The following is a 72089-nucleotide window of genomic DNA, read 5'->3' as shown; positions in this document are numbered from 1 at the left end:
CAAGTGACCCAGGAAAGTAGTGAAACCACCATTCATAGCAGTATTCAAAAATGTATATTTGTGGTGCTTAGGGACATGGTTTAGTGATGAATATGGCAGTTAATGGTTGGAATCCATGCTCTTAGAGGACTTTTCCAACCCTAAAGAGTCTATGACTATGACTCATGGTCCTTTCAACCAAGAGCACCATCACCTCTTGCCAGGGAAAGAAAGTTCTCTGAAGGGCCAAACACAAAATAACTGTCTGTGATGTAGTGAAGACCTATTTAAAAAAACAATATTAACCCCTCACAGCCTGGGATGAGTGTGAGATGTGTATCAGCATTTGTCCCTGGAGCTGCAGCAGGATGGTTGTGAATAACGTCTGATTTTGAGCCCTGGAACAAGGTGAGGGCTCAGATGGGCACTAGACAGGTCTCTCTCAGGCCACAGGTACAGCAATGAGGCCTTGTGTCTCACAATCCTGCAAAGACCGGGATATTAATTAAAAGGTACAAGTCAGTCACACTGGCAGATTAATTTCCCATATTTCTATTACTAAATTGAGCAGTATTGGGCAATTCAGCTTTATGGATTAATTGCAGAGATAAATTGCTGGTGTATTTTCATCTCTGGCATGCAGACACTCCCACAAACCATGTCTGAACTTTTTTTTCGTGTTAGTTTTTGGCCAGGAGTCCCTCCCAAGAGGCAGTGAGGATGCACCCACCCACTGCACAGTGACAGAGGGTTCAATACCTACGTGATCTGCTGCATGCCAGCTGGCCTTGGTGACATGCTGTGGGCTAAGGCACATTTAATTTAATAGCATGGACAAAGTCACAAAATCCAGCTTTTCAGAGGCCTAATCAGTTTGGACAGAGGGCTGCTCTGGCGTGGCCGTATTGACTGTGGTTGGGAAGATGGCTCAATTGGTCCTGTCTGAGATCTCTGCTCAGGCTCCAGGGCCGTGCAGACACTGCTTTGTAGTTCCTGCTTTCCATTTCCAGAACTAAACTCAAAAGTCAATGGTAATTTTCTTCAAAGGGTTGGGATGCACCCTTCACCTTTTGCCTTCAAATTGTTTATTAAATTCTTGAATTTTTTCTTAAAAATTGTGGATGCCACTTAAAGGCAGGACACAAATTTGGGTTGCAGTCCTGGGGATATCAAATACCAGCCCGTCTGAGGGGGAGCAAGATGTTTTTCATAGCCACTTGTGAGACAGAATCTGTTTCCCTGTGCATACAGACTAAGTGCTGTTTTAATAGCTTTGACTTTTGGAGCAAAAGCTCAGTGAGTTGTAATTAAAGCTGGTCATTTGTTTTTAATGAAATCATTTTCCAAGGCAAAAAAAAAAAAAATAGTACACACTGGTTTGCCCAAATCAAAACTTGTCGGGAAAATGTGCTGATTTCAGTGACATTTTTTATGGGAGTGAGTCCAAATGAATCATTTCAATCTTCTCATTGCATTTTGATAATGTCAGAATGTTTCATTGCAAGAATATTGAAACATTTCATTTTAGCAATGCAGTAGGAAAGAGCTGTGGAGCGCCAAGTAATCTTGTCTTCAGGATTTGTAAAGCAGAGAATTTAAAGTAACAAAAGATGGTGGGGCCCAAATTTCTTCCTACAAAGGCTGTTCAAGCATGATTTCCCTTGTGTTATGTATATCATGTCCTTTGATATGTCTTGAGAAAGCAGCAAGGGAGGAATGCAGGAGAATTACTGGAAGTCTGGAATTCACAATGAGAATTGAATTTTTGTTTAAGGAAAAATAATAAAGAGCTAAAAAATAAACAAACAAACAAAAGAAAAATTAAAAAACCAAAACCAAAACCAAACCAAACCAAAACCCCCAAACAAAACAATCAAAGATATAAACAAAAAACAACAAAACACCCCAAAACAAAACCCCCCAACACAACCAAAAACAACTGACCAAAACAAGAACAAACAACTGATCAAATTTTCACTTTGCAAGGGTTTCTCCTTGTGTATCTGTTTTTTTTTTTCTTGGCTGGGGAATTTTTTTAGTGCTGGTTTGTGTTTGGTTTTTTTTTTTTTAGTAGAAACAAATAGAACAATTTATTTCAGAAGATAGGGAGCTACTCAGAAGTCACCATTGACCTCCAACTTCATGTTTTACCTTAATTTACTTTCCTGCACAATCAAGCTTTTCTGGTCTCTTTGGTGATCCTCCTTGCCCAGGTCTTCCAGGAGGCTTGACACTATGTGAACCCTTATGGCTGCTCTTTCCTATTCTGCCATCAGTGAATGCTGACCTCCAGTTAGGTGTGGTTTCAGTGGATTTTGTGTAACCAAGATGATTTATAGATGAGTAAGAGTCTTATAAAAGAGTAGGTAAAGAAAAACAGAAACCAATAGAAATTAATGGAGGTGAGTGACCTAAGTGCAGTCTCAGAAAACTAAAGAAAACAATTTAAACTCTGTGATTTAAAAGAGATTATTCAAGGAATGTTTTGAATGAACTAATCAATGAACATTAGGAAGCTTAAATCACAATTAAATTTCCTTATTTGTCAGCATTAACCCAAATGAGCTTGTTTTCTTTTTAGCTGCCATTCTTGAAATCATTTGGAATCTAATTGGAAACATTGAAGATTAATTAAATTGCAATATTTACAATCACATAGGAGGGTTTTAAAAAAAACTATTTAAAATTAATTCTGCTGACATTTCCTAATGCCCATGAAGTCAGTGGCTTGGGCTATGGTTGAATATACCATGTGTTTGTGTGTCTCCAAATTACTTCTAAAAAGATTTGTCTTAGCAGGAGAGCCTCCACTTTGACCTGGGCTGTTTTGAGCATCTCACATGGCTTTAGTGATCCATGTTTAATTTAATCCCACAGCTGTATCCCTGGAAGTGTATAACCCTAGTTAATTCACAATGATATGAATCATAGAGAACTGTGACTGAAGAGTAAAACTGGCCTTGGTCTTGTCCTGGAAGGAACATCAGGTGAGAAAGTATTTTTTTCTTGCTGCTTTGTCAAGCCACCTCATGTCCTTGCTATTTTGTAAATGTTAAGAAAGTTAGAGATGAGAATATACTAAGCAGGAGGACGTCATGACACTGGAAAAATGGAAATAGGCTTTGTGGTTGGCTGCAATCAGAAAGCTTTACAACCTCCCCAGTTTCACTGGTGGAGCAGCACAGCTGGTTTTGGGTAAGAGGGATTTAAATATGCATTTCTGTCATAGCTGATTGGTTTGCCAGCTTGATGGGATAGTCTTTTCTGAATTGTCAGCTTATGAATATATAATCCTTTAAGGCACATGTAATAGAGAATTAATTACTTTTACTCTTTGGGAGGACATATTTAGCATTTCTTTAGAGTTTTAACAATTTCTTCCATTCTTTTTGTTTTCTTTTCCATCTATTTAATTTCAACAGTTTTTAAGTGGAAAATCTATTTAAAGTAGATCAAAAAATACCTTTTTTTTTTTTTTTTTTTTTTTTTTTTTTTAAAAGTAAATATGGATAATTTCTTTTGGAAATTTTGAGATCTTAATATCACTAATGTCGTTGTCCATCTTTGACAGTCTAGAGAACAGGGAATTTTATACTCCTAAGTTTATTAAGGAAGCTATTACTTACTTATTAAATGCATCATGAATTCTGCTATGAATAACAGTATGCTAATGTTCAAATAACTGCTTATATTAGTAACTAATGATCACCTCTAATAGTCCTGCTATATTTGTGTGCAAACCACCTTCCTATTTATATACCAGCTACATTATGTGTCGGTTATTTGAAGCTTGCATTTAAATACAACACACTTCCAAGTAAGCAAATATATTTAAGTATCCAGGTGCAAGAAGACACGAGCTCATTTCAATGAGCTAGGCAGATGGGGTTTCATGTGGACCTGAGCTCTGTCATCTGGTAGGAGCTCATGGATTGGGGAAGACTCTGTGCTATCATGGCTGTACTGCTTGTCCAGGCCAGAGCCTGGCTTGCATCAGGCCATTTGAAGTGGGCTTAGTTTTCATTTCATTTTCTACAAAAAAGAGAAAAGCTGCAATGTGGATTAGTGGTGGCAAAGTGGCTGGAGGCTCCCTCTGCCATCAGCACTGTCTCACAGTGAGGAGAGCAGGATTCACATCTTGTGAGAGCCATTCCTACCAGGGCACTGCTTTTGCTGATGGTCCCCACCTGTGGAGATGTGGCTGATTAATGAATAATGAGCAGATGATGATGACGAGCCAGAGAGGCACCAAACTACTGCAGGGGTGCTGTGGAGGAGCAAGGCTCAGAGAGCAATGGAAGAAAAGCAATTATCCATGTTTTCCTTACTGTTACATTAAAGCTTTTCAACATCTTGAATCCCTTTAAATAACATTGATAGAGCTTTTCAAGAAATTTGACAATTGTTATCCTTGTGAATTTCATGAGGAGAGATGCAGGCAAGATAAGAAAGCTCTGGTAGTTCCTGTGGTCTTGGAAACCAAATTCTATACATTATCTGTCTACAAGATTGTAGGAAGAATAATTTACTAACATCCCTTAACATATATGTGTTTTTTTTTTTTCTTTTCTCTCTCTGTGAAGAAAAAGAAATTATCTTTGAATGTTAAATCCCCTTATTCTTGATTTAGCTGGGATAGAGTTAATTTCCTCCTTAGTTGCTGGTATAGTGCTATGTTTTGGATCTAGTCTGAGAATAATGTTATTACACACTGATATTTTAGCTGCTGCTCAGTAGTGCTCACTCAGTCAAGGACTTTTCAATGTCCAGTGCTCTGCCAATGAACAGGAACACATGAAGGCAAGGGTCAGCATGGGCAGGAGAGCTGGACAAAGGGATATTCCATATCACAGAACTAATGCCCAGTAAATTAACTGGGGGAAGTTGCCAGGAAGGGTTTGGTCACTGCTTGGAGCTGATCTGGGCATTGGTCAGCAAGTGGTGAGGAATTTTCTTGTGCATCGCTTGTTTCTTTTGGGTTTTATTCCTCTTGCTCTCTCCCACTTTTCTTCTTCAATACTATCATTATTATTATTATTATTATTATTATTATTATTATTATTATTATTATTATTATTATTACTATTATTATTATTACTATTATTATTATTATTATTATTATTATTATTATTATTATTATTGTTGTTGTTGTTGTTGTTGTTGCTGTTATTAATTATATTTTACTTTATGTCAAGCATTAGACTGTTCTTATCTCAATCCATGAGTTTTACCTTTTTTTGATTCTCCTCCACATCCCACTGGGGACACAGAGAAGAAAGTAAGCAGCTGTGTGGTGCTTAGTTGTTGGCTAGGGTTAAACAACAACCCCAACAACTCATTGAACTGAGCATTTTATAAAATAATAATGATTCATTTAAACCTAGTACTACATATTTATAATTCCTTAAGCATCACATATGTATAAATATATATGTATACCTCTTCAAATTTAAGAAAGGGCCATGTAACTTTGTCCCAGACTACAAATAAATCATTGTAATTGTGTTAAGATGCATTGTCACATCAAGACAGAGGGTTAGGCCTCCTAACAAAGCTGCTGCTTTTTGACTTTTCCATTTTGAATCATTCAGTTTTGACTTTCAGGTTACGCTAAAATACATCTTTGATATGCTAGACAGAATGAGCTGCTTAAATCTCTCACTGCAAGGCATTTCTCTAAACTCTCTAATATTTTTTTCTGGCTCTTCACTGCATCCTTGACAATTTTTCAGTATCTTTTCAAATGTGTTCTGATATCAATCTCACCAGTGCTATAAACAGAGGTAAAATCATCTCTCTGTCGTGCTGATTTTGCATGCTGCCAAATTCCCTGCACCCACCTGTTGTTTCCTATTTTCTTACCAGTATTAAAGAATGGCTTCATGGATACCTCAATAAACCTTAAGGACAGTGATTTGCCACCCAGACATGGGAAAGAGTGCAAAGGCAGAATTCACACCTGAATTTTGCACTGGACCCAGAGAAACTATAGCACAAAGTGATCAGTTTCAAAGTACAGAGCTTTGGGCCCAATGCCAGCACCACTGGAAATGCTCCAGGATCTTCCTCCACTTTCCACTGCCACTTCAGAGAGGTACTGCACTTCTATAGGTCTTATGTGGATGGTTCCATATGGATCTCCCAGTGTTTCTCAAATGTTATTGCCCTTCTTTAGTAACTGCACTCAAACTTTGGATTCTTTTTCACTCAGGGAACAGACAGAATCATCTCCAAGGCTGGTTTACCTTCCCCTGCTATTATTTACTTTCTGCCTGCCATCTGGTAGCCTCACCTGCTACTTCTCAATTCTAGCCTTAGAAAGAAAAATGAAATCTTTCTCTGCTTACCTTTGCCAGGTCATCATCCCTGGTTTTAAGACCAGTAGCATATATTGCCTCTTTTTTCTTTTTCCTCAAGCTGAGCCCCAGTCTTCTTTGCTGTTCTTTAATATGAGTAATTTCATAAATTTGATCATCCTTGTCATCCTTGAGCATTCCCTACCATCAAACTAATAATCCTTCTGAAATCTAAACACAACAGTAAATTTCAGAGGCCTCTCAGGGAAAAAAAAAAAAAAAATCAGCATTGCTATCACTTTTTGAACAGAAGACTCTTCTTACTCCCTTGAAATGCACACAAGTCCTCTTGGCTTCAATCTGTGAGCTCAGTACATAGAGGCATACAGTCGAGTCCTGAAGTGAAAAGCTGCACTTGAAAAGTGTAAAGAAAGCAAAAATTTGAGAATTTCCCATTATGGGTTTAATCCGGATCCTTAGACATTAATGATAGTGTTTCTTTTTGCATCAGGGTTTGTTGGACGAGGCCCAGACTGTCTGTAAAAATGCTGAGCATATCTTTTATTGAACATTTTCTTATTTAATGTGCCATTTTCTGATGTATATTTGATAAACAAATTTGTTACCAGAAGCGTTCTTGTTACCAGTGACATTTAAACACAAATGCAGATTTATATATGAGTAATTGTGTATTGAGTGTAACTGTGTGCATAAGTCAGCATTTTGCAAATGTTACAAAAATGCACAAGCCCTAGCAGAAAAAAACTACTTGCCCATCTTCTGCTACATTTGATGTAATGAAAGGTAATTACCTTCTATTCACACATTAAAAGAAAGCCCTCATCTTGGATAAGACCATGATTGAAAGTCTGTTGAACTTAATGGAAGTCTTTCAGTTGTTTTCGGTGAAAGGTGTCTCAGGCTTTCAGGGGGAAAGGAAGATTTTGCAGCACTGCTAAGAGATCTTTTGGGATTAGAAATGAGGGATTGTCACCACAGTGTTCAGGTGCTGTAGAAATGTCTCCTCTTCTGAAAGTCTTCGCTCTGGTGCTCATCCTCTTGTTGCACTAAGGTAAAGAAAATGCTGTTGATTCAAATCTACCAAAGGTGAAAATCCAATCTCACACATGTCCTTGCCATATAAGAACATTAATAAAAGAAATACATGTCCTTAAAATTATATCAATTCACCTTACATGACTAAGAAAGAGACCATTTCTAAAGGATATTGATTAAAATGGAAATACATTCAAATAAATGGATTCTTAGCTTGAAATAACCTTTGCAGTAAGTGAATGGTCTGTTTTGAAAGTATGATGGGTGTTCTGAGGGGCACTACTGTATCTTAATTTTATTTCATTGCTGTAGAGAGTTTTCTCTGTTTATGAAAATGCTATGCAAAGTGAGATCTATGGATTTCAAAATAAGGAGGAACAGGAAATTTTGTCTTAAAAAGACATTTACCTTTCTATTTCTTATTATTCTTTAGTATCACAAAAGTCCAGAGCCAGAGACTCAAGGAAAGATGAGTCTTCCAAGGCTCCATATCAAACACAAAATAAAAATAATTCCTTTTCCATGAAAGCTCTTATTTTAAATGAGTTAGACAAAGAATGGGACCAGGGAAGCAGTAAATTTTCTTTGGTAGTGAGGGATGCCAAGAGATCTTTATCTGAACAAATCCAGTAAAGGAGTTAAAGAACTTTTTTGGGCAAATCTCAGCTCTATTCTCAATGGACTGATTTACCAGTAAATTACTTGATAAGCAGAGAAAAAAATTAAAGAAGAGTTTATTAAAGATTTGGGTCTTCTCTGACTTGGGAAAAACACTTTGGAAGGATCACTGCACCACAGTCCCAGGGTCGTGTCTGTCCATCTCTTTTACATCCCAAAGCTGGGCTTTGCTGTTGAGACTGAGCTGCTGTGTGGGTGCAGTGCAAAGATCACAGCCTGAGGTGTTGCTTACCAGCTGTGGCTCTTGGGTGGTGAGTCCCAAATGTCTTCTTTCAAGGCTGTGTGGTACTTCACTGAGAAAAAACAGAGGTGTTTGGATACTGAGCTGTTGAAAGATACTCTTGCATCAGTGACAGAGACAGGGACCTAGATTCGGTCTGGTAATTTGTTCATCTTTTTCCTGGATCACGCCTCACTTTGCTGCAAAAGTCTATACAAGGGCTAGGAACTTAACTCATACATGACTTTATTGAAAATAATACAGATGAGTTCAGTACAACTTGAAACCTATTGTGAAAAAACATATGCATCCAATGGGTCCTCCTTGATTTCAGAAAGCCTGTGCACCTAAAAGGGGCTAAGAAGCTAAATGTGAGTATTTTGCAGCCCTAAAAATGCAAAATTGTTATGAACTTTAGGGATAGTCCAGGACGTGTGGAATTTAAAACACTTTGATAGATTCCAGGTGCGTAGGATGTGTGAAGGCATCAAGAATTTCTGCTTTTGGTTAGACCAAGAAGAGTATCCTTAAAGGCTTTACAGACTGTCTAGTAAAATAGATAGAGAGCATGACTGTTTTTTGTTTGTTTTGCCACAACATTTTGAACCACAGAATTTAGAAAAATTGAGGACATTTTTCTCAGTGAATTTGCCAGGAAAAGAGTTTCAATGACAGTACTAGAGGCTGCACTGGAACTCTGTTTCTAAATACTCCTAGTCCATCCTGTTGTGCTGCTGCTTTGGGAAACTTTGCAAGCAAAGCCACATGATACTATGGTTTCAACCAGTCATGTCATCCTTTTGTTCATGTGCATGGCACAGGATTTGGAATCGGAGAATGGGGTGATTTTGAAGGTTCCTTCCATCCCAAACCATTCTGTGATTTATGATCCTGTGTCAGGACTGTCCTCAGCTCTAACTGGTCCCTTTGCAGGTCCCTTTGCACCCCACCATGTCTGTGGTGGCTACTGTGAGGCTGTTGTGCTGCTTCTAGCCAGGGATGGACAATGTCCAACAAAATATGGAGATTCTTCTTTCCCTTCCTTTTGCTGATATATTCATTAAATATTTTTTGTTGTCTTTTACGGCAGTAGTCAGATTAAATTCTAGCTATGCTTTGGCCATTCTAATTTTCTCTCTGCACAAACTCACAACATCCTCGTTGTCCTCCTGAGTTGCCTGCCTCTTCTTCCAATGGTCCTAAGTTCTCCTGTTTTTTTGTCCTGAGATCCAGCCAAAGCTCTGTTCAGCCAGTCTCCTTCCCTGCCTATCTTTAAGCACATTGCAGTGGCCTGATCCTCTGCCTTTAGGATTTTCTTCGTGAAAGTTACCCAGCCTTCCTAGACACCTTTGCCCATCAGGACTGTCTCCCAAAGAACTCTCTCAACCAGGTTCCTAAACCTGGACAAATTCAGTTCTTCAGAAGTCCAAGGAAGTCCAGTTCTGCTGAACTCTCTCCTTACTTCTCTGAGAATGGAAATCTCTCATTTTGTGGTGGCTGAGCCCAGGACAGCCTTCCCCACCACATCTCCCACCAGCCCTTCTCTCTTCACAATCGGTATCTCCAGTGAAAGTACCTCCCCTGGTTGTCAGGATACCAGGAGGGTCTCCTCCATGCACTCCTGGCACTTCCAACATTATTCTTCTCTTCTGTGATGAGCTGTGATGCAGTGATTGTGAGAATATTTAATCTGTCCTCATCCTGGTTGGGTGGTCTATAATGAGCTCCTACCAGGAGATCTGCTTTGTTGTCCCTCCCCCTGGTTCTTACCCACAGACATTCAATCCTATCATAACTATCATAACTATAATACACAGGGCTATTCCACCACCTTTTCTTCACATCTAGTTTAAAACTCTTCCAGAATCCTCATCACTGTTGTGCAAAGATCCCTTTTCCACTGTGAGATATCATGTGTCACCAACAGGCCTGGTTCTGTGTTTACTGACTCCAAATTCTTCTGGTGGCACCAGGCTTGGAGCCAGATTTTGATCTTGAATATACCACTCGTGCTCTTGTTCCCTTAACTTGCCATCCCATAGCCCCTCAAGTCTCTCCTGATCACCACTGGTCTTCTTGTTGTAACTTCACTGCTGCCCACCTGAAAAACAATACTAAGTAATGGCCTGAGGGCCCTACCAAAGCAGGGTACATCATTACATCTTCCCATCGTTAACCAGGACAAAGGGAGGCAGGAGCTCCCTAGGGAATAGGGCTGGTCTGCACATTGGTTCTGGTGTTCCCTTCAAGAGGGACCTCCTATGACAATGACACATATTTTTTCTCCATGGAGCAGTTTTGGTGCAGGACATGAGCCTCTTTAACCTCACTGGCACCTCCATGCTGGGTGAACCATCATCCTTTATTTTTTTTTTCTTTTTGGCTCCTCTGGCAGCACCTCACACTTTCTGGGCCAGAATGTCTGGGGAAGGGGGATGATGTCTGATGAGACATTCCTGCTGTCACTGGAGCTTGGCAACTGCTAAGGCATACATGGAATCACATATAAACATATATATCAGGAGTGTGTATATCTATCAGGTGTATATCCTCACATTTCTAATTGTGTGCTTCAAAATCCTGCTTACATTTTGTCTAGGGCTGGAAAGATAGGTGCTGCAGTTTTAGCAGATGAGTTCCCTGAAAACGAAAATATTAAAATAATGTTTCATAAGAGACAGGAAGATTCTGAGAAGCACCCTTGTTAAATTTATGAAATCTCCCATATGAATCCCATCTGAATAAAGTGGCTTGTGGGCAGGCAGATATTAATCATCACGCAAGCTTTTGAAATAAATGCAGTTTTGATTGAAGGTGCTCAAAGTTGTTCACTGCACTTCTTTGCAGAAAATGAGGGAAAAGAATGTACACACATTTAAAAAAGTAGGAAAAAAAGAAGAAAAGAAAATAAAAAATAGGTGCTTGGACAAATCCCCTGGGGATATACATGTGGGATTTTTCCCTTCTAAAAACATAACTTTTACAAGATTTGTACTATAAGATATTTACTCATAATTCAACTCCTCCAGCTCTCTGCTTGTCTCTGAATTGCCTCTAGTTCTCCGAAGTCTTTTTGACAATCCTTGCCCAGGAGCAAACCTATAGTCTCAGTTGTGGCTGTCCTCCTGACTTGTATATATACATAAAGAAAATACAAATATGTACTTCTTCCTGACATTATTTTTGTGCAGCAATTGCTGTCTTAGTCATGGCAAAGTTTTGACTCAGGAGGTCTCAGAAATAGCAACATAAGTTTTACAACTTTTACAAAACTGTGGCTCAGTACCACAAATGCTTTGCAGCATTTTAGAAAGATTCTGAGTGAAGTCCACGGCATTGCAGCAACAAAGAGCCATTTGGATAGCCCAATAGTTTAGGAGTTAACATGAATTCCTCTTGGAAGCAGTTTCCAGGTGCCTCAAGGAGGAAAGTGCTCTGTAAGAGTAGCTTTGGTTTGGTCTTTCCAAGTCTGGATGGAAGAAGGAATGTTTTGGAGAATAGGACAGAGGAAGGGTGAAAGGAAAATGCCCAAGCTGCCTGATGGTTATTTGCTTTCTGGTATAGCAATGTTCAGATTTTGATGCAATTTGTACAAAAAGCAAAGGAGGTGAATTGTAAAATTTCCCTCCTAGAACATTTGTCTGTGGTAGGTGAGACTCTTTTCTCAGAGGTCTGAGTTCAAGACAATCAGGTAAAGAAATTAATGTGGTTGGGCACAGTGGAAATCAAGGTTTATAAAATTATATAGAGAGAGAATATGAGAGAATATGGGTCTTCTGAGCACAGATTATTTCACTAAGGGACCAAGGACTGTACCCTTAAAGACCTGGTTACCTGCCAGTGCCTCAAAGGTCATGAAACAAATCACAGGGATCCGAAATCACGGGCTTCAGCTCCCAAAGATGTCCCTCAAATTGCAAACTGTGTGGCTCAAAGCTTTAAGATAGTAATATATTCTATGCTTTGCGAAAGGGATAGAATCACAGAATCATAAAGGATGGAAAAGATCTCCAAGATCATGAAGTACAACCTTTGGCCAAATAGGACCATGCCCACTAAACCACATCATGAAGTGCCATATCTACTTTTTTTTTTTTAACACTTCCAAGTATGGTGAGTCCACCAGTTCCCTGGGGATAGATAAGGTGAACTGAGCTAGTGGCTAGGTTTCTACATATGCTGTTGTTTTCATAGCCACATCACATCGCAAACAATATTTATTTTCACATCCATTATTCCCTCTAGACTTATTTCAATGTTACAGCTTGCTTTCAGCTTTTCCTTCCAGCTGCCTTTGTGTTTCAAATTGTCTTTCTAAAGATTGATCTAATTTTGTTATTTTCTTCTCTTATTTCTAATTTCTCTAAATCTGCCAATATTATTGCTCTTCCCTGACGTGGCTCACTAGTCCTCCCAATTGAACATCATCTGTAAGCTTCATTAGCGGGCTGTTTGCTATCTCAAGCAAAGGGATGCTTATTTTCTTATTTTCTTTTTTACCAAGTGCTCTGTATTCCCCCCTCATTCCTCGCTGAGCCATAACCCATCTTTTGCAGAAGCTGGAACCAAGGAGCTAACTGCCTTCCTGCCACTCCTGTAGCAGGACATCTGTACCTTGTCAAAGCCCTTGGTGTTACCGTGTGTCAAGGGAAAGTAATGCAAGTCAAGAGTGAAACTTGTCAAGTTTGGACATGTAACTTGGGGCTGTACCAGGATTAATTATGCCTTCTGCTGCTTTTACAGACTCATGTCATCAATAAATTCTAATAAACAGGAGTAGGATGTTCTTATTCATGTCATTCCAGAGGAATTAGAACACAGTAGTGTTATTTAGCAATGCAGATGTTTTATTATTGTGTTGTTTATGTGAAAGTGGATATGACATGAAGAGGTATATCAAATGAGCAATAGAGAGAAGCGAGCTGTGCTCCCTTTTTGATTATGCATATTTATTCATACTGCAGAAGTTACTGCATGTGGCAGAGTCTTCCAAAACGGATTGTTCTGTTTGGAAACATAGCCTCCTCTCTTCCCACAGCCCCCTTCAACACTCTTCTTCCTTTTTTTTTTTTTTTTTTTAATATAAAGTTTAGTTATGTCAATACTACCTTTGTACAGTATTTATGAGTTCCTTCTTTAAATTGCACCTTAATTGGTTTAGTCACCACAATTGCAAAACAGGAACCTAATCACCAGAAGCTAAGTAAGCAGAAAAAAAATAATGATTTGGAGCTGTCTGTCTACTGCTGCCGAACAGACACACTGGGCACGGTTTAAAGCTATAATTGCATTGTGGCACTGGCTTGCTGTTCCCAGCACATGCATAATGTAGCTCCCAGTTGTAGACTGCCACATATCCTGCTGTATTTACCCTCAGATGCCAGTGGAGCACATGCCACCCACAACTGCTGCTTCCCAACAGTGTAAAACTGTCACACTTTCAATTAGATGCCCCAAAGCACTTTATTGCCCACTGGAGGGTATAGTCATATCTTTGATGGAGGAAGATTATGGGCTAAATGCATCCAGAGTAGTTCTCCACAGGCTGCAGCAGAACTACTTTGGGAATGAATTTGGATGAATTACGCTGTTCATTCTAGTGGTCATAAAACAGGGCTATGCACTGCTTCTTTTTGAGGGCATGAGTTCTTGACCACAAACATTTGGGCCAATATATGGCCTTATTACCTCCATGAAGGCTTCCATAGCTAGCAAAGACAAAAAATGCAGCTGGAGACTTTGCTGCTCTGCCTGTACCTCTCTGCAGCTGTGTGTTGCTGTGCAAATAGCCACTGCAGGGACAAACTCTGCCTCTGCAGAGCCTGAATAAACCTGGCCCTCGACTTCGTCTTCCTTAACCTCTCAGGTTTGTCTTTGTATACCCTGCTGTCTGTGCACAGATGCAATTCATACAAACCTTCCACGGCCATCATTTTGGATAAGAAAAATTATTATAGTCAAGGGAACTAAAGAGGTACTGGTCTCCAGTAACCCCTCCTAAGGCAATGTTGTGCACTTTTGAGCCATCTCACATAATCTCATGTCTAGAAAAGGGTGTGAGCATGTGTGTGGATAGGTAGCTGTTAATATGTGAGCAGTCCCTCTGACAGATGAATAGAATTTTGTTAAGCCAATGCAACTGATTACATGTCAAAGTCTAAAACTTTAATGGATAAAGTAAATAGCCTATACTTCAATGTTGAAAGTTTCGTCAATGTCTGGCCAAAGAGGGTGAAGATAATTTGGAGAAAGGATAGGAGAAGGATGTAAAAGTTCTTATCATCTAGAAATATTATTCACACTAAAAGGAAACCTGCTCAGGCCAGATTCAATTGAACCCATAAACATATGTGTGATTCTGGAACAGGCAGTTTATTCACCTGTAGAAATGCTATTTAAGATTTACATGAGCAGAAATATTTTAGGTTTCTCAAAGAGCATTTCCATTGAATCCTCTTCTAATGACAGGCTCAGCTCCCATTTTGGATACCTAAATGAGCCTAGCACATCTGTGTCTACATATAACAGTCAGCATGAGAGTCCATGTGAGTCCATATCTGAGCTCCTATTGGAGTCAGTGGGGATTTGAGCAGTGAAAACCAGAAGTGTTTGTCTGATCCACTGTTTGTCCAATCCACTGGTAAATGTCCACTTCACAAAGAACTGAATCACTTTTAGTATGCTTTTTCCTACTAGGCCTCAAAGAAAACACCCAAAGCTATTCCTAGATATGTACACCATGTTTTCTGGCTCTGTAGCTACCAAATAATTTTTTGAAAGTTTTAACTTCTTTTTTTTTTTTTTTTCTTATTTATTTATTTATTTATTTATTTATTTTAACCAGAGACAGCATTTATTCATATAGTTTCTTTGTGGTGCCACAACCTTCCTTCAGTAATTAACTTGTCCAGCTGAGCTATGCTTTACAGGGTTTGTATTGCTGGTGTACTTAGGAACTTTGCTAAACCAGAGTTCAAAATACGTGCTTAAGTTGTTTACAAGATCAGGGCCTTGCTTAAATAAATGTGTGTGTTAATTTGAGCCTAATTGGTTTAATATTAACACCACATGACTATTAAGAATCGATTTAGTTTTAACACAGAGCATCACGTACATATCTAATTTAGAAAGCCCAAAGAAATTGAATGCAAACAAGTCTGAGTGTAGCAGTGAAGTTACAAATTTAAACACACAAGAGCCAGGGTACAGAAACAGTGTGGATCTTCCAGCGTAGCAATAATAATTCAAAAATATTGTATCTATATAGTATTTTTATTACCAGTCAGACTATTAAATGCATACTTAAATCTATGCACGATATGCAATGTGGGCAAGTCTATTGTTCCTCTGAAAACTATAGCTTTTTCATTTCCTAATTGCAGTTTCATGGCACTGCCAAGGTTTAGTGTTTAATTTATATAGGGATTTCTATGGTTCTTAGAGCTGTTAATAGAACGGATTCACAAAGACCCCTACTATAAGGAAGGCAAGGCTGGTAAGAATGCTATTCATCATACCACCTTTCATCAGCAGGATTAAAAGAGTTTTTATCTACATTTTGCAAAAGGGAACAGAGTCACAAAGTGATGACCTCATTTACCTACTGCTGAGCAGCAGGCCAGTGGAAGCACTAATAATAAAATCAAGGCCACCCAGGTCCTAAACCAATGCCTTCAGTGAGGCGCAGGAGAGGTTATGAATCAGATATCTATATATACCAGTACCTGACTCTGCAAGGACAATATAAATGTGCAGGGCCAGAATCAAGGCAGGTCTGCTCCTAGGACCTGCTGCTTTCAGTAAATATAGATGTAACCTCTCAGTCAGACCAGTTCCTCAGGTGCAGATCCAGTGTTTTTACAGTGCATCAAAAGTGTCAAAGGGTCTCCACATAATTCATAATTGACAGAATTTCAGCTTTCTTTTGAAGCTACATCTTGTTTTTTTGCTTTATTGGGAAAAAACAAGCAAGAAAGCAAACAAAATCCTTTCCAAGCATGACATAAATGAAACTTTTACGTTGCTGTAATCTCAGGCTTCAGACTATCTGAATGTCAAAAAATTAGGTCTCTTAGCATTATAGTGTCATGACCTGACACCCATTAGCAAAACATCTAAAGACATATCTTACCCTATTTGTGCAGTAACAGCAAGGGCTTTCTGGAAAGCCAGGGAGCTGAGCATAGTAAGTCCCAAAAAAGAACAGCAATTATAAAATATCTGTCTGACCACTACAAAGAACTTGCTCAGGGCTTCTCAGAAATAGGTGGAAAAAAGGATTTGTTATCCCAAAGCTGAGGGCCAGGGCCAATCTGCAAGTTACCCAGAGAGCTCCGAGGCATCTTCAAACATTGGAAAGCCAATATTGCACAGACCCAGAAGTCCCACAAGCCAAATATCCCACATGCTTTGCACCATAAGACATGTCAGTCTTGTTTCCCTCTTCTTAACAGCTAAAAAGTCCTGGCTGACCATCCTGTCTTGAGTGGGGCCTTCAATGGTCCATCATTTAAAGATCAGAGAATGGGTTTATTGCTAGTGATGTTGTTATCCACCTTTCCTGTGAGTTGGTAAATCTGGATGTTTCATTTGTTACTTGTTTTAACTTCATTTGTTATTTGTTGTCCCAGTCTTTCATAGTGGATACCATTAAACAGATACCTGCACATGCTTCATTCCGCATATTCATGGCACATGTAACCTGGTTTGAGGTTAGTTCATGTCAGACAGGGCTAGTGTGCTAAATGGCATCAGGGCTGAGCCTCGATGCTGTACTAATACTGATGGACTGTCCAGACTGGTGTTCAGTTGCACTATTTGCATTAAACACCATGAAATTTCATTTACCTCTTCCAGATGCAGACAAGGAAGTGTGTGTCTCTGTGGGGAGATCTGCACCACTGGGGAAAGGAATTATCCTGCTCCTCCAGCTGTCTGCTGTGCCTCACAAGTGTGAGCAGAGTGATGGTCTAAGAGCTCACCAGAGGAGCTCCATCTGTGTGATGTACAGGCATGGGCTCAGACTCAAGGCGAGATCAGAGCATCTCCAAAGCCAAATAGTCCATCTATTATCTTGCCCGAGCTTCCTGGGTGTGTGCCTTGGTGCTGCTCCTGCATGGAGCAGCTGAGCACTGCAGAGCTCCCCGGGCAGCCCTTCTCCAGCAGAGCTGCAGTGCCAGTGGGCAGTGCCCTGCTCACAGTGGATTATCTCAGCTGGCTGGGGTGCCAGCTCTTGGGCTTGCAGCAACCAAAAAATCAGCCTGTGTGATTGATGGAGCCTAGACTTCACTGTTGGGGGGATTGGCAGTATGAGCTTCCCCCGAAAGTTCCTTCTCCCTCCCTTCAAGTCCAGAAAGGTCTCCTGAAGACTCATCCCAGCCTGAGGAAAAGGAATGGGAACCAGTTTCTGGAAAGGACTGTCTTTATCTTGCTTGTAGGCAGGTATAAAGTAGCAGTGACCTATTCCACAGTGGGTAACAAAATGAGATGAGTCCTACCTTAACCAGGAATCAAATTTTACAACTTGGGGAGTCCATGGCAACCACCAGATATGTGTGCTTTGTCTATTATAATGAGGAGCACATTGTTGTTTATTTCCCATAAGCCAGTGGTAAACAATTTTATATGCATTTCCTTCTGTTTAGTAGCCTAAAAAGAGTAGATAACTATCACAACCACCCTTGCACTGTGACTCTATTTTGGTCAGGTTTTCAGACATTTCCTAGCAAACAGGTTACAGCTTTAAGATATGAATGTAGTCCATAAGTTCAGGCTCGAAAATGGGGAGAAAGAAAAAAAATAATAGGTTGTCAGCTGTCTTTAAAAAGGTGCATGCATCAGGAGAGAAAATAAAGACACTATTGCTGTGCATAGGAGACTTCAGAAGCATTCAGATAATACTTACATCTGCTTTAATGATTCCATTTAAGATGTCATTTTCAGCATTTATCTTGCAGCATTCAAAAGCAACTACACTTACATGTTCTCAACAGACCCAGTACTAGTCTCAGATAGAAGGGGGGAAAAAAAGTAGAAAAAAGAGGAAAATGAAAAGTGCCATACAGTATGTTTCACAGAACAAATTCCTTGCAGGAAATTAACAGTAATTTTGGGGCCACCAGTGTTGGAGAGAAACAGTTTCAAGAGAAAAGTGAGCAGTAACAAAAGGCAGAAGTAAAGAAAAGCTCATTAAAAGGCTTAAAGAGGAATAGGGAAATATTTTGAAGCAGGAACTGTAAGACCCTGCACAAATCACACCACCACCTTTGCCTTACATGGTTTGTACCATCAGGAGCAGTGAAGTCATGCTCAGCCAGCACTCTTGAGCTTGGGTTTGCCTCCACAGATGGAGCTTTGTGGGTGCAGCTCTGGGCTGGGATCTGGTTTGGGCTCATTGTTGACACAGCTTTTCTCTGTGGCCTTGGACAAGCTGCTTAAAATTGCTTGCTTGCTTTGACAGAGGCACTCTTGACATGTGCTGTGCTGTGATTTAATCCCTTCCACCCTCCTCTCAGCTACAGATTGTCTCTCCCTGATGCCCAGATGCACAAGAGGATGTGCATCCTCACTTCAGCCTCTCTAGCTCACATCCCAGCATCTCAGATTAATCCCTTTCAAGGCTGGCTTGCACTGCAGTGCCAGCTCAGAGATGCAACCTCTGCTGCAAGAGGAATGATGCCTGGAGGAAAGGCTGTTTGGGAGCCAAAGGCTGCAGGAGTTGGATAATGCTGTTTTAGAATCCTAGGTCTGTTAAGGTTGGAAAAGACCTCTAAGTTCATCGAGTCCAACCATATATCATGGAAGCACAGACTCAGTAAATGGTTTGGATTGGATGGGACTGTATCAATCACCTAGTCCTAACCCCTCTGCTGTGGGCAGGGACACCTCTCAATAGACCAGGTTGCTCCAAGTCCCATCCAGCCTGCCTCTGAAAACTTCCAACAATGGGGAATCGAGTCCAACCATATCTGGTTGATTTAAATCTTTCATCTGCAAATATAGGTTGAAAATAACATCCCCCTTGTCAGACTGCTCTCCACACGCAGACGAGTTTTGATACACTCTCTACAATCAATGTAAAGCTTAAAGGAATGCTGGAGCTTATATCCCTTAAATTTGCCTTGCACTGTTCATGAAACGGCCTGGAATTTAAGCTCTTCCAATTTCTGTCATCTTGAGTCTGTTTATCCTTCTGTTTCACTCCCATAAGTTCACACTTGGAGTGCTGCATCCAGCTCTGGGGTCCTCAGCACAGGAAGGACTTGGACCTGCTGGAGAGAGTCCAGAGAAGGTCATCAGGATGCTCCAAGGGCTGGAGCACCTCTGCTATACAAAAAGGCTGAGAGAGCAGAGGTTGTTCAGTCTGGAGAAGAGAAGGCTCCAGGGAGAACCAGTTCCTGAAGTGGATACAAACAAGAGAGGTGGGGAGGGACTTTGAACAAGGGCATGGGGTGACAGGACAAGGAGGATTGGCTTCAAACTGAAAGTAGGTTTATATTAGATATCAGGAAGAAATTGTTGACTGCTGGGATGGTGAGGCCCTGGCACAGGTTACACAGAGAAGCTGTAGCTGCCCCATCCCCAGAAGTGTGGAAGGCCAGGATGGGCTCTGGGAAAACTGGTTCAGTGGAAGGTGTCCCTGCCAATGTCAGGAGATTGAAATAATATGATCTTTTAGGCCCCTTCCAACCCAAACCATTCTGGGATTCTGTGATGATTGAATCATGGAAATGTTTGCCTTTGCTGTTGAGGACTATCTCTTCAGTTGCAGGTTTCTAAGAAGAGAAGACAGGAGATAAGAGGATCACTTTCATTTTTGTACCATGGAAATAAGGAGCTCAAATGCTATAAAATGTTTCTCTGTATCCAGATAATAAAACAGATGAAGGAGGTGGATGTTACATATTTATTGAAGCATTGCCTTACCCTGTACCTCTTTGAAGAATTCATTTAAAACCAGACATTTCAGAAATTTAAGTCCTGTGTTTATGGAGTAAGTGGAATAGCTGAAGTTAAATGCCAAGGGACATCCCTAGGCCGTGGAGACATTAATGGCATCCTGCTGCCTGCAAGACACACTCCAGCTACAGAAATGTGTGAAATTAGGAACACCACTTTCTTTTCTTTTCTTTCTTTGGATTCCTTCCAAATTCACCTCTGTCTTCTCTCTCTGGATGCAAACCAAAGACAGTAGATGCTGCAGTGTGTATCCTCAGGAGCACCTCTGCAGATTAAATGCCCGCAGCTATTGTGCATCCAAAGTCTCTGATGAAAAATCCTTTCTGTGACAGAGGAAAATTCAAAATCTAAATACAAAATGGAGCTAAATTACCTACTCTTGCTATGAGAAGTCCAACATATCATTGCAAACTGGTTTACTTGAGTGTGTCCAATTTAATGTGCCTGGCTTTTTTTCTTTTTCTCTTTTTTTTTTTTTTTTTTATTCTCATGAAAAAGAAAAAAGGATGAGAGAAAAAAAACAGGAAAGAAAATAAAAGAAAAGTAGTTGTTTGTTTTTTTTTTAAATTTCTGGTGTAGGTGCGAAGTGGACATTATAATGCAAATTATTGGGGTGTCCAGGCTCTGATCAAGACTGTAGGATCCAGAGTTTCATATTAAGAAGCGATAAGGGGTCTGAACCACTGCCTGGAGTTTCCCCTGGAGTGGCCCTGGTAGCTGTTTTAGACACAAGCACAAGAAATCCTGCAGAAGGCAGATATGGAATAACTGGCCTACAGGGAAGTTTCTTCCTCAGCTTCGTTAATTAGGGGCTAGCTAAAGTCTCCAAGCATAAGGATTTATATCCTGGGACCATGCAGTGCTGAGAAAGAGCTCCTGGTCTCTATCTGGGTTCTGAAGTGGCTTCCCAGGCAAGAAATATTCTGGGAAATCTCTTTGCTGTCAAAAACCAAGGTTTGGTCAGGTTTTCTGGGGTGTGCACAGTTCTCCAAAGGAGCTCAGCACTTCCAAAGGGTCAGGGTGGTCTCCTTATGGCTCTGCAGAAGGGGCTGATAACTCCCATCTGTGGCTGGCTGCTCTGACATACAGAAAATGGGAATCTGAATCAAGGATCCATGAATTCTGAGATACCCTGTACAGTCACTGGCAGCTGTCTACAAGGAAGGACAACCTGTCCCTGTTCAGCTTTCACCATACCACTAAGGGTGAGCTGTGCACTGCAGGTGCCTATTTCCCCATTCCTGAGTTAGAAAACTCTCTAAGGGAGGTATTGCAGCCTTAAATGTTGTATGTAGAGCTGATCAGACCAAAATGATGGGGTTTTGTCAGAAAATCTGAAGTCAGTTACATGACATGTTGATGGAGCAGTTAAAAATGAGATCCATCTTTTCAATAAAGTACAGGCAATCTAGTCTCAAATTTTCAGAACAGGAGGCATTTTTTATTACTTCAAAGTAACTTTTCACAAGGACAATCACTGTTATTGTATAATAGCATTTTAAAGCATGTAAATGTTTTTAAATTAAATTTCTATTTATTATCAGAAAGATTTTTACTGACCAAAGCTTTTGTTTTGCCTTATTTTTAAATTATAGTTCTCTGGAAATATTTTTTTTCAGGGTAGGAGAGGGGCTAGACTCAATTCAAAGCAGAAAAATAATTGTTGCAGTCTTGCAAGAAGGACATCTGTTTTCCATGTAAAGCTAATTTAGAGTTTTCACCACTTTGACAGGTAGAGCTGAAACTGAAGTGGGGGATGAGGAAAGTGGGAAGCACAGAGGAGACAGAAGGCAGGAGGAGATATGAAAGTGCTAGGGATGGTCAGCTAATGACAAGAAGGAAATATTTTCTTTTATGAAAGAAAATATTATACCAATATTATTTCCTTTTATATTTAATCAAAAAAAGATTTTCTAAAACTACTTGTAATTGAATTTTTGGAGAACTTAGTGTCTAGCTAAATGAGTACGTTTAAATCAATTCCAAATTTCATCTGCTTAAACTAGATGGAGTCCTCTTTAAGAAACTATTTTCTTATTGCCTTCATAAAACAAGACAGAAAAAAACCCCTTAAGTAAAAAAACCCCCAGAAAACAAAAAACAAAACAAACAAAAAACCCCAGAACAAATAAACAATCCCATTTCTGCCCTGAAATTACCCTCAAAACACAACCTTCCAGTATAACAAAATAGTTCTGCAAATACTTTCTTAACTAAAAAACCCATCCTTTTCTGGGGAAAATATGTATAGACAAAATTACAGAAGCCAAACTGATAAATACAATTGAGCTGCTGTGATGTTAACTCAGAGCTGATCGATTTAATTTCTGATGTGCCACAGGAACATGTGAGTGCTGGCTACAACCTCCCATAACTTGGGGCATCTCCTGAACTGCAGCTCTGGGCTGGGCAGTGCAGGTGGACATGGGCTGATCTGGGCTCCTCTGCTCTTGTTTCTGTCTGTCCAGTTGTGAGATCATCAGCTGGTGGTGACAGGCTGTGCCCAAGGAAGACAGGAGGTGTTTTTCCTGGCACAGAGCTGGAATTAATATGAGCTTTCTGAACCCAAGGTCCATGTTGAAATGAGATATTCCAGAAAAAAGGGAAAAGGTAATTTAAAATACTGGTTATTTACTTGAAGCAAGCACTTATGAGATTATTTCCGAGACTGCATTCAAACATCTTCCAGTAATTAATTATAAACTTGAATAAAGGTTTCAATCTTTCTTTCATGATTGCTAATTTGGGATCTGGGTCACAAAACTGAGTGCAGCTCACTGGGAGTCACTGACTGACAAACTCAGCCCTACTGGGACATTTCTTCATTCAAAAGCCAAGCAGATGAATGGGTTGAAATGAGCAATTCATCCCACCCAGATGTCATGGAGATGATGAGTCCATACCTAGATCTCTCTGCTGGAAGGCAGATGGATACAAGAATGGATTTTTTTTTTTTTTAATAAAAATGTCTATCTGCAAAATGGTTCACCTGCATTTAGGTTGGCCTTTAAAGTTTATTAGGTTGAAGTGGCTGCATTCTTGCTCCCCATCCTCTCTAATTTTTTAAATCAGGAGCTTGCCTACACCACACCTTTCGTAACTGCCTGGGAGAGCTGTGACAAGTAAATTTCAATCTCTCAGTGGAGCTGATATTCTTAGAGCTGCAGGAGCAGTCATCATGAAGGGGAAAGCTGTGAATGCCAATAAATTATTGAAGAAAGCAGGAGAAATATTTCCTTCTGTTGACACATTGGCATTCACCTTTGGGAATGTAATCATGGGAAAGGTAGGCAATCTTTTGTCATAGGAACCTTTTGCTCAGAGAATTCAGTCATTTTAAAACCATAGTTAGGAGACTGCAAGCTCTCAACATGGAAGGGATATTCAAGATATAGGACATCTGAATCAACTGTGCATATTAAAACGTGCTCCATGGAACAACATGAGGTTTTAGGACATAAACCCCTTCAGCTGCCTGACCCCATGGACCAAGATCTGCCCAGGAGTAGAATGGTTTTCTGTGAGTAAAGCAAGGCAGCCTTGAAAAGGTCAGAGCATAGTCATGGAAGAATGTAAGACTCCGATGAGTATGGGAGGCTGAAGCCAACAGAGGCCTGTTACTCTAAGACAGAGAATGAGCAAGGGCATATCTACTGAGAAGGACAATTCCTTCCCTCTTGGACTGTACCTCAGGGAATAGCTGGGAACGGGACTGGAGACCTTGGATTGTGCAGAGGCTGCTTCTTCTTGCCTGGAACTGTGTCCCTCCCACCTTCGGCCACCAATGACAAAAACAAAGCATCCCAGACCCAGCAACAAGGAGGATTTGTTCCTCTGAATTTTGAATTCTGTTTGAAAAGCCATCAAATTAGCACTGATGTTTTATTCCAACATCAGAAACGGTAGGAAAAACACCCAGGAGCTCCCTGGATTTAAATCCACAAAATCAGCTCCAGTTTTGTTTAGACAAGATGAGTGAATAAACCCCCCTCCTCAGCATCATATTTGGCTCAAATCACCAATTTACAGGTTTACAAAAATCTAAAACTGCCCCTCCGGCAAATTAAGGGATTACGTCAATCATTCAAGTCCAGTCTACCTGACAACAGCACGCAGCAACAGGGCAAAAGGTTTGATGCTCTGCTGGAATGTGATAAGGAGAAAATGCCAAATGACACATAGGCAAAGTTATTACCAGCGAGATGAAGACAAACTGGAGGGAGTTCAGAGAAGTGCAGCAAAAATGATTAGAGAGCTGGAGGGGTTGATTTACAAGGAAAGTTTTACAAGAACAACCGTCAATATGCACAGCAGGGCTGAGCAACATCTGAGGGGGAGAGGGAGCCCATTGCAAACATCTAAACAGCACAAACACCCAGGGAGGAACAAAATTACCCCAGGGGGAAATAACTAGGATAATGGGTTGAAATTAAGAGAGAGAAGATAAACATCAAAATAACTTCTCAGTGGAAAGACTGTAGAATAATCTAATATGGGAAGACGTGGAAGTCCAAACCAAACAAGCTATAAATTCCTTCCCAGAGACTCTGCAGATATAAGCATCAGCAACAATTAGCTTTAGAAACCCGATATTTCTAAGCAATAAGTATCAAAGCTTTCAGGGGAAGCCAGGTGTGAGAAGCCATTTAAAAGGGATGGTTTCCAGATAATTCAGTGACAACATTCTTACTGCTCAAAGCCATGTCAGGGAGGAGATGGAGAAGGCTCCAACTTTCAGTTTAGTGCATGAAGCGAGCACGTTGGAGACCCCCAAAAGTGCAGGTTTGGCACTGTGGTCACTATCATACTCCCTGATGAATAGTTTTCCGGTTGAGATAGTTGGTCTAAATTTGCCTCCAGTCTGGAGTGACTGGAAATCAACACCAGATAATGGCTACTTGGTAGAAGGTGTGACATGAGTTAGTGCACTCAGTTGAATTTCAGCTGGCTATCGGACATGTGCTCACACTAGAAATGCTTTGAACAGCAGGATCAGCATTAAATTAACGTGTACACTGACAATTTCACCAAAGAAATCCAGAAGGGGGTGGACATTAGTAATGAACTGCATGTTCACCTTTGGAGTGAAGTCATTAGCAAGGTAAACTTTACCTCATCTTCACCACCCTTTCACTCAACTCCTCTGTGAGATATCAGCAAAGCAAATAGTTTAGCATATTTCCTCAGCAAATTAGAAAAATCTGCAATTAAAGAAAAAATTGCATTACTGAAAATTTGTTTTCTAGATACTATTACTTTTTTTTTTAATGACTCTTTTCAGGCTGTTTCATGAGCAGGACAGGCATGAACAGTTTGTTGTATGTGACCAAATGCACCTGGTTGTACAGAAGGTAGTAATAGCTGCAAAGAGTAAGGAAGCAGCATGGGAATCTCTTACAGAGTAGTATTTGAAGGTCTGGCTGAGTAAAGCCACTTATGCCATTTCTAGTTTATTGTTGTTACACTTTGGTGTGGCTTTCCAGTAATTTATAGGGGTGTTTGTTGAGTTCATGAGCTCTTGAGACCTGCATCCAATAAAATAGTGATGTACTTTCTCTTGACTGAAGGCAGAGGCATATATCATTGCATGCAGTGGGTCTGATATCATTTTATGCCAGTTGGGGAAAAAGGCTGTAAGGCTCTAACTTAGTCAAAAGAAGTGGAAAAGTTGAAAAAAAAAAGAAAGTCAATAAAGGACACTGCAGTGTGAAGGGCACTGTTTTGTTTCTAGTTTCTCCAGCTTGACACATTAAGTTAGCAGGCAAAGAATTTGGTAGGTTAATCTTATCCTTTTCTAGAAGATCTCATATTAGTTTATGATCTCCTTCTGAGCTTGATATAAAGCCATGGAAGTTAATGAGCAGCTATTAGATTTACCATTATTTATACACATATATATTCCCATAAATTTTCATCTGTATTTTAACATTTCCAAGATGGAGAGTACTAATCCTTTATGTCCTTGCAGTGTTAACAACAATATACTTTTAAATTTAATTAACATTTTAAAAAGTTGCCTCTACCTCTACCATTAGCTTCTTCCCCTCTATCAAACAATAACTGATGAATAAGGCTTGGTTGATTAGCTGTACAGAAAGGAAAAAAAAAAAAAAACAAAAACAAAACACAAAAAGAGTGAGGTTTATTCTTAAAATAACTTCTTTCTTTTTACCTACAGACTAGTCTAGACGTTCCACAGTCAGTCAGCATGCAGAACAATCCCATCATGTAGAAAACAACCAAAAAAAGAATACTAGTTTCTAAAGTGACTGTGCATCTCTATGAAATAAATGTAAAAGTCTCCTCCTTGCAAAAGACAAAGCCAGCAGTGCCTTTGTTGGCTTTCTCAGAAGACTCAACTCACTCCCACATCAAGGAAAAGATCCCAGAGGCCTCTCTGATGTCATATCACCTGGTGGCACAGCCCAAAAGAGTGGCTGAAAGACAATCTTCAGATGTGGCACGGCAGGATCCCAGCTCAGGACAGCCCAGCTCATGACCTCGCAGCTGCCAAGGCTGGGACAGAAGGGAAGAGGCTTTGCACATCCCTGTGAAACACCAGGTGATTTCAGGGAAGCAAGTATTTCTTTTGGACAAATACTCCCATCAACTTTCCCTTGCCCTGGGACACAGTGGTGCTGAGGCATCACCTGCTCACCATCTCAGGCTCCTCCGTGCCATGGGCAGAAGGTGGAGCTGGTGGGGGCACAACCAAATTCCAGCAAGCTCAGTGTTGCCAGTGAGTTCTTCTGGCCACAGGCCATTTGAAGGGAGGAGGGGTGAGTGGAAACTTTTGTTTTGTTTGTTAAATTCAGCTTGGGACTTCCCTGTGACTGCTACCAGCGGAAAGTGTTAGCATATGAATTATTTAACATAAACTCAGGGATTGTAGTAAGTCTTCTGACTGTCTGACTTCTGCAGAGATTTCTTTAGCTGACATATGCTGCAGATGCATTTTCCAGTCCTAATTTGTACCTCATGGTGGCCCCAAAAAGGCTTGAGCACAAATGCAGGGAGACCTTAAGAGAAAATGGCTGGTGTGGAGAAATCAGTTAGGATTTCAAGCTTATAATTTCTATTGTTAAATCAGTTTTAAGAAAGAAAGAGATCATAATTCAAAAGAAAGGTCATCTTTGATCTGTCTCTATCTCCTTGCTTTCCTTTTACTTGCTTTGTTCAGGAAAGGAATAAAACCTACATTATTACTCAGAGGTAAAGCCTTAAAGGGAGCACAGGCTATTATGGTCGCTCCAGCTGTATTTTCCCCTCTCTATCTGAAATCAGGGAGCCTTTCTATTAACAACAGTGAACACACCTAAGCACAAATAAATGTTTCCTTGAAGAACCTGTAAGACAAATGTGGAGCTGGAAGAAGGGGAGCTGCTGCTGAGATGGGGAACTGAGGTGCAGCAAGGTTAAGTGGCTTTCTGGAGGTCGCTCTGGAAGCCCAAGATTGAGCTGGGAAGAGAACCAAACTCTTCTGAGTCATCATCCCCTGACAAGCCCATCCTTCTTCTTTTCCTACTAAATGGAACAATCCTGCATTGGTTGTGGTATAATGGTCTACATGACCGGGTAGGTCTTTTCCATTTCCAATGTCTATGATGAGAGTAATTCTGCTTAATGGGGATGCAGTCAGCTGGTGCCAATGGTTAAGTGTTGCTTAACCAGGTGTTAAATAGGTATGAAATTCCAAGCTCTGGGCTTTGAATGTAGAAGTTGCCAAATGAAAATGAAAATAAAATAAAATAAATAGCAAAAGGGAAGGAAAAAAAAAAAGAGAGAGAGTAAAGGAAATGCCCTGGAGTATCAGATCCATGTGCTTACATACATTCAGTCTGTTGTTTTACTTCTACTCCCATATTTCCAAGGGGAAATATTTAAACCAAGGGGGTTTAAATAGCATGTTTACTTAATAAGGTTAACAGACTATAGAATACCCAGCTCTATTTAAGTGCACTCCTCCTCCTTTTTCTCTCTCTTTTTTTTTTTTAATGTATGCAATAGCTGTTTTTTTATCATCTGTCATTTTCTTTTGCAATGTCACCTTTAACTCACTGCTGAAACACTGTTCTAGTGAGCTCTGCTTTCCCTGTGATGTGTTCATTTAATGTGTATTAAGAGGAATAGCAATTGTATGCAGGCATCAGGCAGGTAACACTCTATGTCTTTGTCTTAAGTTATTTCCTTGACACTTTTTTTTACTTCTTTTTTTTAAACTTTTTTTTTAGAATTTTCTAAGATATAGAAAGTATATCTTATGTCTTTACAGATGTTGCTTTTGTGTACTTTTTCACGTGTTATAGTATTAGCAGCTCTTCATCCTCAGCTTTCTTTTTTTTTTTTCGTTTGTTCAGAGAGGGAATCTCATGAACTATTTTTTTTTTTGGCTGAGGAACCTCACATTGGTCCATTTCTCACATTTCTTCCCTTCAGTGCTTTAAAGTTTGACACATCTGAAATCCATAAATTATTTCACAGCCATCAGTGTTTCTTCCCAGGTTAAATTATTTAATGGCATTGTTTTATTGAAAGGTTCAGATTAGCTGCTGACACTTATTGACAGGAAGAAACACATCCTTCCACCGAGATAAAACATATTTTTTATTAAACAGGGGAGTAGGCAGGATTGGGCTCTTTTTTCTTCTCACATGAGGAGGAGAAAATGAAGACATTTGGCCCTTTAAATGACAGTGTGCCATGCAGACATGCAGCACTGTCTTTTATTCTCTCCTTTTCCCTCTGAGAGCCTTATTTTAGCATACTCATTTCACTTCCTCCATCCTTCAGGTTCTAGTCTTAATCCCCAACAGTAATTGCCCCATGAAGAGTGGAAAATTAGGGGATTGAAGAATGAAGCTGTAGGCTTTGATTTCAGTGGGTTTCATTCTGTGGCTGGATCTGCCTTCCCAAGGGTTTGCAAAGCCTGGCAGCCACGGAGCTCCCCTGTCCTCAGCCAAACCCATGCTGGAAGGGCTTCCTTCTGGGTCAGCACCAGAGCAGCACCACACATCTGACTGGTATTTTGCTTTTCCTTGGCAAGAAGCAGTTTGACCCCAGGCTGCTACAGGAATTTACTAGTGAAATGCACAAGAGGAAAAATAAAAACAAAAACCCCAGCAAAACACAACAAAAAACCCCTCTTATTAGAAGCACTGAGCCCACAGGCTCAATCAAAAGAAAAATAAAGCACACACATGCAAACACACACTCATATATATGTATGCACCTCTGTATATACAGAGCAAGAACTCATTTACATAAAGAGAGGCATGCTGTTATAGCAAACAGCACTCTTCTCCCTTGATTTCAGCAGACCCTTTCTACCTTCATTGCAAAATTCAACACTTCACTGCAATGCTACAGACAACAGCACAAGTCTTCTCCATGAGGGTATTATGAATTCAGTGTTCTTTTTGATTCTTTCAGAATTTACCTTGGAAGAACTGACTGAATCTGGGGATTTGCCCCAAATTGCTTACCAGAGCAGATACCCAAGGGATGTAAAAAGAGATGGTGAGGCTATGTTTTGTCCTAGAGTGACTGTGTGTCCTCATGGAGGGGAGTGTGCCAGGGAGGAAGAAGCCTTTGGGGTGTTTTAGGTCTCTGCAAAGGAGAAGGCAGCTGATGTTCTCTGCAGGACAGGAAAGGGGCACTGGAAAAAGAACCACTGGCTGGCCCAGGCTTTTGTTTGGGATCCCAGCCTCAATCCATGGGACCTAGCTTGGTTTCCATCATTAGTAGGTAGACAGGAGGAGGATCAGTACAGTCCCCTACCCTCGGGGTGTTCAGCAGTATCTGCTGCACCTGGGATGCTTTAAATTGCTGCCTTCTGCCTGCATGGTTTATCTCTGCCCAAATAATTCAAATCTGTACAAAGCTGGCTGTACAAATGGTGATAAAGTTCATGGTGGTTTTGCAGCAAGTATGTTACTGCAAACCACCTCTTGCATAGAACTTCGGTGCTGAAATCCCCTGATCACCAAAACACAGAGAGGAAAATACATAAATGCATTAGTGACAGCCCTTTAGACTCAAGAAGGGATGAAAAAAGCCAGCATGAAACTGTTCTACACAATTTTCGTTCTTTCTCTTGATCCAGGAGACATTTTGGTCTCTGAAAGGATCTTTGAGGCAGACACTTCAATGACATTATCAATACAATTTTTTTTTCTTTGCAAAAATTTGTTCAAGAGTCTGAGAAATAGCTTTATTGGAGCATCTATAAGATTTTTTTGTCCCCTGGTGGAGTATTTTTTTTAGGGGGGAGAGGGATTTTTTTTTTTAAATTAAGAAATTAAAAAAAGAAGAATGAAAAAGAAGATAGTTTGTTCTTGAGACTTTTGGTAGATGGAATCAAGTTTCCTTTCTGTCTGAAAAATACAAGGGCTTGATGCTGTAAGCTCTGTTTGTGTGAAAGAGCTACATGCTGATGGAGCCAGTGCCAGACTAATTTTCTTTTCCTATGAGTCTTGTGAGAAATTCTATACTTAACGAAAATAAGCCCTCTTCCCCCATCACATTTTCATAGAAACATAAAAGGAAAAACCATAAAAAAACCAACCAAACAAAAAAAACAAGTCAAAACCAGAACAAAGCATATTTATCTGAAACAGTCCTAGTGTTGGCAGAGGAAGAAAAGGGATCCCAGGGTAGTGACCCAGCCCTACAAGAAACTAAACTCCCTGTTCTCCTTCTGAGAGCAGAGGATGCAAGCAGGGTGCCTGGGGTACATAATGCTTTGCAGGATATGTCCCCAAGAAGAAAATAAGGGAAAGCAAAGAGGTGGAAGAGGATGCTAAAGCTGCTGTCTCATTCACCACTGATGATGTCTGTTCTCTCTCCAATCTGAAAGGAAAACATCTATATTTCTGTAGGACAGCTTAATGCGTCCGTGATCGGATAATGTGCATTACAGCCTTCTTTGCTATTCTCAGAAGAGTGCTCTAATGCCCTGCTCATACATAGGACACACACATCTGTGAGGAAAAATACTGCGTCCTTCGTTTTCAGCTTGGATTTGTCCGAAAAGTAACTCCATGCTTGCAGCCTGCCTCGCAGGAGCACAGGAGGGAAAAAGGCAGCAGAGACTACATATTCCTGGCTTTTAGGTTTAAAATGACATTAATATGGCAAAGCTTCTTTCAGGACTTCATCATTTCCACCAGCGGAAACGAGACGAAGGCCCCAATCACATATGTGCTCAGACATGCAGAAGCAAATGCCAAAATGAATTAACTGGAATAGCTCTATTAATTTATGCCTCGGCAGTAATGACCTTAAGACACAGAAGAATTATATATTAATTTGTTTCTAGTGTATAACACTGCTAAGTTAACACATTTAGGAGAACACACTTCCCTCACCTCCTGCTGCGGAGGTAAATGAGGCAGTGTCTGATGGTGACAAACTAGACCAGCTTTCCACTAGATGGCAGCTGGTGCCTGCACAACCTCCAGGCATATTTTGGTGCAGCAAATACTTTTTTTTTTTTTTTTTCAGTGCTAATCATCTCACAAGCTGGAAAATGGGCCATTTCTCTCCTCCCTCTCCCCCTCTTTGTTGCTCAGTTATTGGGGAGGAATGGGAGAGAATAAGGGGAGGGGGGGGGATCACTTGACCGGCACGGTTTTGTATCAGTCCTCCATCTGCTGTGGAGCTGGCTTGATTTTTTAAAGCCAACATTCCCTCTGTGCATGCAATGGGATGCAATGAGACCGTGTGTGTGTGTGTGTGTGTGCCTTTTGGGTGTATGTGGTCAGGGGGAGAGAGAGGGGCTGGCAATGAAAAGTTTTTCCAGAGGGTTTTGCAGCAGGGATGGGCAGCAAGCTGAGCTCCTTGGGGAGGGAGGGTTTGTACCCAGGTGAAGGGATGGGGGCAGTGAGGGAAGGCCATGGGGTGAGATGGGGAGGAACACCCCTGCACAGCACCCTGACATCTGCATCAGCCTGGGGGAGGCCAGAGCCGCAGCCAGGGAGTTGACTGTCCTAAAGTTTGAGATTACACAATGAGGAACGCAGAAACAGGCTCACGGAAACACAGAATCAGGGAATGGATGGAGCTGCGAGGGACCTTAAAGATCATTTTATCTTCTTGTTGCACCCTTTTTCCACGAGCAGGGACACTGTCCCCTAGACCAGGTTGCTCAAAGTTCCATCCAGGCTGCCATAAATAAACCTGAGATGTGCAAAGATGCTGTCTGCAAGCTTTGTCCCTCTTCTGGCGGGGGAATGGAGGGGAAACAAAGCATCAAAATTGATAAGGAGTTTGCTACTTTTCAGCAGGCCACTATAAACCATTCTAAGCACTTTTCTTCTTCTGCCCAGGCTACATTCCCGGTCCAAAATAACAATTGTTTCTGCAGAACTTTCCACTTGAGACTCTGGAGTTTTCAATAGTACCTAAGCAGCTTTCTGAATGCTTTCCAGCTTGTGCAGAGGCACAAACCAATGCCTTGCCTAGTGATGATATACATTTTCTTGTTTTTCTCCCTTCTGCATGATGAGCATTGCAGCAGACCGAAGTAGTGAGGTCTCTACTGCTGCAGCCTGGAGAGGGTGACAACACGACAAGGCTGTGAGGCTCCCTTGAGGGAAAATCTCGTGTTTGGAGAGGGTAGACAAACATGCTGCTGGTTCCGAGTATTTAGATTTCTCTGTTATGAGAGACATGGAAGGTTAATTTTTCCCTTCTCTGGGAAGCAGGTTGCAATCAGCAGGTTTTGTTCTCAGCTGTTGTTGTCTCCAGCCTCCTCTCCCCTCCTCAGCACCCCCAGCCACGCTGAAGTTTCTCCCTCTCTCTCTCCAGACCTGCTTCTGTATTGCCAACACTGACCCTTGTTTGGTTGCCCGTCTGCAGCAACTTTTCAGTTAACAGATTCTTACAGTTCCACTCCTTACCCCCTTCTCCTTCTCTTCCTCCTTCAAAACAGAAAACAATGGCCAGACCCCAATGACAGCATCTCTGCAGCTTCAGGGTGTCTCCAGCTCTTTGGCTGCTTCCAAAAAGTTCGATACATCTGACAGGAGATGCTGCAACATGCCAAATCTCCTCTGACTAATTTTGCCTTGGCTTTCCCAATTCTTCCCTCGTCTCCTGTCGTTTGTAGTTGAGTGCCTTCCACTTGGTCCCAAGACAGCTGATTTCCTCCCTCGGGGCATTGCCAGCTGCCATATATGAGTTTCTCCTATAGAGATTGAATGAAAACATATACTGTGCTGGAGTGTTAACTTGTAATGCAGCTATCAGCAGAAGTACATATCACTCTGGGTGGCATTAGTCAATTATGACAGAAAGCCCATTGGCGACACAAGTCAATTGATAATAAAGCATAATCTCTCTTCCCCCCGTCACGTATTTACCAGCCATGAACTACTGTAGCATATTTCCTATTCACAGATGAATGCTCCAGCCGTTCTGATGGGTATTTTTCAGAGCTGAATGCAATCTAGAGGGTTAATGGCTCCAGTGCAGTTGTCTGAGGATAAAGCCACTGCAGGTGCTCAACTAAAAGGGGAGTTAATTGGGTAGCAGGTGAACATAAACAGAGAGCACAGAGGGTGTGGAAAAGGTTTCAGTGAGGAGGAAGGACCAGTGGGAACGTGGAGCTGTAGAGCCCCAAAATAAAGACGTATTGAACTTTCCTTCCCTGCGCTGCAGTCTTTGTTGCACAGAGCCTCTGCTCTTTGTGTTATTGCTTGACTCTCCAAAATGCTGCTGCTCTTGCTGTCATGTTCCCAGCCTGGGATGCAGGCAGGAAGCATCCCAGCAGCTGCTGCTGGAGGACGGGGCTTATGGGGGCTGTTGGTGGATGATTCATCTCTTGCCATGGGGAGGGGAGGAAGGCTCCCCGAGATGGAAGGGATGAGTTGCTGTGGGGAGGCAGAGCCTGAGAATACTCCACTTGTTTCAGGGCATAAAACTGGAGCCTAAGAGATGGAGATGGGGGAAAAGAGGAGAATAATCAGGGAGATGGAAGCAGCCGACCCTGCCTGTCTTAGCTGGACAGTGCAGTGAGCCATGAGCCAGGCAGGGATGGGAGCAGTGAGGCACAGAGAGGTGAGCAGACAATGCAAAGTGTGGGGATGGAGAGCTGAGAGGAGCCACATCCAGCAGGCACAAGGACCCTGAAAGTGCCAAAATAAAGCAAAACCCATAGGCAGGGATCTCAGTCCTCCCTGGTGAGGTGAGTGCTCTCCCACAGCAAGGTCAGAGCAGGGGTGACACCACCAACCAGATCTGGGTCGTCCATCACAAGCCATGCCCAAAGTGAGACACTGCAGAGGTGACTCACCTGTTTCTTGGACCCATCAGCTCCACACTCTTGTGTAAAGGAGGGTTCTGCCCCCATCAGCTGTGCCGTAGGGCAGCAGTGCCTACTGGAAGGACCAACTGACCCCCAGGCAGCCGTCTGAACAAACCTCCACAGTGGCCACAAAGGCCATCTGACACCGCCACTCGGAGCTTTCTGTGAGTTTGGTGCTTCACTGCTACACCCTGGCTTCCCAAATCTTCTGACAGGGAGCAGCATGAGTAGGCACTGCTAGGCAGGGCTGTGCTGGTGGGGTGGCTGCTGCACTGTTATTTAAAGCTAGCTGAAATAAAGTAATCCTGCTTCCAATTTTGTTTCCTGTGTCCTTAAATCAACTGCTCCAGACAGGTCACTGGTTTTTAATCAGACAAAAGGACCAAGCAGGATTTTAAATTTTTCTTTTCTTTGAAAGTCAGACCTGGATTTTTTTAATTGGCACAACTCCTGACTCTTGTGAGAGCACGGTGGGCTGTGTGGTCTTTCATGCTGTGTTCCTTCAGAGTCCCTGAGCTGATGGTGGGGCACAGGGGGAGCTGTGTCCTCATCCTGCCCCACTCTACTCCACTGTCAGCCTGTCGTGCTCCCCCCACCCTGCCAGTCTCTTCTTTTCGAAGCTTCACTTGCAAACTTCACTTCATCCTTGTGTGGGGTGGAGCAGAGCAAGGGGTGCTCCCAGACACAGCCATCTGAGCCAGGTCCTCCCAGCTCTGGAGGCGAGGCAGCAGCAGGCCACCTTCATGGTTGAGTTCCCCCTCGCAGCCTGTGCTTTATCTGGATATTGATAACCCGAATAGCTCTCCTAATCAGCCAGTAATGGATTCCACAGGGAGTACCTTATTTATCTACCACCTCTCCCAACTTCAGTCCTCTGTCTCCTTGCCACTGCCGGCCAGCCCCTTTGCTGGGGCTCTAATTTTTCAGAGCAGGGCAGTGTTCTTCTGCCACCAGCTCCTCTGTGGCAGCATGTCCTCTCCCAGATGCTTCAAGGCAGATGAGGTGTTTTAAGCCAGATGAGACGGGGGATTTGGTTCTGTTCTCACCTAATGGGGCTGCATTAAGGAGAACAAACACATCTGTTCTTCACCTCCCTTCTGGCCACACAGTCCGGGCACACCGTGCTGTGGCAGCCTCCATGGGCAGTGGGAGGGCACAGATCTCTTTGTCTTCATGCCTGCATGTGTCTGCAGATATGTGCACACGTGTATGCTTTCCTATCCATGTGTTTTCCAAAAAATTTGGCAACATATTTTTTCTTTTCATCTCCCAGCCCATGACTCAGTCCACATACCTGCACTGTTCCTCAGTGAGTGAATCTCCAAGTGTGACACAGTCCGGTGTACCCCAAGACCTGAGCAGTGGCCACATTAAATCTGAAAATAGGGTCTTTATATAGCTTTTTAGACCTGAAAAACTCACGTCAAACTCTGTACTGGCTCTCATGTGTGACATAGAAATGCTCCCTTTTATTTTCTTTCTGTGGTTTCTAGGTGCTCTTGTAGCAAAAGGGATCTTGGCCACTGGCTTCAGTAGGAGCAGACTTTTGCCCTACAGGCAGTAGACAGTGTCTGGTGTTTCCTTGTCTAAAGTTCAGGTGCAAAAGCAATTCCTGGTCTGGGATGTGTCTGCTCTCTAGAAATACACAGGCTGGCTTGTAGACACCTATATTAAGCCAATGGCTTCTCACTCAAATACCAGCACGAAGAAGGGAGATAAAGGATGTTTCACAAGTCGTCTGTTGTTTTCTTCTTTTCTTTCTTTTTTTTCTCCAGTCAAAACCCGTATATCAGCAAAAGATTCAATGTGCCACAAGAACAGCTCATTACCTTACTGCCTCCTTTGTACTGGGAAATAACTTTTCTAGGAGTGCTGAAGCATGCCTAGGGAAATCACCTTGTCACACCTAGGAGCACTTAACCTCCTAATCCTTTTTTACAATCCAGGAAACTGAGGCACAGACAAGAAAGAAAACTTCAGTCACCATCACACACCTGGACCCAGCAGGACTTGTTTTTTCTTACCTTGGAAACACAGACTGGTTTACCTGGAACGGATGGAGTTATGTGACTGTAAAATTGCTGTGAATGAGGACGAGTCTGGGCTCCAGGAGTCCTGCCTCCCCAATTCCTGTTCTAAATACCACATTGTCATAAAAAGCTGACTTTAAAAATAGCATGCACAACTTTGTGCATGGAGAAGCCAGCAATTTACACAGCTGAGCAAATCACAGAAAACTCTAAACAGGGAGTAGAAAAATATTTACACTTCCAAGGCCTGAGTGTAAATTGAAGAAGTACATCCCATTAATGGGAGTTTATGCACATTGAAACATTTAATTTTTCCCTGAAATGCTGAAAATGAAACACTGAGACATAAATGTACCAGGAGTTGATCAGTGATGCTGCTTCTGCACCTGCTAGCCAGCTCAGGTGAAGGAGTGGAATATAATTCATGCATTGCCTTGACACAGGAAAGGCCAGAAGGCCGTTGGGATGGTTCTAAACCCTGTTTTGTCATTTCACCCATCTCTCTGTGCTAGAGTTGCCCTTGATTCCTATCAGTGTAAAGGAAGTCATAGCTGGGCTTCCCAGATTCTCCACTAGTGCAAATCCACTGGTTTAATTTGCATCAGATGAGAATCTCTTCCAATACCCTTAAAAGTCAAGTGTGAGGTATAGGAAGAAGAGGACGTGCTGCCAGTCAGCTGAATACTGCTTTTGGTCATTCCTACAGCCCCAAAAATGGCTTATGTCCCCCTGCTCTTCAGAGGCCTTGCAGTCCACCCTCCCTGAACAATGGCCACCAGTGACCCTGATAGAAATTAAATTTGTGCTGGAAAAAATCAGCAGTGATGACAAATATGCCCAGAATAAAACAAGTGGTCCTTATCAGAGCAGGTATCATAAAAGCTGACATTTAAGTTGGATTTGGAGTCTGCCTAAGAATAGCTATGCTTTGGATTTCTTCTCAAGGAAGAAATAGATTTCCAGTCTTTGTTTAATTTTCCTACCTTGTTTGTACCCTCTTGATATATAAATATAAGCTACAGCTACTATAGCTTCCTCACTTATCTCTGTGTATGTACATTAGCCTGCTGTAGCCACTGAAGTAAGACCTGGAGATTTGCCCCAATTTATAACAATCTCATGTCTCATTCGGGACGGATGGAACCTACTCTTGCAGCAGTATTTTGGTTGCTGTTTATGGAGTACTGTTGTTTTCAGAGACATTTCTGTTAGTTTAGCTTTTGTCAAGATCGTCTTCTTGTTAAGTTTTACCTTGGGAATTCACTTTTTCAGTCACTGATCATCCAAGGTGATAGTTAATGATGAACAAAGGCATTAGAAAGCTATTTGGGTGTCCTTCTTTCTCCAGGCTAATTTTATCCTGAAAAGAATTAAATAATTGCTTCTTTACTGGGACATTTCCACCAAACTGCTGGAGAACTTCACAGAAAAGAGGAGCCGATGTATAGAGAAATTGGCTGGGGGAGGGACCAAACTGTTCCAAAATCTTGGGGTTACCTCCTCATTTATCAACATGGGGTTGGAGATTTAAGAAATAGGATGTCTCAAGAGGGGGATTGGAAAGTGGGAAAGGCTGTAGTTTATATTGGGATGGAAACAGGGGAAGCAGAAGGCAAGAAAAGCCACAAAAGAAGGGGACCAGAGTGGCAGCGAGCTGGCAGTGAGCTGGAAGTGACAGGTGACAATAGCAGCAGAGCTAGTTCATTAAGACAGTCTTTAAAATGTTTGCTGGCTGAAAACTCCGTGTGACAGGTTGGGGAATGATTGACACCAATCAAATCCTCACCTTTTGCAACAGAAGGGTTCTGGTATGGCCAAAGTGTTAAATCCCCAGCAATATCCCTGACCATAGTGTCACAGCAGTCAGAGGCAGGGCCAAGCTGAAGGGTGCAGACAGATCCTATAAATTTGATTTAAAACATCAAGAATTCATCACAGTTGGCTCACCAGTCCAGTTCTGTAGGTGAAGCAGGATTTAAGGCATGATCAATACTTCTGCAGACGACCTTACTGCTGAGGGTAGGGAGAGGTAATGGGGCTGGGGCAACAACAAGAACTAATGATAAAGAAGCTGCCCTTCTACCTTAGAGGGGAGAGAGGGGCTTTTTAGGCCTTGCCCTTCACTATAATCTTGTCCCCTGTCCCTTCAGGCCCTTTAATTGATCGTTTAGGGACAGAGGTCAAAGCGTCAATACAATTAGGTGGCTGCTGTTGGTTATATGTACATGACATCTAGGAAATGGTATGTGACAGGAGTCAGGAGAAGGAGGACAAAAAGAAAAAAAAAATGAATAAAAATTATTGGCTTTGCATTTAGAGGATGTATTTTGAGGCAACCAGGAAATTGTTAGGAGTCATGTAAATGAACAGCAAGACTAAACTGTGAGGGTTCCTCTTTCTTTCAAGGGATTGTGTTGATATGCACCATCTCCTGAACATTTCTGTTCAGCCTGGCTGTTGTTATTGGTGTTGGCAGCTTGGGAGAGACAATCAGTTCTTTTTTCTTCTTTCTCCTAACAATTTTTAACCTGGCAGTTGTTAAAGATTCATCATACTTAAAAATACCCAATGCTGACTTCTCATTACTCCCTACCTAAAAGCACTGCAGAATCCTCTTAACAGTTATTTATTATGCTCATCTTGTAGATTGCTCTCTGGGACATGGTGAGGTTGTGGCAAAGATTTCAGTTCAGGCTTTGTGCAGGAGAGCCAGGACTGCTTCCCTCCTCAATTCCAGCATTGTGGATGGAGGATGTAGGGGCAGAGGAGGGAAGTGGGGTCCTTGCCCACTTGCACGAGTGAGGAAGAAAAGGTGAGGGGTGAGGGGACCTCAGCAAGGTCCTGTGTGCTCTATGGGAACACAGAATAAACCCCAACTCACACGTCTTGCTCCATGGGTGTGGGTGAAGGTTAGTTTCAGCAAAAGACAAGAGAAGGGAATTTTCAGTTAAATCCTTGTTAGTACCAGTGAAAATTTGATGAGGGGTTAAAATTCAGGAAGGGTTCAGCAATGCCTTAGCTGGATGCTTCTGCCTAGCTATGGTGCACTGATCATGTTTCCCTTTCCATCTCTGTTTTCTAAGTGAATCACAAGGCTTGTTCTTAACATGCTGCAAGATCTCAGTATGAAATATGCTATATAATGACTCAGTATAATTACCCAAGGATGAATGTTGTGCTTGCACAGTGTCCAGAATATCTTTTCCTCCACAGAGGAGATATCTGTATGTCATGCCAAGAAATGTGGATGGGCCAGTAAAGGCTGGAAGCTTTTCCAGACATTCTGCAGGAAGGCAGAGGATATCTGTCAGCACCTCTCACAGACACTAAATGAAACAAAAAAAATATATTTAGATGAAAAGCCTTTTAACACACTAAACTGAATGCCTAGAGGAGAGTGTTCCTCTTCATCCTTTAATCACACAGACCTAAGCCAGAAGTTTGCTCGAATTTGACATATGAGGCTGAAGGCTAGTGGAGCTCTGAGGCACTCACGAGCTCTTACCGTGGTCTCTGGGAAGGATCACCGACATACTCAGCTGTCAAAAAGCATCTCTGTTGTTTCAGACCAGTTGCCCACAAACTCCACCTAGGCTTTTCATTACCTGGTGGAAGACAATAAAAATCTCTTTACAAAGACAACTAAAATTGCTAGAGAATCTTCTTTTCAAAAACAAAACCTGGAAGTTTAGCCTGTGGGAAATTCATTTTCTATTAAGATGTAATTTGTGAAGTTTTTAAAGAGCAACTTTGGATTTTCAGGTTTAAGAGGACTCGAAGGAAGGCAACAAAGTATAAATCATAAAGACAGAACTTTTTTCCCCCTAAATGTTTCTCTTGACATGTTTTTGAATGTCAGAAGGAATGTGTTTCTGCCTGAAAGCTAGTGTTTCTCAATATACAGTATTCCTTTGCTCCTTGGAAATACGAGCAGGAGATTAAAATTCAGATCTGTAGAAAGCATCAGAGTACATCTCTGAGGCCAGCAACAGCTCCTTTTATCTGATGGCAGCACAATCCAGGATACATGGTTGAGGGCTTCTCATCCTGTCCTGAAAAGGCATCAAGGGAATCTTTCTCTACCCAGTTTAGGGTGTGATACTCAGAGCACCATTTTGATAAGACCAGCTGCAGGGAATTTTTGAATCTGTGAAGCAAGTTTGGGGAGGGCACCTGATTTTTCAAGGTTTTTTTTTTTTTTTTTTTTTTTTTTTGGTTGGTTGGTTTGGTTTGGGGTTTAGTTTTTTTTTGTTTTGTTTTGTTTTGTTGTTTTTTTTTTTCTTTAGCATAATGCCTTTTCCCTCACACATGTATGTAGCTCCCATTTTTCAAGTTATGCTGTGAAGGAATGGACAGACATTCTCTTCCAGGTGCTCCATCCATCTTCCCTGAGTTGGAAAAGGTCTGTGACATTTGCTGCTCCTATAGACCAGACACAAAAGAATGCCAGAGCTGCATAGGAACTTGGAAGTGAAAATCAAGCAGCTGCACTAGAGAAAAGGGCTTTTCTGGAGAAACAGTCCCTCCCAGAGCTGCTACAAACACTTGGATTTTTCTCCCTTGATTTCCACTTGCTTGTAAGGATAGTTGTCAGCAGGCATTAGGACAGTCCAGAGTTAGTGTGTATATAATACATGGCGTGGCTCTAGACCCAAGCAGGAGTTCATGGCAGAGGGTAAAATCTTCCTCCTCCCACAGCCATCTTTCAGAGGAGGGTGCTGCAGCTGTTTGTGGTGTTTTATGTGTTAGCCAAGCCCCTGCTCTCATTTCCATCAGCAGGAGCTCTGGTGTGGGTTGAGCTGGCATCAGGATCAGGCCTTTGTTTAATTCCCTTCCCATATTGATAGAGAGGCATGTCTGCGTGCACACCACAACACATGAATGCTTTGCTGTCCCTCGAGGAAAGAGACTCATTGAATAATCCTTTTTGTTTAGTATTATTAAGTGGACCATGGCCCCAATTTTGCTTGTTTTGCTGCTATTCCTTCGGGACGAGAGAGGTGGCCTTGCTCACACCACTGACTTTCAACATGGTGAGCAAGATTTAAAGAAATATAAGCCTCTTTGAGAGTGGAAGGGTTACACAGCAGACCTGAATAATGGGCTTTAATAGGCAAACCAAACAGTTAAATAAAAGATGCACACGGCATGCTAAAACTTAAGGAATGCATATTCAATGCAATGCATTATTAAATACAACGGTGAACATATGGGTGCCTACAATTAATGTATATAAATAGCTGATAAAATTGCTCAGTATTAGAAAGCTAGCGGCAAAAATGACCTCATATGTCAAGCAGACAAGCAGGCAGTTACCATTTTCTTTGTACACCTTACAGATGATAAATTAGTTTTATGGTCTGCATGGGGCCCTTATCACATTACAGCACCAAGTGTTTGATAAAGAAAAAAAATGCCTCAGCTAAAAATCGAACTGAAATTTGGAGTCCCCGTAGACCTCATTTTTTTAACGTAAAGAATTTTAACCAACTTCCTTTTGGAAAGATTTATTGCTCTAAAGAGAAATGTGTATCTCTATCCTATGTGCTTTTATTACAACTTCTTCTCTTCCCTTCTTCTTCTTTTTTTTTTTTTTTTTTTCTCCCCCTGACATTAGGTATAATATAAGACTGCTGTAACAGATTCATTATTGATTGGGGGATTTAGTGGTTACAGCAGAGGGAAGGGGCAAGCAGGACTCCTGGGTTCTGCTTCTGTCTTTTTTTACTGACCTTGGGTGAGCTGTTTCAGCACCCTGGGACTCAGTTTCTCCATCTCAGAAAGAGGAAAGTCACTGTTAGGCAGAACTATTCACTGTGCCCAAATATCCCAGAAGAAATCCAGGTACTGAGCTTGTCCTGCAGCCAGTGGTGAGGAGGGATTCTGCAGTGGAGGCTGTACTCTGGGACACATGGTGCTGCAGCTCAGAAATTAGTTTCCTTTTTCACAAAGGGAGAGGGATGAAGAGATGAATTTGCCAAGAAATCCAGCAGTTTGGCCTCTGCTAATCCTCTACTTTTGACTGACCTTTTCCTGTTTTCATCAATCTCTGCTCTGTTGGCACATGAGAGTACCTTATGGGCATATCTTCCAAACCTTTTATCTATTTTCCAGAGCTGAAAAAGGTTTTGAGGTCCAGTGAGGGAGCTGGGAGGTACTCATGAGCCTGTAGCTGGACCCAGAGGCTGCTGTGAGGAGTGAGGATGAAGCCTCACTGTCTCAATGCACACTGCATGAGGTGCAGCAATTTTTAGAGGGAGCAAAGCAGTGTCAGAGCCAGCCCATCTTCTCCTCCTGGTTTGGAAAGGCTCATTGTAGAGGTAGTCTTCAGTAAGTACTGGTTTCCCAGCTTTAACCAGTTATTTTGAGGCTTGAATCTCCCATGCAATTCGCTCCAACTGTAACTCCATAAAAACCCAACTTTTTCTTTTTTTTTTTTTTTTTTTCCTCTGTCAAACCCGTGTTTTTATCTTGTAAGGAGATACTAGGCAGAATTTTTTTCACTGTGAGGCTGCTGAGGCCCTGACACAGGCTGTCCAGAGAAGCTGTGGCTACCCCCGGACCCCTGGATCCCTGGAAGTGTCCAAGATCATGCTGGATGGGGTTTTGAGTAACCTGGGCAATTGGAAGGTGGCCCTGCCCATGGCAGAGGTTTGGAATGGATAGTCTTTAGGGCCCCTTCCAAACAGAACCGTTCTGGGATTCTGTTCCAGGCAACTGGTTCCCAGATGTAACACTGAGCAGACTTTTGGTTATATATTCTGTGGCTAAGTTTAGTTATTGATGCTTGTCTCTGTTTTTCTGAATCTCCCCCCACCAATGTAAATAATGAGCTACTTGTGACATAGTTTTTAGGAAAATTTTGATGGGAAAACAGTTCTCACATTTAATCACTTGCTGAAATCACAAAGACATTAAGATTTAAGCTTATGCTTAAAAGCAAGCACAGAGTTAAACACCTTTATGAATTTAATTAACACATTCTTGCCATGCAATGAAGTTGAAAATACCTTTGGAAGTCCCTCTATAAAAATGAGTAATGTTGTATTTCCCCACTGACAAATCTATACTAAAATGCCATACAATGAAAGAAGAATTTATAGCTGTAAACACGGCTTGCAAAGAGGGAGGCAACCTCCAGAATTTAGCAATCACATTTGTTAAGGTTTCTCTAAAGCCTAAACTCTCAATTAACAAGCAAATCATCATCAGACAGTCAGTGAATGGCAAATTCATTCTATTCAACATCTTTTCAGAAGTGGATTTTGTGCACTTATCTCCATGAAAACCCAGCAGGAAAGTTTTCCATGAGAATGATCCTACATCTGCCTGTTTTTAATGACTGTAATGGCAAGCAATATTCTACAATTACTTTGGTGATCTCATTTCAAGCATGCAAATCATATTATTTAAGAGCCCAGCAAAAGTCATTTATTTCTTGGAACTGCCAGCTAACTTTGGTGGGGTGAGGAAATGCTGTGCATGGAATTAAAAGCCCTGATGTCTTGTAACCTTCCACGGTGGAGTTATAAAATTTGTCCAACAAGGTCAGGCAAGAAATCCTGAAAATGAGTCAGAGAGAAGGAGAGAGAAGGAGGGGGAGAGCCAGCACCCTGTATTGTTCATTACCAAGTCATCTAGGTGTTCTCTTGGCTGAATGAAGGGCTCTTAACTGGTTCCTCAGATTGGGCAGCACCTAATGGCAAAAAAAAAGTGAACACAAAGTCATCCCAGAAAGGCATCTGGGAAACAAGATCCTTTCATTGTCATTGTGTAAAGCTGATGGATATCTTTTCTGGGTTAGTTGTAGACAGAGCCATTTTTTTTTTCATCCTGAATTATTTGGGTATATATATACTGTTGCAGTTTAGCTAACTCATATATTAAGATGTAGATAATATCTTACTGTCCATTTTCTGTTGGTACAGCTGTCTGTCTGTCTTTACTATCCTTTTCTTTTTTCTTTTTATGGGACTGCAAAGTCAGGCTTGTTAAGCTAAAGCTGTCAATGAATTTTGATACCACAAAGAAAATATAATTGCCTTAACACAGTTATTTTAATCTCATACTTTACTTATTCATTTTTTTTTCAATGTTTGTCTCTTTGCTTGTTTGTTAATTTAACCCATGTGGAGACTCAGTGACTGGTGTGACAAGATATATATGAAAGAATGATTAACAAGGTATGTGATACCACTTCACCTCAGGTTGCCAATCATGCATAAGCCTGATAAAAGCTGCCAAAAAACAAACCAAACCAAACCAAACTAAATCAAACCAACAAACAAACAAACAAACCAAACCAAAACAAAACAACAAAAAAACAAACAAAAAAACCAAACCAACAAACAAAAAAAAACCCCAAAACACCCACCAGACCAAAGAAAAATCCAACTGCTTTCTAATTATAGTGTTGTTTTTTTTTTTTCTTTTGGAAATAAATCTTGGTCACTTTCTTTATCCGTTTCTCCCTATTTTCCCCTCTCGTTCCTCCTGCCAGTTGCTTAAGGTAGGTGCGAGTAGGCCATAGGAGAGGCAAAACTTTTCTGCAGTGCTTCATATCAAAGCTTTGAAGACTTATCCCATGCCTGTGTCTTACAGCCATCTCATTTTATCGCAGCTGCAAGGGGGAAGATTTTGTGGAAACTGATTGTTAGTTTCACAAGAGACAATTGATTTAAAAATGGCTAAACAGACTGCTGAGTAGAATTTCTCCAAGTGGGAGGAGATATGTCCTTAACAAGTGGTTAAGAAAGAGATGTGGAGGCCTTAGAAAAGAAAAAGGAAGGTTCCTCCCTATCATCTTCTTTCTTCAGCCTCATCCGTTCATCTTTAGCTGGCAGCCTTCCTCTGGAAGATTTTAGGGTGAGCAGTCCCTGGGTGATGAGCTGTTGGAATTACACCAGAGAATTATGTGTATGAAAGTACTAAAGCTTCTCACAGACACCTTCCTCCCCTGTTTGGTCTGTCACTGGTCAAAATGAACAATATTCATTCTGTTCTCACTCACAAAGGTATTAAATCAAAATAAGCCTGAAAATTCTCCACTGAAGTGTGCCAGACTGTTACACCAAATACCCACTTATTCAGCATATTTAGAGTACCAAGTTTGTAGCCTTCAGTTGCAGATCTCCATCCCCAAGGTATTTTGTCTTCTTAGTCATTGAAATCAGTGGGGCTTAAGCTCTTTGAAATTTTTATAGATCTGAGACATTTAGTAGTGAATTATATTGCAGAGTTATTTAATGTCTGAGCACAAGTGATTAAAATACTACATCACTTACAGAACTTTGGTTCTGTGCTATTCATGCCCATGCCAGAGTCTCTAAGTCTGCTTGCCAGCTTATTCATCTCAGCTTGGCCACAGCGTTTCAATGACTCGGTTTCAGTCAGGTGAGTGACCTTGGTTTTGGTTGTAGTGAGGGCTACACGGGTTTGGGGAAAAGTGCTGTCCTTTATTATGTATATAATAGTAACCAAGGTTTTTCAGAAACAAATTAAGGACACAAATCTTACTCTCAAGAGTTTATGATTTGAATGGATCTATAACATGATGAATGAACACAATAGAAGCAGAAGGAGGAAAGAAAAAATATAGGGTCAAGCATCACTAGAAAAATCTGTGTAGTTTCATTGATGAATTACACATACATTTACTGGTTCTATTTCAAGTGTTATGGAGTGTAATTGGTATTGTATGTACATATACATGAAAGATGACCCAGAGATAAGATTGCTAGAAATCAGCTGCTGCTGCTAATGCAGCAAATCTGTTATATGGTATATATATTTTTATATGTGTATTATTAAATCCATAAAATCATTTAATATTTTTTTGAAAGATACAGTCTTCTGAATGACTGGCATTTGGCATGCTCTCAGCAGTATTCCAGACACTCTTGGGTGACACAGCACAACTGGCTTTTCAAGGAATGGGGACACCAAGGTTTTAACACAAAAATTACTTCTGCCCACTGTGAATCAATAACTCTCTTCTTTCATTAGTCTCTCACACTTTGAGCCCATGACACTTGGTCTGCTTGACCTTATTTACTCCACCATGGAGTTCATGGTAAAGAAAGCCATTGGCAACCAAGCAGCATCAATAATTGTGATCCCTCTATCTTCCAACCCAAAGATAAATGCCCTTAGTTATGATTTCAGATAGTACTGTTAACCATAGACTGGCTTTGATTGCCAACTTTATAAGAGATAATTATTAATTATAAATCAGTCTCTATTGGAAGGGCTTAGGAAATATATTGAAGATCCTAGGCACACCCTAGGAAAAAGAGAAGTCATAGAGTCACAGGATTATATACTGTTAAAGGTTGGAATGGACCTTAAAGGTCATCCAGTCCCAACCCCATCTGCCATGGGCAGGAACACCTTCCACCAGACCAGGTTGCTCAAGACCTTATCCAACCTGGCTTTGAGAACTGCCAGGGCTGGGGTATCCAAACCCTTCCTGGGCAACCTGTGCCAGAGTCCTACCACACTCACAATGAAAAATTTTTTACTAATATCTAACCTAATTTTCCCCTCCTTCAATTTTTGCTCATTACCTCCTGCTCTATCAATACAGTTCCTAGCTGAGAGTTCCTCTCTGTGCCTCCTTCAGATACTGCAAAGACTTTTTACCTCTTCTCTTCTTTCTATTTATCCTCTTAGTACTTCCAGGGTCCATTTTCCAGAGCAATGCCAGCAAAGTGTGCCATGTACCCAGTCACAATGAGGAAATACAGGATAACAGGGATACTGTGGATTGCTGTTGAGTTAATGTGGCTGCAATATGGCAAGAAAGGGCAAAAAGGGTGTGAGCATGTGAAAAAGTGTGATCAATGAGATTTTGAACTCAACAGACAGAGCTGATTAGTTTAAATATTAAGAAAGTGAATAATTAGAGGGATAAAAAAATTTTACATATATAATTTTTTGTCTCTACTGCTGTTTTTCCCCCAGGCTAACAGTAATGATTCTTGGTCCAGAATAAGCCTATACTGGTGTTAATCACTGTTAGTGACTGTCGAGGCACTGTCACACAGTACACATAAACTTTTGACATAACTTTATTGTATTTACCACAGCCCTCTTCCCTGTCTGATGGCATTCCTGAAATTTTCTGGATTCACTACTGCCAACTATATAAATTCTTATCTGCATATAAACCCATACTTAGAACCTGCCCATATTCAATGCTTGAGTGTTGAATTACACCAAGGCCATTTTCACATGTGTCCTCTGCAGAGAGAGGTGTGGTTGGCAGCTGTGTGGCTCTGGGCAAGCTTGGAAGTGGCTAACAGCTACAAAAGCCATGTAGCCATGCTAGGCTGTGGTTTGTTGTGGGCTATAAACCTTGCCAGAGAAAGGAAAAGGGGGGAAATAAATACTGTGACAGTAGTGGAGCTGGGCTCTGACATGCAGGGCTACACAGCCAGCTAAATCAAGACTAACTCAAGCTGGCCAGGTGACTTATGGTTGGACTTTTGACTGCAGTAAAATCACTTTCATTGGGAACACATCTAAAGTAAGGCGAGATACAGTACGAATAAATGTGTACAATGGGTTTGAAAGTTTTAAGGAACTACTGTTTTTGGGGCAAGTGTAAAACATATTCATATACAAAGAAAAAAACCTGTAAACCGAGACACAAAGTAAGTTTTTTCCTGATCTCACATCTTACTTGTAATTAACAAAAGACAAGAAATCTTTTTGCTTATATTTACGTGTCTAAATGGACAGCCTAAGGTGAGGAACCTGAGCTGCATTTCCCGAGTTCTGTGCTCGTGTCTGTCTGTCTACCTGCTTATCTACTTCTCACTCTAATCATGTGAAACCACAGAATAAACTAATAGCAGCTTTCCCAGATGGAAACAAGTGTATTATCTTTTTATATTTTCTGAAGCAGGCCAGCATTTCATCATTTCACTGTGTTCAGTTGTTATGTTAGATTGTTTAATGTAATAGAATGACATGACACTGGTACACCAGATACATCAGAATTATGAACGCTGGAAAGAGACAGTGATAAAGTGTTTTGAGATACATGCAATCCTGATAGTGCTATAAGTTTCTGCAATTGATTAAAGACATTTCCCCTGTGCCACCTCATTATTACACATCAAAGGGGAAAAACAAGGGCAAGCTGGATAGTGGAAAAAAAAAAAAAAAAAAGAAAAATATGTTGTTGTATTCATGCATCAGAAATCCCCCAGATGTGTTAAATTATTATACAAGTATAAGTAAGCTTGAAAGAGACTAAAATAGATTTGGAGGGCAAAAAACTTTGTGTTGGTTGTCTTGTTGATTGACATATCTGGAAGAGAGATTATAGGAATGCATCTGAGCAAGTAAGAAAATGACAAACTCAGAATTGCTGTAGAGATCAAAGAGCTTTCCAGCAGCTGCAGGAATGACAAAGATGCTGATGGTCCAAAATGACTGTGAAGGTAGACCTGATGTTGGGCTGGCACCAAAATAGAACTCTACCATTTAAATGGTGTAGCATTAACGTTTGCTGAAAATCAAGATTAGATTGAACTGAGATCCTTGGCTCTCAGTTTATTTCAAGATTTCTAGAAGGAAAAAGGGAGGTTCAGAAGTCCTACTCATTTGTGGGGATGTGAATCTGTGAGGCACTCCAAGCACTTAACTAAAAATACTCTTTGTATTTCACAAATCAACAGCCACTGAGGCTTTTGCAGGTTTTGGAGAGCTTTGGGCTGATGTGAGAATGAACATTGCTGTCCTGAGCTTGTGCAAATATCCCCAAACCCCAAGTCATTGGCTTTTAGGAGAGATCTAGAAAATCTGTGGAAACCACATGGGTGAATGAAAGCTGGTTTATTCACTGAGACAATGAAATACAAGAATACTGGATCAAGAAAGTGCAAGAAGATGCTAGAAAGACCCAGGGATGATGAGTCCAAGATAAAAAGCTCATCACAGTAAGTTTCATTGACAGTGACATATGATTTTCTTACAGCCCAAGTTCACAAGCTGCCAGAGGAGCTACAATTCTCACTGTTCAGATGATGACCAATGAGGGAGAGAAGCAAAGACACAAGATTACAGGAGGAATCTCAGCTAATTATTTAGGAACCAAATCTGCATAATTTGGAGTTCAGACCCATGTTTTAATGATTAGAGAGTTTCCCTCATATCATGTCATGATATTATGCCTCCCACAACACTTTTTTTCTCTCTGAAAGTGGATGCTTATCAATTAGTGAAGTAAATTTTTCATAAGAGAACACAGATATGAGTGGTATTCAAAGAAATTTTTACCAAACGATTGGTAGTCTTCATGGTCTGAAGCTCATCTTTGCTTTCTCCAAGCTGCTGCAATTTTGTCCTCACTGAAATGCTTGTGGAGAGTCTCTGGAAGAAGCCAAAATTGGGCTTACATCTGAAGGTAAACCACTTATCAGGTACTGACATTTCTGAACAGAGTGAAAGCCCTCAGGTCAAGCAGTCTCATGGAAAAATGTGCAACTTCTCCCCCTTCTAGTCATGATTGGGGACTAACAGGAGAACATCTGCCTGCAGAAATACTCGTCTGTCACTTTTTCCCATCATTTAACTCACTTTCATAGAAAGAAAATTCAATTTCACAAGTCTTTGGAGTCTCAAAGCTTCTTTCCTGTTTTCAAGCCATTATTTTTTTTCTTAGTATTGACTCATTCAAGTCATTTGTTTTAGCTGATGTTCTCGTTCAAGCTTTCAAACATCAGAGCAGTGAAAGTGTTTTTAATAAAAAAATCTGTGTGACTTGTCTTAATGGCACATCCTCCCTCTCTCTCCAGGGGAGGAGTGGGAAGGCATCTAGGTAAAGGATCCAGCAAGGAAAGACCCTAGAGACTGTATCTGCCTGTGCTGTCAAAAGAATTTCTATGTACTTGAATTTATATGTATAAGAAGTCTTGGAAAAGAAGATATTAAAACTACTGAATGTCCTTCATTATAAGGCATGGCAAGACCTGAAACAACACTTTGTTCACGACTCAGGCTCAATAAAAACAGGACATTGCAAGTGCCAACCCAAGAAAATGATTTTTCCAATCATAATCAGATAAGCCGTGAGAAATAAGAGTAGATTCATAGAGTGTTTGGAGAAATAGCCAATGGGGAGCCTCCTGTCTATTGGCAAGACCCTTATTGACGTCAGTGAGAGCCCAGGATGAAGCAGACGAGGCATTAGGGATACACAAATACCAAATAAAAATACCACAGGCATTTTGCTCTTCAACATTAATAACATATGTCAACAGTCAAGGGCTGCTTCTTCAGTATGAAGCTGTGATATCCAGCCAGTAGGTAATCTCTCAAGACTTCCCAGCAGCCATTTATAGTTTCTGATAAGGTGGAGGATTTATTTTCTTAGTCTGCCCCAGACCCTCTTCAAAATAGCAGTTTTACTTGTGGGAGTGAAAGTATGGATGGCATCAATTGTTGGTTTCGTGGCAAGGAAAGTACAGAAACTGGGATACTGATAAAGGCTAGGAACACCTTGCTTCTGTTGTCATCTCTGTGATATCCTATTTATGGCAGCTGAAAATATATTCAAGAGGTACTTAGACATCCTGTGAACTACATCTGAATTAGCCTTATGTCAGCAGAATCAGATTATGAGACTTAGGAAGAGACATGAACCTAAAGAAGGGATCCTGCCAGAGTAAACATCAAAGTTTTAGAGCTCAGCTTTGTCAGAGGAAGCCACACATCCCTGGCCAAAACATTGGCTTGTTATTCATAAGATCACTGGTTAAAAGTCCTCTTTTAGAAGTATATCTTTCAGTCTGTCTTCCAGAAACATGAAAAAGCATAGGAGGAAGAACCATTATTACCCAGGTATCAGAGGGCACAAGCAGCCCCATGTCAGCTGATTTGGTTCCTCTTTCATGGTTTGTTAAGTTCCATCCCAATCTTTGCTGGTAGTTTCAGTTAAGCTGTAGAGTTTCATGCATGGATGTTGGAGGTGTAAATATATTTTTTCTTTCAGCTGGTGATGATGTGGGAGTGGTAGCTTGCTAAAAGGAGAGTCTGAGAAAGTGTAAATAATTCAAGTTACAGTAGAAAGATTTTCCAAGAGCTTTTCTGACTAGAGCTCAGCTTCTCAAGTGTTTCGGAGCCTGAGTACCACTGATTGCCCAAGACTTTGTGAAACCAGAAAAAGTCCTTCTGAAAACCTGTGTCTTACTCTCACTTTACCTACATTTACCATCCATGAAGCAGGAATAACCATGTTATTAACCATGTTAAACCAAACAGAAAAACCCCCCACAATAAGGACTGTGGCAAACTCTCTTCTGTAGGCACAGAGACCCCCTAAACAGCTCTCAGAGAGTTCCATGCCCAGTTCCTGAGCCATCCATCAAGGCCTGAGTTAACCCCCCTTCCTTCCTGTTTTGAAGTCTGGTGATTTCACTCCATGTAGCTATGCTCTTGGCAGCCCCACAGAGATTTTCCTTTCGCTTTCTGGTGCTGTTTTATTCTATGAATTGTTTGCACTTCAGGAACAGGAGAATGAATTGGTCTCTGCGGAGTGTTGATGCCATTTCAGACTGAATAGGCTGGGGGGCAGCTAACCCTCATGACAGAATAAAATACAAAGAAGGTTTTATTGGTGTCCCTCTCCCCTTTTAACCTTTTAAATACCTCTTTGTGAAGAACTTATTGTCTGCTCTTCTAAATTAAATCAGAGATGAGAAGAGGACAGAGTAAATTCTAACAGGTGGGAAGCTGCAAAGCAGCCGTTCTTAGCTATGGAAGATTTACTTGTGTTGGGAACATACCTCTGGGAATTCACTTTAGCTGACTGCTTTTCAGGTTGAGGAGATTCCTGTCTCTATCCACCTGGTTTTGGGCTGTGTTAGAACCCTTGTTTGTGCCATCCCCTGGTAGTTTCCTTCACATGGTGTCCCATTACAGGTGAATTATGTTTTGCATTTGTAGCTCATTTTAGTTTTACCAGTTATATTTCCTGGTTTGGTTTCACACTCCTTGTATTTGTGAAAGTTGTCGAATCTTTGGCAATGCAAAATGCTTAGTCTTCCTCGTTACCTTTCAAAAATGCCTGCATTTCTGCCTTTTGTAACACGTTCATCTTTCTGCCTCGGGCTTCTTACCACTGAAGTTCCAGACAACCAGGCACGTCCTGTCTGGAGAGGAAAAGACTAAAGGGAGTAATGATGAATGTCCATAAACACATAAAGGCATGTCCCTGAAAAAGGAGAGGAACCAATTATCCTCATTAGTCAGTGGGAACAAAAAAAAAAAAAAGAAAAAAAAAAGAAAAAAAAAAAAAAAAAGGAGTGATAGGTTCTAAATGAAGCACTGCATATTTAGGTTGACTGTTATGGAAAACTTCATAACTATTAGTACATTTAAGGCAATGAAGCAAGTCACCCAAGGGAGGTAGTCAGATCACCTTCATTGGAGATAGTCAAGGGAAAGTTTGACACTCATCCATCAGAGAAGTGTTAGAGATAATTAAATCAGTCTTGCCCCAGGCAAACGGATGGACTAGATAATTCACTAGTGCTCCTGTTCAACCCAGCAGATTCTATATTTTTCCTTCTTAATTGGAAAGATATAAATGTGTGTGTGTGTGCGTGCATGTATGTGTATGTGTACCACAATTCCTTTTACCCATGGAATGGCTGAAGGAGTGACATTTCTTTCCTTGGCTTTATTCTCTCTGTTTTGAAAGATTGACTCCAAATTGCCTCAGCAGCTTTTTCAGGTGCCTGTTTGCAGAGTTGTGAAGAGGATCAGGTGGTAGCAGCTGTTGGTCTTAATTTTACCTCTTGATTGATTTTGTTTTACTAAAAATTAGCCCTTAAAATATACATCTAGACAGGAAGAATTGTCTCCTTGCCTGTCTGACTACTCAATTCCATAGACAGACTAGAGAAACACCTCTGAAAGGCACTTTTATTTAAATGTTTTTATTCAAAAACCTATCCCTCTCTGGAGTTGCCTATGTCTTTCCACTGGCTTTACAGAAACCCGTGATATTGCTGATGTTGTTAGACATTTAAAGACTCTGAAATGAAGCATCCTGAGCCTGCTGCACCTTGCAGCCCCGCACAGGTTGTTTTCCCATGCCTTTGTTCCCCTGCTGATGACGCAGGGTAATGGCCATGGCAAGGCACCCAGTGTGCTGTGCATTTTGCCCATTACAATTAGCATGATTGTCTCAGTGCTAGTTTGTGCTTCTCCATCTGTTTGCAGCCTCCATCTGTTGTCTCTCCTCATACAGTCAGTTAAGTCTAAGGATTTAGATAAAGCTAAGAGGTGTGCTGTAAGTTGTCTGTGGCAGCAGGCACCTGTGCTCAGCTCTGTTCTGGGTTTGCACCACTGACTGCAGCCAGGCTGTGATGCCTGACCCCATCCCACAGATGGAACAGCAGCACAGGTGATGATGAGGGCAGTAACAGTGGAGCTCCTTGATCCTGTGGTCCGTGTTGCAAGAAAAGCTGCTATGGCACAAACCATGCACTATCTCATCCTGATTGCTGGTAATCACAGAGCCCTACAAGGGCATCTTGGAGAGTAAATTTAGGAAGGACTTTGAAATCTTTCAGAGAGGCAAAGGATAATATTGATGTTCATACACTGTGAGAAATACTGCACAGGTAAGCACCATCATTTTTTTGGCAGCTCAGACAAAGCATCCCTTATCACAGCTGAGGCTACAATGCAAGAGTTAGTTCCTTTCTGAAGTGTGCAAGCTGAATGTAATTCTACCTGAGGGATTTGCTTTGAAAGGCAATTAAAACTTTGCACAGTGAATCTTTATGGACAACACAGGAAGCAGTTTGCCACCTCCTTTACCTTGATCTTTGCAACCCTAAAAACACCAGCCATGCTGGGAGAGCTTAAGTGGTCCTTGAAAGAAGGGCTTCTTCCAGTGTGTGTGCAGACAGCAAAGAACATAATTTTCTGGCCTCACAGCTCAGAGAGAGACTGAATACAAACTAATTGTGTCCAATAAATCAGTTCTGAGTTAGGTCAGCAGCAAATGCAGAAAGATCTTTTGCCATTTCATCCAGTTACTGTTAGCCAGTGTGTCATGAACACTCTCCCTCTTGTGCATCAACCCTCCCAAGTTCTGTGATGCTCCAGGGCCACTTTAACACCATAGATGAGATAATTCAAACATTTCTTTCAGCCACTGATGTTCCTTACTTCATAACATGCTAGAACTGAGCATAGAATCGCAGAATGACAGAATATTTTGAACTGGAAGGGACCCACAAGGATCACTGAAGTCTAGCTCCTGGCTCTACACACAATTCCAAAAATCCCCCCATGTGTTAGGATTAGGTTGCCATTAACAGCCTCAGCATCTGACAGTGTTGTTTTCTAGTTTTGCATAGCAATAATGGTAAATTTGTGTCTGATGTGATTTACACAACCCATCATTTGCCTTTGTCTGTGAAGCTATAAATCAATGTGTATTTTTTTTTCCCAGATTGATCTTCAGTCTGACTCTCAGAGCCATAACTGTGATTACGCCTGTTCCTTCTTTTCCCTCCAGGTTTTCTTGAGTGGTTTTACCAGAACAATTCTCTTCTAACTGGGACAATGAACTTTGTCTTTTTGGGTTTTTTTTCCCTGCCAAACTTCTTTTAACAATCTCTGTTATAGTTAGAGACTGCATTTTCCCTTAATTACTCAAAGCCATCTAAAGTAAACAATTTTAAACCAACAGAACAATGAGATACAGATTTTCTGGTGCCCTCTCACCATTGTCCTTCATTTCTTAAAACTAATGGTACTGAGAGATTAAACTTCATCCTACAGGCAGTGACCTATTCTGCTATTTCATTTTAATTTTTCATATCTTCCTCCCCCCATTTTGGCTGGCAGTCCCCCTAGGTTACACCTTACATCAAAGTATACATCATTTGCTCTTACTTCTTTCTGCATGCTGCCTCTAGGCTAGGAAATTGGCAGAATGCTGCTTTTGCTGCTGAGAACTAGCCATTTTCCTTTAGTCAAATGTTTTTTAGCTTGAAAATGTCAATACAGAGATAAGTCATAAGATCAACTCTTAAATATTCACAGACTGCTTCCTTTGTTTTGTTTTGTTTCTTTCTCTGTGTCACAGTGTTATCCAGGGTAGCACTTTACTTTTACTGATGCTTTGCACATTTTCCTAAGCAGTGTTTTTCTCATTAGTGCTTAAAGAAGTACCAAGAGTTAAATTTTTCATTAGGAATTCTTGTGCTGTGTAATATCCTGCATGTATTAGATACACAGACATATTTCCCTTATGGAAAAATCCTATAGGGCTTCATAGAAAATTACAAACTTTCTCATATAATTTTTTAAACCATCTTGTAAAAGCAAATATACAATGAAATATACTCCTATTGAAATGGTTCAAAGAAACCTGAGGAGAAGAAATAACTCTAATACATCCTGTAGGCTTTTTTGAGTAATTTCTACAACCCTATTAAGTTTCTTTAGAGCTCTGCCAATTCCACCCCTCTGTATGTCCGTAGGCTCCTTTGGAAAGGGCACAGAAATAGGACCAAAACACTGCTCTGCCATTTCTCTCTATGGACCTATATATAATGAGATTTTCCTGCTACTTCCAGTCCCCCTGATGGCTTGCTGAAAGCTCGTCCTTACTGTCCTGGCAGCTCTTTTGTTTAGCAAATTTGTGTGAAACAAATAGTATCTGCTTCTTGCATACCCATCTGTCCCATCTTTCAGCGGTGGAAACCACCACATCCCAACACATTGCATCTACCAACAAAATTTTGCCTCTTTGGCATTTGTTTTCGCTGACTACATTAATCTGGAGTCTCAAATTCCAGACTTCAATGGGGGAACATTCCCATGCTTAAAGCCATGGCATAGGAGGTTATGCCAAGCTGAATCAGCACCAGGGTGAGGCACGTGTAGGTGATGGAAGGATTGGAGCACCAACAGTGTGAGGAAGGGAGGAACCAGAAGTTCTAACACATTTAATCACCAACAGCTGTTTGCAAGTTACTGACAACCTGCCTGCATAAATCACAGAATCACAGAGTGGTTTGGGTTGGAAGAGACTTTAAAGACTGTTTGGTTCCAACCCCCTCTGCTGCTGGGGGGGATTGGATGCAAAGCTTGATAATGACCAACAGCACCGTGTCAAGGGCGAGTGGGCTTGACATCACATCACACCATCCCCTGTTAAACTGCTCCTGATGGCTGAGAGCAATCATCCAAGTGATTAAGAGAAAATGTGGGATGGTATGGGAGGTTAGAGAGCACTGAAGTCCATTCTGACATTTGCTCTATGATTACCTTATGCCTCAGTTTCCCCAAGGGATGCTTCTATGCAGTTGTAAATATCCGTAGTTGGAACTTTAACACTGAAAAGCTAAGGCTGAACTCTTTGCTTTGCATGGGATGGGCATAAAAATCCTGTGGTCCTGTCTGAGACAAAAAAAAAAGCAAATAATATGTTCAGTGTTAATAATTGTTACATATTTCTGAGTAAAAACACTGATGTGATCTCACCAGCTGGTTGATTTAATATAAATATTCAAATGCAGAAACAGTTTATTAAACAGATTGGAAATCATCAACTTCATTATTGTAATAGAGCAAATACAGTATCTTGATTTTCAATAAATGGAACAATCTACCGTATGCTGAATCACTTGCTGTCTGTTGCTATGTTCTATTAAAAAGAAAATAATGATTCTAACAGAATGTCGTGTAGCCACTCCAGGAATTAATAGAATTAGTGCAGCAACCTCAAGACAGAATATAAATATTCTATTGAATTATCAATTAAAACCCCATAGCAATAAAGGTAAACTACATCAAATAAGTGAACAGAAATTATAGACTATTTCCCAAATTCCTGTATTAGTCTTCATCTTGAGCCTGAAATGAAAATTCTTGAGAGTAACAAGTATATAATTACTTGACATTTTTCTTCTTCGAGTCATCTTAGGAAAACAAATTACATGATGTAAGTGCAGCTCTTTGGATTCATAAACTACTGGCATAATGAAGAAAACACTGGGTAGTTATTATGCATCAAGCATTCATTGATGTTAATTTTTGCTCAAAAGATTGAGACATAGATAATTTTTCAGTTTCTAATATGGGTCTGCTAAAGTTTTGCTTCCATCAAATGCCATTCACCCCTGTTGTAGGAAAAATTGTTTAGTTCATTTCCCTGGTTTGGTTAGATTTTTATCCTGACAGCTACCTGCAGCAGAATATCATCTCTACAAAATCCAGCTTCTCCCATATGCCAGATGTAATTTGCTCTGACATCGCAAAGGTGAAATAATATCACAAGAGGCAGAGGAATTTTTTAGGGTTATAAGTAGGAATAAGAAAAAGAAATGGAGACAGGGATAATATCAGAGACAAAAAATCCTAATCTGCTAGGCCCTGGGATAGTACTCAATATAATTTTGAAATGGAAATTCATGGGATGAGTGTAATGCTTCCAGTTCTCCTCGTATTCTCCCACGTGTCCAAGACATTCAGTTTCAGGCATTACACTATTCCCTGTCTCCATGTTCTGACCACAGCCATTGCAGGGCAGCACCCACCACATGGCAGTACTTTCCAACATGGTCTGACTGCTGCTGTAGTATAAAAGCAAAGTATAAGGATGCCATTTTGTAATTTTTCCAATATATCTAGGGAAAAAAAAAAAGAAAAAATAAACTAAACAAGAAAAAAGAGAGGAAAAAAAGAAGAAGAAAGGAAGAAAAAAAAAAGGAAAAGAAATCTAAAAGGAAAAAGTAGAAGTAAAAATGTGGATAAAGGGCAAAACACTAAAATGCCATCAATGGAAATAGCAGTTCCAGAAAGTTCCAGAAAATTTAGATAACTTTTTTGGTTTAATCTTTAATATAACCTGTCTTGGGAAAATAATTTTCATTTAATGCACTTACATTTCTTTTCAGATTTCTCTTTCCAATCTAGTTTTGTTGCAGGGCTTTTCTAACTGCAAAAGGCGCTAACAAAGTGAGTCAAAGTTTGCAGGGTTTTCTGCAGATTGAAGCAGTGGAATCACAACAGTCCTTATCAGTGGAAGTTTAAAGGTCTGTCTCTGACCCTGTCCCCTTAAAAATAATTTGACTGATAACTTGATATAAAACTGTTGACTTTATTTACTTGTTTCTTTGAAAACAGGAGACCACAAAAATAACATTATTTTGTTAAATTATATTGTTTGCTCTTTTTTTTTTTTTCAATAAAATTTTAGAAGAGAAAAGTTTTAATGAATAAAAGCTTTGAAACAACAATTAGAAAAACTCTGGAATTTTTTTCCCAAATATTTATAATATATGTTTTTCAGAATTCTAACTTTGAGCCCAAATTTAAATGCAAACATTGATAGAATATTTCCTCCCTTTCCCTTTCCCTTTCCCTTTCCCTTTCCCTTTCCCTTTCCCTTTCCCTTTCCCTTTCCCTTTCCCTTTCCCTCTCTCTCTCTTCCCCTCATTTTCTCTTTCCCTCTTTCCTTCTTTCCCTCTTTCCATCTTTCCCTTCCTTTTCTGAAAAGGGATATTTCAGCTCCTTTGATATTTCAGCTCCTGGTTAACAAGTCTCATCCTCTATTTTATGCAATTCTTAGAGATTCCTCTAGGAATCACTTGTCACAGTGAGCCACCAGAACAAGGAATTATTAACACATATTACACTGAGGATAATCTTTGCTCAAATGTCTACTCACAAAGGGCATCCCTCAATACCTGTTTAGTAAAAATTGTGAAAGTTATTTGAAAAATGCACCCATTGGTGGTTGGAGTAGCTCAGGAAATACATTTCCTTGAAAAGCCTTAAACAGTCTATTCCAGAGTTTTCAGAAGAAATTAATTATAAAAAAACAGTTGTGAATGCCCCTTACTTTATCTCATCGTGATGGGAGTTTCACTTTGTGGTTTTTTTTTTCCCTAATATTTCTAATATTTTTAAAAACTAGGAATTTATGATCCTGACCTAGGTATAATATGATGTGCATTATACAACAGGGCCCATCACAGCTTTTCATAGCTCCAGTCTTCCATCACACACTGTGGACATCTCCTGATTCCAGAGAGTTTCAGAATCAGAGAATGGTTTGTGCTAGAAGAACCTTTAATGTCTATCTAGTCCAACTCTCCTGCAGTGGGCAGGGACACCTTCAACCACTCCAAGCTGCTCAGATCCCCATCCAGCCCAAGTCTGAATGATGATTGTTTTTCTTCTTTTCCAAAAAATTGTGCTTCCTGCACCAGAAGTTTATGTCACATAACAAGAGGAAAAACATAAAGCCCACCCAAAATATTTTCACAAGTATAAAAAGCAGAAGCTGATCTAAAGAAAGTATGATACATAACCTGCCTTTCCCACTATTTTCCTCCCAATCTCCGTTTCACATAATTCCCCCTGTAGCAAAGGTAATGGATATAGTTCTCCCAGCTAAAACATCTCTACATTTTAAATTTCTCCAGTTTGTGCACAACTTCCCTGTTCATTGGTGAAAAGAAGCATCTCCCTTTCAGCAGGCAGAAATGCTGTCAGACTCACTTAATGCTAAGCACAAGGTAAAGTTATTTGACTTTACCAGATACCTTGAGTTCCACCTAATGTTCTTGAGTCATAGAAGGGTTGGGTTGGCATGATTTGGTAACTAATCCCAAACTTCTGATTTTTTGCCAGACACCAGCCCAAAATGTGGCCTTCGGCATGTCACTTATACTATCCTTGCCTCTGTGCTACCATCAACAAAATGAGATCTTCCTTCTCTAGGGGAACTGTGAGAATTAATTAGCTTGTGTTTGCCAGAACTTCTGAAGTGCTAAGCAAATGCTGATTAGAATAATTTTACAGGCTTCAGAGGACCGCATATCTCAAGGGATCATGTGGAGAACTCTCGATGGGGAAGTAATGCAGCACACTCAAAAATGCATTTGCAAGACTTTAGTCTATGTTTCACTTGAGTGGATTCATATTTTAAAAATCTTATGGCTCTATTCTTTCTAACCCTGCATACTTCATATCAACTTGTGTTTAATCTTGCATGCAGAGGGTGAGGAAAGTGTCTACAAAGCGGTCCTTCCTCACTCCCCTAAGGAATAATCTACTCTCATCACCATAGCATGTAACTGCAAAGACCAAAATAGCCTTGCAAAGAGATGAATTCTAAGACTTCCCATGGGGAGCTGAAAGGGGGAAGAGCAGTTCTTGACCAGATCGTGGGGGTTATGGCCATGGTGACCTGTGAAAGGGCAGAGCAGCTCCTTCTGCCTTTCGCATTTTTGGAGCGCAAGGCTGGCCTCGGGGAGCGTCTCCGTCGCTCAGCATTTCCTCCTGCTTCCCTCAGGCTTCTTTGCTTGTACAGCCCTAACAAAGGAAGGCTTATTAGCTCAAACTACAGAGGAGGGCTCTTATGGGGCTTTGGGCAAGAGCTGGTTTATGTCTGGCAAGCTCGGAGCAGGGGCAGGGCTGCGCCTCCCTGCGCGCCCAGCGCGGCTCTGCCCTGATGCACTCAGCAGCCTCGGGAACCACGGGCACAACGAGCACATTTACGTGCCACAAGTATGAATTCTCTCGCTGGGAATGCTTCTGGTTCAGTTCTTTCTTTTCTTTTTTTTTTTTTTTTTTTTTTTTTTTTTTTTTTTTTTTTTTTTTTTTTCTTTTCTTTTAAGTAAAACTGAACCACTGTACCGTTTAACTGAACCCTTTAAAAGTTACTTAAATTTGATCTAAATATAGTAATTTATGTTTCTCCTCTGAAACAACTCTGTACTCCTTATATTTGCCTAGTTCTTACTCTGATTTCATAAAGGGCCAGGCTTGGAGAGTCAGGTGTTTTGAGCTGTTGAATTCTAAGGGATTTTGGGTCAGGTTCGGTTCCCCTAACATGCCCTGGGCATCAGAACTTGCCCTTACAAATTAATTCCTGAACATACTTTTGAAAACTTATTTCCATTTTAAAAATGAAGTTACTCAGTGCTGTCCTGGATCCTCCTTCCTTGCCTCATGTCTGCCCTCTTCTCAGTATGAAGAGGGAGACTGTCCAAAAGAAGGATTTAAATATGACACACAGGTGAAGCAGAATTAGTTCCAAGTTCTGCTGGAATCAACTAATTTCAGATTTGCTGAATCTCTCTTCCCTTAATCTCTCTATTCTTTGATGGCTGATCAGCTAAATCTGAATAACAGTGCTTTTCTTTTTCCCAGATATAGTGAATAAGTCAATTTTGAGATCATTAAAATGCTGTAGAACTTTAAATTGTCATAGTTTTTTTGTCGGGCTTTTTTTTTTTTTTTTTTGGTGGATTTTAGTTTATTTGTTTGTTTGTGGGTATTCTGATTATTGAATGTTTTTGCCCTAAAGAGTATTTATCTTGTTTCTTCCTAAATATAACTACTTGCTCACAATGAAAGTGAATAAAAAAACCAAATACAAATTATTTTTAAAAAGCGAAACAAAGTCTCTTTCTTAACCCTACATTTCATTACTCAAGCAATCTGTATCAGCATAGTCCAAAAGCCAAAGAAATAAATGGACTTCTTCTCACTTGTTGAAAATCAAGCTCTGGGAAAGCAAAAATCATGCTAACTGAACAAGCAATCCTATTTGGGGTTTCTCAGTAACCATTCTTTACTTATCTTTAAAGAATAAAAATATTTCCATAAAGAAAAGAAATTAATTATTTATGATTTATTATTATTTAATTTTATTGTTACAAACATGATGCAGATCTCTAGTTACTATCCGAGATTCCATTGGGATGACACACCCCCTGCTGTATCCAAGAATAAAATTAATTCCCACATTTTTGACAGGTTTGGGGGTTTAGAAATCTTTAATACTCTTGCATCACTGCTGCTGTTTCTTCCTCCCCTCCCATCTCCACATTTCAACTACCCTGCTCAGAGTGTGATAACTTGCTCAGTGTGCCTTGAAAAGCCTTCAGACTTTGCAGTATGCTTTCCTCTATATTTGTTCTGGGGTTTTTTTTCCCTTCTTGTTCTTTTCCTCTTCTTGAAATCTCTCCCTTAATGTATTTTACCTAAAAATAATTCATTAGAAATTTAGGAAAGCTGTCCAAATCACTCTTGAGAGGTCTCCTCTGCTGTCGTGCCAGAACGGCCTCCGGGTTAATGTTACACCTGCATTTTATTTCAATAAATTGTGCTGAGCTGTATGTGCACCTTAAAAGACGATGTGCTTTGCAAGTTGTGAGCAAGTCCTTATGCAGGGAGGGCGGCAGGGAAAAAAAATTAGTCCTCCTCTTTCTTCTCTGTGACTTATTTGACCTTGAGACTTATAATGGCATCTCAGACAAAATGAACATAATCTAATGGACAGCGGGGAAGAGGGAACGGCTGGGTACATCTGTCGTATTACTGGGCTGTCTGAACAGTCAATGAAGCAGGTCCAAACCATAAGAGGCCTGTTCAGTTTAGCTCCAGGGTCTGCAGACAAGGAGCACAATCATTTATCTTTATTTACTGAACTCTGCTTTCTGTTTAAAAAAAAAAAAAAAAAAAAAAAAAAAAAAAAAAAAAAAAAAAAAAAAAAGAGAAAAAAAAAAGAGAAAAAAAAAAAAAGAATTGACAGGTTGACAAAAACCCAACTTGGCGATGCCCACTGCACTGAGATAAATGCTATTCATGCTCTGCAAAGACAAGGACAGCTTCTCATGCCCTTTCTCCCATTCCAGTAGGCACCTATTATACAACGAATAAAAGCAGCACAAGACACCTGTACACTGCTTGCTGTACTCGGCTGGCTCAGCTGCTCCACGGACAATGTTGGTGTTGGGGGGTTTTTGTGTGCTTGTTTTGCTTGGTATTTCTTAAGGTGACACGTATACAAAACCAGATAAACTAACATTTAGGGTTCTGCTTTTAAATTTTTGTTTTTTCTTCCTTTTCTCTCTTTCAATATTTCTTTCTTTCTTTTCTTTCTTTCTTTCTTTCTTTCTTTCTTTCTTTCTTTCTTTCTTTCTTTCTTTCTTTCTTTCTTTCTTTCTTTCTTTCTTTCTTTCTTTCTTTCTTTCTTTCTTTCTCTTTCTTTCTTTCTCTCTCTCTTTCTCTCTCTCTTTCTTTCTCTCCTTTCTTTCTTTCTTTCTTTCTTTCTTTCTTTCTTTCTTTCTTTCTTTCTTTCTTTCTTTCACTCTTTTCATTCACTCTCTATTTCTCTCTCTTTGTAATTCTCATTCTTTCTCTCTTTCCTTCTTTTTTCCTTCTTTTCTTCCCTTTTTCTTTCTCTCACTCTTTTTCTCAATGTCTCCTTCTTTCTCTCTTCCTCTCTGCTCACAAAAAATTGGAACAGAGAGATGCATCCCACAGAAGCCATCTGTAATAGTTAAAAGGACCACAAACCTTGAGGGAGGACTGTGTGCTCTGTTACATATGCTGCATTAAAGGCCAGTCAGAAATGCTCCTTAATGGCCTAGGGTGCTGGTTTCACCCATATTTTTATTTGCTTTTGACAAAACATTAAAACAAAGACATGAAGGTTGTAGGGTAAATTCTGTTCTTTGACTAAGGAGGTGTAAATTCATTGACCACCAACCTATTTCTCCTGATTCAGACCGTTACAATTAGAGGAAAAAGAGAATCACAGAGATTTATATTCAGGAGGGAGGTGGCCTTTTTTAGCACTTATATTCTGAGGGGGAGATTTCTGTGGTAATGGGAGACATGAGGCATTCAGCTCTCACTGACCTTCGCTGGAAGTTGGGTATCCAGCCATTCTTTCTGCATTTGAACCTCTCCCTTCCCCCAAGGTGATTGATGGCTATCAGGATAATGAAATTCATGCCTGAATTTCTGACTCTGCCACAGACTTGTTGTGTGACCTTCATCAAGTCACTTCAACTCTCTTGATGCAACCCATCTTTTCTGTTCTGCAAAATGGAGGTGGCCTGTCTTGAAATGAGCCAGCACCACCTCAAGCCAGGGCTGTCAAGCAGTAGTTCCTGTAGATTGTCTCACTGGTCTCACTGGTCTCACTGGTTTCACTGGTTTCACAACTTACTACAGCCACTGCATGTGCCCAGGCATGGGTGGGTGTCCTGGCTGGCTGCCTCTCTCTCTGGTGCTGCTAGGCTTGATTATTTCCAGGATTCTGGAATTGCTCCAAGTCTTCAATTTTATGACATCTGATAAACATGAGATAATAGTAGTAGTAAAAAACCCCTATTATTATTATTTTTTTTATCACTATTATAATTATAGCATACAGTACTCCAGGACATGAATGTATAACCTAAAGGACGGGCATTTATAGCTGACATATTTACAACCCTCCCCTAAAAAGCCTAAAAGAGGCTCCAAGGCTGTAGTGAGCCTCCCTCAAAGAGTTAATTTTTCATGCAATATAGTTTGAAAGAATTCAGTTTGGTTTTTGTTTTTGTTTTTTTTTTTTATTTTTGCCAGGCAGGATGTTTTCTCTCCCGCCTTCTTCTTTCCTCCCCCATCTCCCCCCTCTTCTCTTTCCTCCAACTCTGATTCATATGGAGCTGAGAAAAGAGACAGCTGGGAAGGATTTGAGCAGAGAGGTAGGATATGTATCTGAAAGTAATTTGAATAGTTTGTGAACCATGGTGTCCATTGGTTTGTAACACCTGGCTGTGTCAGCTGTGTCAGGTTATGTCATGTTGTGGAGCTCAGTTTGACTGATGCAGCTGGATGGCACCGGGCTCAAGCTGACATTGCAACAACCCAGGAAAACTGAAAAGACAATTTTCTGTGAGTGCGCCTGAAAAACTAGGAACTCTTTGCATATCCAAACCAGCAAAGATTTCTGCCTTATCCTGAGCTGAAAGAGCATCAGCAGCATGCTGTGCTCTCAGAGCTGGGTGCAGAGGGCACTGTCCAGCACACTCCCTGACTCAGAGCTGTGTTTTACCCCCTGCTCAGCACCCTACGCCTTCCCGAGCAGATCCCAGGGGTGGGAATGACAACCTTGCCCTGAGACAGAAAGGTTGCATTCAAAGCAGTTTGCTTCCTTCTGTTGTGGGGGTATTTTTCAGCATTTGGCAGCTTATTTGAGAGGGAATTAAACTTCTGTAGTGAAGCAGAGAATATGCCCCAATAGGCAGCACCAAAAAAAGGTAAATAAATGTGGGTGTCATCTGTTTCATATAGCAAACCCCATTTTCCTGAGGAGCTATGTTTCTAATAGAAAGGAATTCTCAGTACCTTTTATTTACACTTGGGTAACATCCAATAGCCCTCGTCATGATATGAAAGGTTTAAACCTGATTTGAAGCTGCTGTTGTAGGAGCCAGGGTGTTTCTCTCTATGGGAAATGATGTGTTTACTGGTCTTAGACTCTGTAGAGTTTGCTGGAGAGACTATTGCTTGTCAAAGAACAGGCAGAGTGCTCTAAACATGTAATTTCCTATTTTGCTATAATGTAAGGGGTGTTGAAAGAGAGATGAGAAAGATTTTGACAAAGCCCCTCTGCATAGTGATGTCTCTATTTCCCCATCTGCAAAATGCCAAATGAATAGTATCACCAGGATAAGAGGGAAAATTATCAAGTTCAGTCTGTTTGCCAGCAAGCCTGCCTCCACTAGTTTCACTGAAATTATCCCTCTCTACAGCAAAGAAGTATGTAATTCAAACATACCCCAAAAGCGAGCTCAGAATTGAGAAGCAGTAAATACCTCATAATAGAAACCTGCCATATATTTCTACAAAACAAGCTGCAGACCAGCCTGTCACTCATTTCCTCTTCAGATATACAACATACCTGGAAATGCACAAAAAAAGAGAGAGGCTTAGAGCACACTTCAGCTATTTATAGCTGCCTTTAAATCCCTGGTCATTAGAGCATTAAGGGAAATGGAAGGAACAATAGTAAAATATTTTTGCAATGCAAATTTATATTTTAAGTATGCTTTTTCCACAAGCAAAATAAAATTATTTCCTCCTCCTATTACCATTAATGATAATTTTAATTGCATGACCCTAGCAGAAATGCAACTTTTCACAAAATAAGACGCACCAGAGTGAAATAACTCATCTAAAATCAATATATCTACAGTTGTTTATATTCTATAATTTGATATATATATGATATATATGAGATATATACACCATTAGAGCTATGCTCCTTTTAAAAAGGAGAGAATGTTTTCATTTTTTAATATCTTTTGCCCATGCAGACTCTCCAAGGATAAAGATTTTAGCATCTGTAGGTAAATCTGATTCCATTATCATGTGCCCTTCAGTTCTGAGTCAATCTCCCTGATAATCTCTCTAAAGCTGCCAGTTCCTGTTTGTGAGGTAAAGCAAAGATGAGAGCATTCAGGCAGGCTGTGGATGGAGAAACAGCATAAAGAAACCTTAGGAAGATGTTTTCTCTTGCCAAGATATCTCTCTGATTGAGCAAATTGGTTAATCATGTGCTTAACTTCAAATACATCAGATATCCTTTTGCACTTAAATATGCACCAGCTTAAAGCTAAGCATATTTTCAAGTGTCTCTCTGAAAGGTGTGTGAAAGGGGAGGGGCAGCACTGAAGTCTGGTTGAGACAGACATTCCTAATAAACCTTTAGATCTCAACCAGCACTGGAAACTTTTTCCTTCCTGTGAAGCTTAAGGATTTATGTGAAGAATTTTTTTTCCCCCTTAGTAATTAATTCGGACCCCAACAGCGTGAAGATGGGAAGAAAAGGACCCTATTAAGACTTGATATTAAGTTAATAGCAGGTGACAGTGACTTCATCAAAAGCCCTATGCAAAACATCAAGTAGATGGAAATTTCAGTTCTGGTACATTACTCAGCTGAGTATCATCAGACCTGCTTATCAGGGTCACAAAGATTATTTGTATATTAAAAAAAAAGTATCTGTCCATCAAAGTCAGTAAAAAAGAAAGGAAAAAAAAAAGATGCTGTTACCATTTCAGATTCGTGCAATCAGACCCAACTAGGAGATGATCAAACCAAACCAGGGTATGTTTTCCTAATCCCACTAATGAAAGTAACCTTCCTTTCAGGGTTCACATCCATTAAAGGATGCCTCTTGGGTGTGAGGTTCAGATAGTGAACACTGAGCATCTTGCCTGCTTATGTATGCTTGCAGTAAAGGAAAACTGAGCAGCTGGGAAAAAGCATTGCCAAGTATCCTAAGAAGAAATATAAAGGGCTCAAGCAGATATCAAAAACAGAAAGGAAATTTGTCTTTGACAAATTTAATCTTTACAAGTAACTGGTAAAGGTAATGACTAAGAATTAAGCACTCTGGTTGCTTTTCATTTCCTATAAGTAAAGAGGACTCCTTAGTGTTGTTAGTCATAACTGACAATACTTTAGGGACTGCATTTGATAATTTCAAGCTTCTTTTCAAACACAGCTGGTCTGCAGCGAGTCCTCATGGATTCAGTATGATCTGCTCCTGCCCTTTCTGCTCCCTGGGTATGGACACACAGGCTCAGCTCGGCACCCCTCTCTCCTCCCTGCCCCTTCATTTTGACACAAATGTGCTACAAGCACAGGCTGGGAGAGCAGGGCCAGCCCAGGCTGCAGAAGGGAAGGCTCCAGGGAGACCTCACTGCTGCCTTCCTTAGAGACAGCTGATGAAAAGAGAGGGAGAGCATCTTCTTATACATGAAAATAGAATTAGGACAAGGGAGCATGGCTTTAAACTTAAAGAGGATAGATTTGAATCTATCTATTTTCCTCAGATATGAGGAAAAAATTATTGTCTCTGAGGGTGGTGAGGCTGTGGCACAGGTTACCTGGAGAAGTTGTGGCTGCCCAGTCCCTGGAAGTGTCCAAGGCCAGGATGGATGGGGACCTAACCAGCCTGGTCCAGTGGAAGGTGTTCTTTCCAGTGGCAGGGAGTTGGAGTGAGATGATCTTTAAAGTCCTCTCCAATCCAGGCCATTTTATGATTCCGTGATATTTTGCCACGTAGACACATGCACCCATCTCAGAAATTCTGTATGGAGTATACCAAATAAGAAGTGCACCCAACTTTAGGAAAGTTTTCACCTTAAGGTACCAAATTAATCAAGCATCATATTTTGGCAAATTTGGCCTTTTGCTTTTTTTTTTTTTTTTATCTTTTTTTGTCCTGAACAACTATTTTTCTTCCTACATAATCTGTAGCAATTTTCTGTCCTTTCTTTTCATTTACTGATTTCATTAATAATTAAGCATTTTTTTGAATGTTAATTATTGGGGAAAGATGGGTCTCATCTGTGTTTATGTGCTCCTTCACAAGATCCAGTGCACTTACTTGGAGTCCTGGACACTCCTATGTTATCACTCTTTCTTGCTAGCTGTCATTTGAGATAGCTTCACATATCATACCTGCTTTCAATTACTGCAAATTGATTATTGTGGAAAGGCACTGGGCTCCATGGACTGCTGATACCTGCTAAGGCTGTTCCTGTGTTTTGACCTCTTTGTGTGCCATATTGCAAAGTGAACTCAAGAAAAAGTTTCAGGGCTCTTTTAAATACAGTGTATCTTTATCTCTATCTTGCTTCTGCCCTTCTGTGTCACACAAAAGCCAATAGGACAGTTCTGATTAATACAGTAATTATGTGGTTATTAAAAACAGTAATCATCCAGGAATTATCCAGTGCTGTAAAAATCCCATAGACAGAAAATATATGAACATTTTTAAATTGAGCATTACAATTGTCTGCATATGCAAGAAGCAAAATGACACATAAAGAATTTTTAAGATCCCAAGGAAGTGCTCTGAACATGTTAAGAGAAAATAGTCTCCTCAATCAGGATGGAAGTTAGCACTGTGGAAGGAGACAGATTCTGATTCGTCCTTTTGAAAGATGTTAGTGTCTAAACAGTAGCTATTAATGAAGAGCACCAATTTATAGCACATGTGTTGGATAGACTTGCACAAAATTGGGGCCATCTGAGGAGTTTATTCATCCTTGCACAGCTCCTTCATTTCCAATTTCTGAGGCTGTTTTAATTTGTTATCAAAGTAATCGCTCGCTCCAGCTGGAGTCAGCAGTGTGTTTTGTTGTCTATGGGCCTGGCAGACTGTTCACTTTGAATAGCATTCTGTAAAGATCACCTGTTCTGCATCTGTGATGGTTTTCCAGGTGCCAGGAGGTACTGTTTTCAGATGAGAAGCAGCAAAAGGAATATGCAGACAATGCGGTTCTGCAGCTTTTCAGATCTGCATGGGTTTCATCAGCCACGAGCAGCAGACAAAGAGAAAAAGGAAACAACCATGGCAAGTTAAGAAACATAACAATGCAGAAAAATAATCTGGTTGCTCCTGAACAACAAGGTGATGTTAACTCAGCCATTTCTTAGATAGCCTGGGTTTTGAAAGGATTAACATGATCTCTATTGCCATATATTTAAATATGTATGAATTTTGCACAGTACTGCATAATTATAGATATTTGCATGCATGAAATACCTGTGCAAAACAACCTGTTTACTAGTTAGTTTTGAATTTAATTTAGGACTAGCACAACTCCAATTATAGATCATTGGAGTGAGAGTCTACAAATAGCTTCAAAACAGAAAAAAAAAGGATATTGTGCACAGTCTTGCAGAGCTATACCCCAAGAACTATGCCAGAGAGGGCCCCAGACTACAAATTGTTATCTCCTTCCACCTGAGGCAGAGAATGGCTCCCAGTCCTTAAGGGAAGAGGGATGTTACTCCCTGTCCAGAGTAGGGACAGTGACCTGAGCATCATTTAGGAGGGAGAGAAGCTCTTAAAATACAGTTTATCTACATGATGAGCCCGAAGGAGGGTCTGCAGAAGTCCTGCAGTGATGCAGTAGCTGGATGAAGGATGGGAAGCCAAGCCTCAGGACCACTGGGCATGCTTAGGAGCTGCAACAGAGGGTTTTACTGGGAGAAAAACAGTCTGAGGCAGCAGTTTTGGCAAATCAGAGCCAGGAGTCCAGACCTGCTCTGTGTAGCCTAACACAGCAGGTATAGGAGTTAAACTTTTTTCACTTTGTTGAGTGTTTAACTGTCTCTGAAAACACAGACATGGCTCAGACCTTTGGGTAACAGCGAGGCCAATTAGTCAGGGTCCTAGACCTATAGATTTTTTTGGGTTGGCAAAGACCTCTAGGATCATCAAATTCAAACTTCAACCCGGTATTACCAAGCTCACCACTACAGCATGACCCCAAGTGCCACATCCACAGAACTTTTGAGCATTTCCAAGTGATTCCATGTGGCTGTGGGGTTGGTCTCATCAGTCAGCTTCTGTGAGAACAGTTCAGCTTCTGTGTCTTCTGTAACTGCAGAGTCACCTTCCCTCAGTCCCTTTGGTACAGCTATCTGATAAGAAGCATATCTAGAAACATTTTTGGAGCATTATGAGAAATCCTATCCTATCCCATCCCGTCCTGTCCTGTCCTGTCCTTCCATTCTTCAGCCCCAAAGTTAAATGCAGGAGTTTATTAATAAATAAAGTCACTGTCTAAACTCTTTGTGATGCTAGCTTTGCATTAATTCTTAACATTTAAGAAAAATCAACCAACTCAACTCAACAAAATTCTAGGCCTCTTTGTGGTTTTGTTTTGTACAGTCCCACAAGACAGGATCTATCCAGGAGACAGAGGCAGCACAGAGCCTGTGACCTTGCTTCTGACATGCCTTTGTTTCTAATGAGCTAATGAAGAAGGCTTCTCAAGCCTGGGCCATTAAAACTTGAAAGTGTGGAAAAACAAATCTGGGTATGCTCCTGATGGCAAATGTCAGTTTTTCACAGTTGACCTGACAAAATTAACCAGGAGCTGACCATGGCATCTAGTTTTCCAGATGGTACTGGGTGCCACGACATTATTGTGCTGGCAGCCATGTCTGTATCTCACAAAAGGGAAATACTTTTCAAAACTTGTTTCTCAGGAGGGTAAAAGGTAAAAAAAAAAAAAAAAAAAAAATTAACATCTGAGTTAGAAATGCTGTGTAATAAGGACATTTCCAGGGCTGGCCTTCTTGGTTAGTCTGTTTTCAGTTTTCAGGCACTACTTAGGCTTGGATACCCACAATAACTGGGCAGTAGAGGACTAGAAGCAAAATGGAGCAAATGGGATGCTTATAGTTAAAATGACTCAGTCATGCACATAGTGTTGGCAATTTATGCCAGTTTTGTTTTTGAACTAATTGCTCACTGATTATTTCTCTTCTGAAACCCACAAATCAAGAATTATCCCTATTTTGAAAGCTGCATCTCCCAGAACAGGTTATTTCAGAAAGCAGTCAGATGAAATAAAGGCTGGCAGATCCACAAGGTTTCACTAAGTATAAAAACCCCCCAAAACCCTGTTTAGTCTGTCATTTGAAGAAATCAATCTACTTGAAGAAATCAAGTAGAGTGAGAGTGAGGGTATCGAGAATGCAATAATTCTTTTATCTGTGATGATGGTAATGGCCAAGTACTGCTTTGTGATAAGTAGAAGGCATGTGATAAGTAGAAGAGAAAGATAAGTCTCAGATGGAAAAGCCACGAGAGAGTTTTCAGGTCTGTCCACACACCTGAAGATAAAGGTCAGAAGAGAGAATAGCGATCAGCTGGTACACACCATGAACATTGTTTTTCTGTGTAAAGGTCTGCTGTATCAACT

Source organism: Sturnus vulgaris, chromosome Z (assembly GCF_052056855.1).
Source record: "Sturnus vulgaris isolate bStuVul1 chromosome Z, bStuVul1.hap1, whole genome shotgun sequence".
NCBI lineage: Eukaryota > Metazoa > Chordata > Aves > Passeriformes > Sturnidae > Sturnus > Sturnus vulgaris.
The sequence above is the reverse complement of the archived record's forward strand: the minus strand, read 5'-3'. Positions refer to the sequence as shown.